The sequence below is a fragment of the Capricornis sumatraensis genome, chromosome 19 (genome assembly GCF_032405125.1).
Source record: "Capricornis sumatraensis isolate serow.1 chromosome 19, serow.2, whole genome shotgun sequence".
NCBI lineage: Eukaryota > Metazoa > Chordata > Mammalia > Artiodactyla > Bovidae > Capricornis > Capricornis sumatraensis.
The window spans coordinates 32,886,809-32,958,897 of NC_091087.1; the positions used below are offsets into that span (position 1 = coordinate 32,886,809).

The 72,089-nt window shown below is 44.7% G+C and overlaps 1 protein-coding gene across 1 annotated transcript; it reads left to right on the forward strand.

Annotated features, from left to right (window-relative positions):
• Positions 1–46,936: 46,936 nt before the first annotated feature.
• On the forward strand, positions 46,937–56,634 carry MINAR1 (membrane integral NOTCH2 associated receptor 1). Its single transcript, XM_068990843.1, has 3 exons — positions 46,937–49,237; positions 51,186–51,440; positions 56,437–56,634. The coding sequence occupies exons 1-3, from the start codon at positions 46,937–46,939 to the stop codon at positions 56,632–56,634; spliced, it is 2,754 nt and encodes a 917-aa protein (XP_068846944.1).
• The last annotated feature ends 15,455 nt before the right edge of the window (positions 56,635–72,089 follow it).

The window sequence follows — 72,089 nt, forward strand, 5'->3', positions numbered from 1 at the left end:
CTAAACTGCAAGCGTGGAGTGAAGAGGAGAGAAGGCTGTGAGGGGTGAGAGGTAGACCAGGGGGTGCTAAAGAGAAAGCATTTGAGCTGAGTTTTGATGGATAGATCCGGGTTGGAGAAGGGTGAACGTGAGACTGGGCTTCCCAAGTGGCGCTAGTTGTGAAGAACTTGACTGCTATTGCAGGAGATGTAACAGAGGCAAGTTCGATTCCTGGGTTGGAAAGATCCCCTGCAGAGGGCATGGCAACCCACTCTAGTATTCTTGCCTGAAGAATCCAATGGACAGAGGAGCCTGGTGGGCTACAGTCAATTCATGAGGTCTCACTGAAGCAACTTAGCACTCATGCACTTATTCTTCCTGGATAGCTCAGTTGTTAAAGAATCTGCCTGCAATGCAGGGGACCCTGGTTTGATTCCTGGGTTGGGAAGATCTTCTGGAGAAGGGATAGGCTACTCACTCCAGTGTTTTTGGGCTTTTCTTGTGGCTTAGCTGGTAAAGAACCCACCTGCAATGCGGGAGGCTTGAGTTTGATCCCTGGGTTGGGAAGATCCCCTGGAGAAGAAGGTAAAGGATACCCACTCCAGGGGTTGCAAAGAGTCAGACCTGACTGAAAGACTTTTACTTCACTTCATCTCATTATTAGCAATTTCCTGATCACATGTGTCATTATGATTTGGGGGTGGATTTATTGCTGACTGTTTTTCTACCCACGGTGGCTGAATTCTTCTGAAATCACAAACTGAAATCAATGGCCATTGTGGAAACCCAATGCAGGCATGGTCACACCAGGTCACTTGGGATGGGCCGATCTTTCCTCTGTGTTATTCTAGGGTCTGATGTCTGAGAATCTCAAAGCCATATAAAAAGTAGTGCTCCCAGCAAGGTCAAGAAACACAAAACAAGTTTTAATTACAGGCCTTATGCTGAGAACATAGAGACCAGGAAACAACTCAAGGAATTTAATAAACAAAGGCATCATGGTGTGATGGCAAAACTTTTTTTTTTGGTAGTAAGGTAACACTTTTAATGAAAATTTTATAGAAAAATACCAGCAACTCTTATTTTCCTTCCTACTCCATACTTCCCAAACCTTTTCCTCGTGCAGAAGTATTTCCTTTGTTGTGACAGTAATATGTATAATTCCTACTGTAGTTTTAATTTTTTTTATTTTTTGGCTGTGTGACGTGACATATGGGATCTTAGTTCCCCAACCAGGGATCAAACCTGTGCCCCCTGGATTGGAAGCACAGAGTCTTAAACATTGGACCACCAGGGAAGTCTCCTTTAGCATATCATAAACTTGTTTCTTTTTCAGATACCACATTACTTTGATTTTAGTGATTGAGAGTGAGTGTTAGTTGCTCAGTTGTGTCTGACTCTTTTCAACTCCATGGACTGTACCCACCAAGCTCCTCTGTCCCTGGAATTCTCTGGGCAGGAATATTGGAGTGGGCTGCCATTTCCTTTTCCAGGGGATCTTCCTGGCCCAGGGATCGAACCCACATCTCCTGTATTGCAAGCAGATTCTTTACTGTCTGAGGCACTAGGGAAACCCAGTGACTTAAGAACATGCCATCTAAGACAGTGTATCACACTTTTCAGAACCCTTCTCTTAACACTGGGAATGTTTTTGTACCATAGATAAAGTGGCTGCTGACATCATGGTGGACAGCTTTGTCACTCTTGGCTCCCTGCTCTGCCCTTTTATAAAGCAGACCAAAAATTTCAGTTTGGCCCATCATTGGGCAGCTGGTACTGAAATTTCAAGCATCTGGCAAGTTTCTGGCCTAGAACATCTGGGAAAGAGGGTCTGATTTGTGATAGAACAGACTTATTGGCCCCAAATCCTGGCCAGTCAAGATCAGCTACCCATGATCAGAAATTCCCAGGTTTTCAGCTCTATGATCTCTTTCCAAGGACTTTAATCTCACGTCACCAGGAAAAACTCACTTCCCTGATGATAGTGGTGTTCTGTGATGAGGTCGTCTCTTTCAGATTCATGGGACAGTAAAGGGATCGCCAGGCAGCTGGCAGAATTTGATCTTTAAGGCAAGTCTGAAGCAGGAAGTGGGGGGCGGGTGGGGAGGTTAGAGGATGGGGAAGGGAGAGCCACCATGGAAATAACTTGAGGCACTGAAGGAAGATACAATAAAAAATGGGAAAAGTGAGAATAAACCTAACAATACACTCCTGGCTGTTTTAGCAGTGGGACTGACTCGGGACACGGTGGCTGGCTAATTCGGACGCTACGGGTCTACCGTCTCAGCTCACAAGTCTGCTCTGTCTCTAAGGATGTTGTCACTGTTGTTCAGTTGCTCAGTCGTGTCCAACTCTTTGTGCCTCCACAGACTGTAGCATGCCAGGCTTCCCCATCCTTCACCATCTCCTGGAGGTTGCTCAAATTCATGTCCATTGAGTGAGTGATGCCATCCAACCATCTCATCCTCTGCTGCCCACTTCTCCTTTTGCCTTCAGTCTTTCCCAGCATCAGGGTCTTTTTCAATGAGTCGGCTCTTCACATCAGGTGGCCAAAGTATTGGAGCTTCAACTTCACCATTAGTCCTTCCAATGAAAGTTCAGGGTTGATTTTCTTTAGGATTGAGTGGTTTGATTTCCTTACTGTCCAAGGGACTCTCAAGAGTCTTCTCTACCACCACAGTTCAAAAGCATCAGTTCTTTGACGCTCAGTCTTCTTTATGGTCCAACTGTCACATCCGTACATGACTACTGGAAAAACCATAGCTTTGACTATACTTTGGACTTTGTTGGCAAAGTGATTTCTTCGCTTTTTAATATACGGTCTAGGTTTGTCATGGCTTTTCTTCCACGGAGCAAGAGTTTTTTAAATTTCACAGCTGCAGTTACTGTCCGCAGTGATTTTGGAGCCCAAGAAAATCTAAGGATGTCCTCCCCACAAACTCATACAGGAAGAGATGCCAAATGTCCAATGTGATCTCCCTCTTCTTGGCATCCTTATCACCACTATCCCCCATCCCCCGGTTCAGGATGACTTGTGATGCTAACTCACATGAGTTCTTCCTCAAAAGGAATGTGGAAAATTTCCATCTTCCCAGGAAATTGTGCAAAGTTTCCTTTTAGGTGAACAGCTTGCCGGGCACCACATATACAGCACAGGTAAACTGGAATCAGCTCACCTGGCTTTGTCCTCCTGCCAAGAGGGCTGGCATGCTCCAAAAAAAGGCAGAGTCTCCGTCCAAGTTCAGCTCTTGGCAGGAGGCTGCTTTGATCTTCCCTGTCCACCCCAGACATAAGGATCTGGGTTGCAAATACTGTTTGAGTCCATACAGCTCAGCTTTATCTCATTAACAATAGTCAGAATGTAAATGACACAGTTTAGGGAACTATTAACTTAAGCCTCTGTGTATTAAATTCCAGATAAGTTCCAGGCATCACAGCAGGGTGAGTCTTATTAACCAGCAGTTAATAATACCTTCTTATCAGGGTCATTTTATTTCTCAACTAGAGGTGGGCTTAGACGTCACCTCTAGTGCTTTGTAAATTATACAGATCCTGAAGACAAGACTCCCCATCAAAACTTCTGTGGCAGTGACTGGCCAATGTCTGACGGTGATGGTGAATGCCACCCAGACGGGCTTCTCCCTCATTAATCAGAGATTCCCTCTTTGTCGACTGTACATACACATTCCATTAGACTGCAGCAGCTGCAGTTAGAAATTCTCTATCTGCTTCTGCAGAACCAAAGAGTCTCCATTTGATTATTTCATTCCACTGCGATATGGGTGACTCCCTCTTTTACGAGGCAAGGAATTTTTTCTATTTTCAAAACTATGAGCACAGCATAGAGTCAATGGGAAAGAAGCCAGGCTTAGAGAAGACAAGAATCCTGACCATCAGGCGATTTGGTTTGATGCTCTGGCTTATAAACTGGTGCTGGATAGATAGAAATGCATATGTTGAAAATGCTTGCAGGGGCTTGAAAAATAGCTGTTTCTTAAGGATTTTGAATACCGATTTGGCAGTGCTACTGATACCATTTATCTGCACTTGCCATGAAGTCACGTTTTCCTAAACAGAGATGCAGTTTGGTCCAGTCACAGAATTATCGTAGATTCTAAATTAGCATCATCCAAGTTAATAAATATCACTGTAATATGCCAAGTGCAAAAGCAGGGACTGAGGAGGGTAGAATGAATCATGTGATTCTCCTTGGAGATAAAGAATGGGAAAGCTATGAATTGTTTATAGGAATCTGGAGGTGGGAAGCCTGAGTTGCATTGGTCACACACAACTGCCTTTAAAATATGAATACAGAAATTCTGATAGAGAGAAGCTTAAGGTCATTTTGTCCACACCCTTTATTTTACAGGTGAAAAAATGCAATTAAGTAGGTTAAATGATTTATCCTAAGTCACACAGAAAATCTATTAAGGGGCCTAAACAGATGTTATTTAAATAAGACATTTAGGTTTAAACTGGCTTTCAAAAACACCTCTGTGAAGACTGATTTTAGCACCTTCAACACAGCTTTCCTTTGCCCCAACCCTGTTTCCATCTTGCCCATTGAGAGACTCCATAGAAATTATAGAAAAGATTAAAAAATGAAAGTAGTCACCCTTGTAAACAACATTGGATGTTCTCAGCCTCAAATCTTTGAAGGGCCCCTGAACAATCAAATATGGTCTGGATATATACACACTGCTGCTGCTGCTGCTGCTAAGTTACTTCTGTCATGTTCGACTCTGTGTGACCCCAAGGACTGCAGCCTATCAGGCTCCTCCATCCATGGGATTTTCCAGGCAAGAGTACTGGAGTGGGGTGCCATTGCCTTCTCCGGTATACACACTACTATGTATAAAATAGGAAACCTTTTGTATAGCACAGGGAACTACTCAGTGTTCTGTGATGACCTAAATGGGAAGGAAATCCAAAAGAAGAGAGAATGCATGTGTACCTATGGCTGATTCACTTGTCTGTATAGCAGAAACTAATGTAACATTGTAAAGCAACTATACTCCAATACAAATTAGAAAGCAAAGGCATAAGCAAAGCCGGTCAGGAAGCCAGCAAGGCAAGCCCGTGATAGCAGAAGAGATGGCTCAGAACACCAGGGGTGAGAGAGTGCCAACCCAGAAAGGTGGGGAGAGTGCTGAGGCTGCTTTTTGTCCAGAGGTGAGAGAAGATGGGGGCGGGGACAAGGGTAGCTCACAGCCCTGATTGGCTGGGTTGATTCAGGGAGAGCAACCAGAGGATTGACCTCATACAAACACTCTCTCCTTTCCCCAAGCAGCAAAAATCATCTTTCCCTCCAGTGGGAAGAATGATTGCAGGCAGGTGGACTGGAAAGGACAGCAGAGCCCTGGGAGAATTAGGGACACGCACACCTAGATGGCCAAACTGCCCTGGGAGCTGGGCCAGCATACCCAACTCCACCGAGCACAGTGCAGACTGCAGGAAGGCTTCCCTGCCCCCCACCCCATCTAGGGCCAGCAGCAGATCAACTAACTGGGAGTCTCAGCAAATAAGATGAGAGTCAGCAAACATTTGGGGAGAGTCCTGCAATTCCAGCAAAAGATAAAAAAACATAAAAAAAAAAAGGTAGAATTAATTTCAAAGTGACAAATGCTGCCACGCTATGACTCTGGTTGTAAAGTGACTGGCATGCATACACTATTGATAGTATATATAAAATAGCTAACTAATGAGAACATACTCTTCAGCACAGGAAACTACCCAATGCTCTGTGGTGACCTGAATGGGAAGGAAGTCCAAAAGAGAGGGATACATGTATATGCTGGGGTAGGAAATGGCAACCCACTTCAGTATTCTTGTCTGGGAAATCCCGTGGACTGAGGATCCTGGTGGACTACAGTCCATGGGGTCACAAAAGAGTGACCGACGCACAACCGAGTGACTGAGCAGATACGTATATGTATGGCTGATTCATTTTGCTGTATGGCAGAAACTACAATGGATAAAGGAGAAAGGGATAGGATAAAGAAAATATTCAAAGACATGAAGGATAAATCCAGAGATTCAAAAATCCTTCTAATAGTTTTAGAAGGAGAGAATAGAGAGAGTAGAGGCGGGGGGAATACAAGATTTGAAAAAGGAAAAAAGCTAAGAATTTTCTACAACTGTAGAAAGACATTCATCTTCAGACTGACAGGGTCTACTGTTTATTGAGTAGGATGAATTTATAAAAACACAGATAGCACCTGGACAAATAATAGTGAAATTTCAAAACTTCATGGATAAGTAAGGAAAATTCTAGTAACCTCCAGGAAATAAAGATAGAATAGTTATGCAAGAATGAGAATCAAATTTACCTCAACAACACTGGATGAAAAGAAAATGAAGGGAAATCTTTAAGGTGCCAAAGGAGAGGAAGAAAGCCTTTTCATTCTAGAACGGTCTATCCAGTAGATTATTATTCTACAGGGAGAATAAAATATAGGCATTTTTCTAAGGGCTCAGATAAACTTATAACCCACAGACACTCCTGAAAGAATAGCTTTAGGATCTATTCCAGCAGGAATAAAGAAAAGACTAGTAGAAAAAAATCAGTTATGAATGGAAACGACATTCATGCCTTACTTGTGCAACTCAAAATAATTTTTAAAAGATACCTTAAAAATAGAGTTTTAATTAAACTGAAAATGCTAAGTACATTATCATGGAAAAGGAAACAACCATATATTCAATGTTTAAAGTCTAGGCAATATGTTTACAACACACAATCATTTCAGAAAATATCTAAACCAATTTTAAGATTTTCAGTTCCCAAGGAACTCAGACAAAGATGGTACATTGACCATAGGAAGCTATCACCAATTTCTTATGAAATCCCCAAAAATGACGCTAAGGGAATTAAAAAAGACACAACTCCAAAGAACAGGGTGAGTATGAGAGGGGAAATCAGCTTAAAAACCACTTTTCTTATCGGAAAAAAGGAAATGGGGGAGTGGTAAGTGATCTAACCCAGAGAAGACACTGCTGCTGCTGCTGCTAAGTCGCTTCAGTTGTGTCCGACTCTGTGTGACCCCATAGATGGCAGCCCACCAGGCTCCCCCATCCCTGGGATTCTCCAGGCAAGAACACTGGAGTGGGTTGCCATTTCCTTCTCCAATGCATGAAAGTGAAAAGTGAAAGTGAATTTGACACTACTCTCTTTTAAATATTTATTTTTATTTGTTTAATTTGGCTGCACCAGGTCTTGGTCGTAGCATGTGGGATCTTTTAGATCTTTGATCTTTGTTGCAGCATGTGGGATCTTTCATTGTGGCATGTGGGATGTAGTTCCCCCTGCACTGGGAGTCCGGAGTCTTAGCCACTGGACCACCAGGGAAGTACCTGTTCTGCTCTGTTAAGATGGGTGCTAAGGTGAGAGCCAGTTTACCCAACAAAACCTGGAAAGTCTGACACGCAGAGACATAAGAGAGGATGAGGGGGGCTGAAAAGATTGAAATGGGGGAAGACTCAGACTGCAGACCAGACGTTCATCCCCACCCTCTTTCCTGTTACTGAGTCCAAATTTGCTCTGCTCTCCACAAGATAAGTCAATGAAACTGAGAGAGTCAATTCCTAGGCAGACTGATAAGTCCAGGGTCCCTAAGGAGAAGAAAGGGGTCTGGGGCTCTTGAAGTGGAGATAGGGGTCTGGAATTCTCAAGGAGGAGGAATTTTGTGTACACTCCTTAGTCAATTACACAACTCAGTTTAAACTCTGTACTAGGAATTATACAACAACAATTATACAACAATGTTGCATACAACAACTGCTTGAGGACAGTTGCTCCTTCCTGAAAACCTTCTGACTAATCCTGATATCTTAGAATGTATATTATGGGAGTGGGTCTGGTAGGATCTTTCTATTGTTAAATTCTAATCTTGTTATCCTAAAATGTAAATTGTGGGAGTGGGTCTGGTAAAATTTTCACAAACTTGAGACATTCTTTTGATTTATTGTAATAACTAATTGGAGAGTATAGAACTCCATTGCTAACACTAGCAAGGGAGTACTCTTTCTGCCCCCTTCTGATGTCTATCTATGTCAGAAGCTTTCTCTATCCCTTTTATACTTTAATAAAACTCTATTATACAAAAGCTCTGAGCGATCAAGTCTCGTCTCTGGCCCCGGATTGAATTCTTCTCTGGAGGCCAAGAATCCCAGTGTCTTCTGTGGTTCAGCTACAACCTTTCAAATCCAAGGTAAGTCAATGAATCTGAGATGAGGTGTTGGGATCAGGAAGGTGTAAGGTGAGTGCGGAGAAAAAGAGATCCAGGCGGTCAGGCAAGAAAAGGAAATTTATTACAGGGAAACGAAAGGGTGACTGGCCCTTAAGGAGAACCAGCATCCTCCCTTTCTGATGGGGTCTTTCTCATATCCTACCGGGAGAAATATCAATAATCTCAGATATGCAGATGATACCACCCTTATGGCAGAAAGTGAGGAAGAACTAAAGAGCCTCTTGATGAAAGTGAAAGAGAGTGAAAAAGTTGGCTTAAAACTCAACATTCAGAAAACTAAGATCATGGTATCCAGTCCCATCACTTCATGGCAAATAGATGTGGAAACAATGGAAACGGTGAGAGACTTTATTTTGGAGGGCTCCAAAATCACTGCAGATGGTGACTGCAGCCATGAAATTAAAAGACACTTACTCTTTGGAAGGAAAGTTATGACCAATCTAGACAGCATATTAAAGAGCAGAGACATTACTTTATCAAAAAATTTCCATCTAGTCAAGGCTATGGTTTTTCCAGGAGTCATGTATGGATGTGAGAGTTGGGCTATAAAGAAAACTGAGCGCCGAAGAATTGATGCTTTTGAACTGTGATGTTGAAGAAGACTCTTGAGAGTCCCTTGGACTGCAAGGAGATCCAACCAGTCCATCCTAAAGGAGACCAGTCCTGGGTGTTCATTGGAAGGACTGATGCTGAAGCTGAAATTCCAATACTTTGGGCACCTGATGCGAAGAGCTGACTCATTAGAGAAGACCCTGATGCTGAGAAAGATTGAGGGCAGGAAGAGAAGGAGATGACAGAGGATGAGATAGTTGTATGGCATCACTGACTCAATGGACATGGGTTTGGGTAGACACCGGGAGTTGGTGATCAACAGGAAGGCCTGGTGTGCTGCGGTTCATGGGGTCGCAAAGAGTCAGACATGACTGAGCAACTGAACTGAACTGAATGAAAAATTCTCTGAAGGTGTTAGGGAAAGCACACTGATTGAAACTGTCCACCCTGGCCCGACACCATAGTAACCATTTACATGAGCTGTTTTATGACAGGAGGTACTGTTAAAGAACACGGGACTAATGAGCCTCCACCAGCTGAAAGAGTTCGGGAAAGGTCAAAATGAGACATCACATGTCCGACCACTTCCCACTCTGTCATTCATCTTGGCTGAACAAGGCGTGCACCACCAGGAAGGACTCTTGAGTCAGAATGATTGGCTTAAGACAACCCAGAAACTAATCCCATCACCATAAAACCCGACTGCAAGCCATGTGACAGAGCTGTTCTCTTGGGTTCCCTTACCCTATTGCTCTACGCCCAGGTGTCCTTTCCCAATAAAATCTCTTGCTTTGTCAGCACATGTGTCTCCTCGGACAATTCATTTCTGAGTGTTAGACAAGAGCCCAGTTTCGGGCCCTGGAAGGGGTCTTCCTTCCTGCAACAAAAGGGTGTTTAAATTTTAGCCTGTAGCTGAGTCCTGCGGTCATGTAGGTCATGTAGCCAGAGGTCTGGAATCTGGTGGTCTTGTAGCCTTGAGAAGGTAGGGACCAGTAAGAAAAGAGAATGTTATTTGGGCAATTTGGTCAGTCTCAAGGGTACTTGATTTTACTGTTTGTTTGCAAGGTCAACATAATGAGCCATTTTAACAATGAGCCCCCTTGTAGGCTCTAACAGAAGGGACTTTATTTGGGAGCCTGCTGCCCGAGAAGACGGCAGGCTAGGACCTCAAAACAACTATCTTGTCAGGGTCTGGTTGCCAGGTTCTTTTATGCATTAGAGATGGGGTGGGGGGAGGCAAGGAAACAAAGTAAAAACACTATTCAATCCTTGAAAATGTCCCCTAGAATGGGAATCCTCAGGCAGGGGGATGTGTTAGTCTCAGTTCCTTACAGTCCTTCACGGGTGGGCAGCTCAGATTATCTCCCTGAGACAGGCTGTTATGTATGTTAGAATAAAAAAGGGTTAACACAGGCAGTCAGGTCATCCCCTAGGACAACTCAGGGAACAATCACTGGAGAAACTCGAGACTTGAGACTCCCAGAAGGCTGCTCACGGAACATCCTTCCACTCATTATCCATTGAGTCTGATGTGAATTTCCACACCCATCCTGGTGTGGACGTTCATCCCCATTGGCACTCCAGGACAGGCTTAGATTCCCAGACTCTCAAAGGTGAGTCTCCTTCACTGCACGACACAGGGTAAGGCCAGCTATTACACATACTTCTGACGTGTGGGCAGTGTGTCTACCTCCGTTCACAGGTGGAACATCCTCTCTGGGTTCCTGGTTCTTTGCCGGGAGCTCACATACAGACTCCAGCTGGGCTGGGGCCCTCAACAGAGACCATGCCCTTGAGGGTACCGGTATATTGTAAGGCTGGGTCCTGGGATGTTTTTATGTAAGGGGTTAAATGATAAACATTTTAGGCTTTTTGGACCAGGAAACAAAATTAAGGATAGCCTGCTGCTGCTGCTGCTAAGTCACTTCAGTCGTGTCCAACTCTGTGTGACCCCATAGATGGCAGCCCACCAGGCTCCCCCATCCCTGGGATTCTCCAGGCAAGAACACTGGAGTGGGTTGCCATTTCATTCTCCAATGCATGAAAGTGAAAAGTGAAAGTGAAGTCAGTCTGTCATGTCCAACTCTTCGAGACCTCAAGGACTGCAGCCTACCAGGCTCCTCTGTCCATGGGATTTTCCAGGCAAGAACACTGGAGTGGGGTGCCATCGCCTTCTCCGAAGGATAGCCTGGAGGTACTTATATAGCCATTTAAGTTGTATATTGCTCATTATTAGAGAAATGCAAACTAAACCTACAATGAGATACCTCACACTGGTCAGAATGGCCATTATCAAAAAATCTACAAACACTAAGTGCTGAAGAGGGTGTGAGGAATGGAAACCCTCTTGCACAGTTGGTGGGAATGTAAATGGATACAACCACTATGGAGAACAGTATGGAGATTCCTTAAAGAGCTAGGAGTAAAACTACATCACCCAGCAATCCCACTGCTAAGCATATACTCTGAGAAAATCATAATTGAAAAAGACATATGCATCTCAATGTTCACTGCAGAATTATTTACAATGGTAGGACATGGAAGTAGCCTAAATGTCCATCCACAGATGAATGGATAAAGAAGTTGTTGTTCATATACACAATGGAATATTTGTTGCTATTGTTCAGTCACTCAGTCATGTCTGACTCTGCAAGCCCATGGACTGCAGCATGCCAGCCTTCCCTGTCCTTCACAATCTCCTGGAGTTTGCTCCAGCTCAGGTCCCATTGAGTCTGTGATGCCATGCAAATATCTCATCCTCTGCTGTCCCCTTCTTCTCCTGCCCTCAAGCTTTCCCAACATCAGGGCCTCTTCCAATGAGTCATCATAAAAAGAAATGCATTTGACACTGTTCTAATGAGGTGGATGAACCTGGAGTCTGTTATACAGAGTGAAGTAAATCAGAAAGAGAAAGACAAGTATCATCTATTAATGCATACATATGGAATCTAGAATGATGGTACTGATGAACCTATTTGCAGGGCAGCAATGGAGATGCAGACATGTGGAGAAAAGAATTGTGCAGACAGTGGGGGAAGGAGAGGGTGGGACAAATTGAGAGAGTAGCATGGAAATATATACATTACCATATGTAAAATAGACAGCAAATGGGAACTTCCTGTATGACACAGGGAGCGCAAACCTGTGCTCTGTGACAACCTAGAGGGGTGGGATGGGGTGGAAGGTAGGAGGGAGATTCAAGAGGGAGGGGACATATGTATACTTATGGCTGATTCATGTTGATATATTGCAGAATCCAGCACAGTATTGTAAAACAATTATTGTCCAATTAAAAATAAATAAAATTTTAAAATGTAAAATTTCTTACCTCCCAAACTGTACAGGAGCAAGCAGTGGGTTGAATTTGCTCCCCACCCCCAGGCCATGATTTGCCATCCTATGCTCTAAGACATATATATTTAAGCCAGACTCCTTGGCAGACATTTTGCCTTCCTCCAGCACATCATTTCAACTCCCAGGTTCTTTTTCATTTCCGGTTGCTGGTGTTGCTTTTCCTTTTTGATCTTGAACTTGGCTTTATATTTCAAGAAAATTTTATTGTTATATTCTATGCAATATTTGTATGTCTTTGGAGCAAGAGATGGGTCTTTCCACGTAAGCTTATTTTGCCATTCAGGCAGAAGTCCAGGAACCGTTTCCATAAGGATAGCAAGGTGATGAAAGTTTTTAAAGAATGTGTTTGAACACGTAAGCATGAAATGGAACTAAACAATGTTCGAGCTGCTCTCCAATGGACTAGCTACTCCCTTACCCCACCCATCTATCCTGTGGGTAAGTCATTGCTTCTTAGCATCCAGAGTAACTGAACAAAGAGAGAAGAGGTGAAGTTCAGGTCAAACTGGTCTCCAAACAACCTGGCTTACTCTGTGGGTTTGCTGTGTAGATCAAAGCAGAGAGTAGACAGAAAAGCGCTTTCAAAACAGAAAGTCCTTGATGCAGGGAGGTCATTTCACTATCAAAGGTCAGTTCTGATACTTGAAAGGAGTTTTGGTAAAAATATTCAGTTGAATTTTTTTGCTCTACAAGTTTAAGTAACGAAAGAGTCTCTATCCCAACTAAAATGTGTTTTATTAATTTTCCATGACAGATATTGTCAAATCTGGTTGTATTAACAGGTAAACTCTGCATTTGTCAAAACCCATAACTTGGGGCTTGCCTGGTGGTTCAGTGGTTAGGAGTCTGCCTTCCAGTGTAGGGGATGTGGGTTAGGTCACTGGCTGGGAACTAGATCCCACAGAACAACTAGAGAAGCCTGTGCAGAGCAACAAGAGAAAGCCCACATGCCTCAGAAGACCCACCATGGCCAAGATAAGCAAACAATAAAACTCAAAACTTTACATCACAGAGAGTGAACCTCAATGTATTAAAATCTAGAAAATCATTTAGCACTTTGGGGAATGCTAGGATGGAATGCTGAATGGGACCAAAGAATCTAACTTGATAACAAATGCATAAAATAATCTCATTGAATGGAGGTAGGAGAAAAAAGCATTAACCTAAATAACTTTGGAATTGAGTGAGAAGGTAAGACTGAGGGCCCAGAGAAATGAATATAAACACTGTTCTCTACTTGATGAGGTGTTTCCTAGGGGTATGGGTTGACGGTTCTGAAACCACTGCATAGACATGCTGGAATAGAACAACTAAGGCCATGGATGGTGGGTAGCGGGGAACTCAGTTCTCAATGTTGAAATGAGGGGGGTACAGGCAAACAAAGGGAATGCTGGAATGATCTATGGCTAATGGATGAGAGTTGGAAGTACCAGTATGAGCTCATGTTTATCTTACTATAGATACAAATGCTTATATAGAGAAATATTTATAGATACATACATCTACACTCATTAGTATGCATGGATATATTTCTTTGCTCTGTTATCTTCCCCTACCAATATTCTGTGTGTTTGGCTCTTCAGAGCCGAGGACAATTGTGTGAGCATCCTGCAACTAACCTTCTGTGGGTCAATTGCCTTACAGGGTCAGGGATGAACAGCCTTAGAAAAGGGAACTTGTGGGGACTTCCCTGGTGGTCCAGTGGTTAGAACTCTGCCTTTCAATATGGGGGATGCAGGATCAATCCCTGATCTTGGAACTAAGATCCCGTATGCTGGCAGGGGAGGGGGGTGCCGCCAATTTTTTTTTTTTTTTAAAGGAATTTACTTTTGAGGTTTGGGAATCCCATCACTGAATTGGCAGTCACTGAAGCTCCTTGATTCACCAGGTACTTCTGACATTAAATAATAGATTCATGAGCCCAACAAAATAGTGAAGACAATAATATTAAAACAACACCCTACCTTGTATTGTGTTTTACGGTTTCAATGATATAATTTTCGCATTTGACCTTCCTAATCAACCTCTGATGCAGGATGGGTTAGAAGTCACTTTGTTTTAGTAGTTTTCAGGTGTCTCCTGGGAGAATCGATGGTCGAATTTGGCATGGTACTTGCGTGCGTGCTCAGTCGCTCTAGTTGTGTCTAACTCTGTGTGACCCCATGGACCATAGCCCACCAGGCTCCTCTGTCCATGGGATTCTCCAGGCAAGAATACTGGAGTGGGTTGCCATGCCCTCCTCCAGGGGATCTTCCTGATAGAGATAACCCAATCTTTAATAAATGAGTTTAAGATACTCACAAAGATGAAGATGACATACGTTTTAGTTTTGATTCAGTTGTCATATTTTATGTCATGCTTCCTATTATTAGAGTTTCTTTCACTCTATGACGTATTTTCTTCTTTGGGGAGAAGCGACACTTGAAAACTCCTAAAACAAAGTGACTCCAAAAGTTGAAAATTAAAGGCTGCACAAACACATGCTGTGAAAATAGACACAAACCAACAAAAAGAGCAAAGGTTGCCATCTTAATTTCAAACAAGGTAGAATATCTCCACACCAAATAACGTGGAAGAGATGCTTATAGAGCACAAACTACGGAAACTGAACAGGAAAATAGACAAAAACATATTATTACTAAAAAAGCCTTCTTCAGTCAACAACAGAGCAAGGGAGCAAAAAATGAACAATTACAGAAAATCTCAATACACATCTGAAGGTATAAATCAATATAGGTTGAAGTCTATGTTCAACAAACAGAAATTCAGAAAATTTGACCATTAATCTGGCCGTGAAGAAAATGTCAAATTGCCCCCCAAATTGAAATTATGCAGATAAGTTTTTCTATTCTGTTGGGAGTGTGTATTGCTATAACCTCAATGGAGGGTAAATTTTTAATATCATAAGTTAAATTACATCTACTCTTTGACTTACCAGTTCTACTTTTAAGGATTTATGCCCCAGATGTTTACTCTTAAAGGTGTGAAATGATATGACCTAGCATATTAATTGCATCAATCTTTTAATAGTAGAAATATGGAAATTACCTACCTATTCATTCATAGAGGTTCATTAAATAAGTTATGGCAATCTGTGACTGTGTGGATCACAATAAACTGTGGAAAATTCTGAAAGAGATGGGAATACCAGACCACTTGACCTGCCTCTTGAGAAGCCTGTACACAGGTCAGGAAGTAACAGAAATGGACATGGAACAACAGACTGGTTCCAAATAGGAAAAGGAGTGTGTCAAGGCTGTATATTGTCACCCTGCTTATTTAACTTATATGCAGAGTACATCAGGAGAAATGCTGGGCTGGATGAAGCACAAGCTGGAATCAAGATTGTCAGGAGAAATATCAATAACCTCAGATATGTAGATGACACCATCCTTATAGCAGAAAGTGAAGAAGAACTTAAGAGCCTCTTGGTGAAAGTGAAAGAGGAGAGTGAAAAAGTTGGCTTAAAATTCAACGTTCAGAAAACTAAGATCATGGCATCCAGTCCCATCACTTCGTGGCAAATAGATGCAGAAACAATGGAAACAGTGAGAGACTTTATTTTTTTCGGCTCCAAAATCACTGCAGATGGTGATTGCAGCCATGAAATTAAAAGATGCTTACTCCTTGGAAGGAAAGTTATGACCAACCTAGACAGCATATTGAAAAGCAGAGACATTACTTTGCCAAAAAACGTCTGTCTAGTCAAGGCTATGGTTTTTCCAGTAGTCATGTATGAATATGAGAATAGGACTATAAAGAAAGCTGAGCACTGAAGAATTGATGTGTTTGAACTGTGATGTTGGAGAAGACTCTTGAGAGTCCCTTGGACTGCAATAAGATCCAACTGGTCCATCCTAAAGGAGATCAGACCTGAGTGTTCTTTGGAAGGATTTATGTTGAAGCTGAAACTCCAATATTTTGGCCACCTGATGCAAAGAGCTGACTCATTTGAATAGACCTTGATGCTTGGAAAGATTGAGAGCAGGAGGAGAAGGGGATGACAGAGGATGAGATGGTTGGATGGCATCACCGACTCAATGGACATGAGTTTGAGCAAGCTCCGGGAGTTGGTGATGGACAGGGAGGCCTGGCGTGCTGCAGTTCATGGGGTCGCAAAGAGTCAGACACGACTGAGCAACTAAACTGAACTGTACTGAAATCTGCACAATGGAATATTATGCAACCATAAAATAGAATAATATGACTATATGCAAATCAACATGTATCTCAAAATAAAAAGTTTGCTTTTAAGAAAGAAGGCAGGTTTATAGATGGTGATATAGACTGATCCCCCAAATATCTTTTTGATGATGAAAAAAAATTAATGTATAAAGTAACTTGTATAGAATATTCAGTTCAGTTCATTTCAGTTACTTGGTCATGTCCAACTCTTTGCAACCCCATGGGCTGCAGCATGCCAGGCTTCCCTGTCCATCACCAACTCCCAGAGCTTGCTCAAATTCATGTCCATCGAGTTGGTGATGCCATCTATGCCTTCATTCTTTCCCAGCATCAGGGTCTTTTCCAATGAGTCAGTTCTTCACATCAGGTGGCCAAAGTATTGGAGTTTCAGCTTCAGCATCAGTCCTTCCAATGAATATTCAGGACTGCTTTCCTTTAGGATTGGCTGGTTTGATCTCCTTGCAGTCCAAGTGACTCTCAAGAGTGTTCTCAAACACCGCAGTTCAAAAGCATCAATTCTTTGGTGCTCAGCTTTCTTTATAGTCCAACTCTCACATCCATACATGACTACTGGAAAAACCATAGCTTTGATTAGACAGATCTTTGTTGGCAAAGTAATGTCTCTACTTTTTAATATGCTGTCTAGGTTGGTCATAGTTTTTCTTCCAAGGAGCAAGCATCTTTTAATTTCATGGCCTCAGTCACCATCTGTAGTGATTTTGGAGCCCAAGAAAATAGTCTGTCACTGTTTCCATTGTTTCCCATCTATTTGCCATGAAGTCATGGGACTGGTTGCCATGATTTTCATTTTTTGAATGTTGAGCTTTGAGCCAGCATTTTCACTCTCCTCTTTCCCTTTCATCAAGAGACTCTTCAGTTCCTCTTCACTTTCTGCTATAAGAGTGGTGTCATCTGCATATCTAAGGTTATTGATATTCCTCCTGACAATCTTGATTCCAGCTTGTGCTTCATCCAACCTGGCATTTCACGTGATGTCCTCTGCATATAAGTTAAACAAGCAAGGTGACAATATACAGCCTTGACAAACTCTTTTCCTGATTTGGAACCAGTCTGTTGTTCCATGTCTGGTTCTAACTGTTGATTCTTGACCTGCATACAGATTTCTCTGGAGGTAGGTCAGGTGGTCTGGTGTTCCCATCTATTGAAGAATTTTCCAGTTTGTTGTGATCTATACAGTCAAAGGCTTTGGCATAGTCAATAAAGCAGAAGTAGATGTTTTTCTGGAATTCTCTTGCTTTTTTTATGATTCAGTGGATGTTGGCAATTTGATTTATGTTTCCTCTGGCTTTTCTAAAACCAGCTTGAACATCTGGAAGTTCACGGTTCACGTACTATTGAAGCCTGGCTTGGAGAATTTTGAGCATTACTTTGCTAGCATGTGAGATGAGTGCAATTGTGTGGTAGTTTGAACATTCTTTGGCATTGCCCTTCTTTGGGATTGAAATGAAAACTGACCTTTTCCAGTCCTGTGACCACTGCTGAGCTTTCCAAATTTGCTGGCATATTGAGTGCAGCACTTTAACAGCACCATCTTTTAGGATTTGAAATAGCTCAACTGGAATTCCATCATCATATATACTTATATAGACTGATCCCCCAAATACCTTGTTGATGATGAAAAGAATTAACATATCAACTAACGTGTATAGCATGTTACTATTGTGTAAAAAACAAAAGAGGGCACTACTTTTATTTTTATAGTCTATCTTTGAAGGGACAAGTAAGAAACTAGTGAGACAGCTATCTCCGGACAGGGTAACCAGTTTGTATACTGTATATTTTGAATACTGCATATTTTCCCCCTGTGGTGTGTATTACTTATTTATAACAATAATTAAGCAATTTATTTACCAATAAACAAAGTACCACACCCATGGCTGCTTGATGGCCTTGCCACCTTGGTGTTCCCATGCCATTCTGCACTCACTGATCACTCTGAGCTATAAGGACTTCTTGGCATCTGCCTCTCCCAGTGGGGAGTGAGACTTCTGAGTGCCAGTGTCACTCGTGTGTGCTTAGTCACCCAGTAGTGTCTGACTCTTTGTGACCGCATGGACTGTAGCCCTCCATATTCCTCTGTCCATGGGATTCTCCAGGCAAGAATACTGGAGTGGGTTGCCGTTTCCTCCTCCAGGAGGTCTTCCTGGCCCAGGGATTGAACCTCGTCTCCTTCATCTCTTGCATTGGCAGGCAGATTCTTTACCCGCTGAACCATTAGGGAAGCCCATATACTACTCATCTCAGTATAAATAATCAAAACATAGATTCTAGAGTCAGACTGCCTGGGCTTACATTCCTGGTCCAACTCTGTGACCTTAGGGAAGGAACTGAACCTCTATGTGCCTCAATTTTCCATCTTTAAAATGCAAATAATAGTATTAGCCATCTTATAGGATTCTGGTAAGGATTATGTAAGGTAAGTCTCAGAACTGATCCTTGACATGTAACAAGTTCCAACTGACAGACATGTCTTGGTGACATTTCTGCATTCAGATGCCACTAACAGAGGGCCTGCACATTGTAGCACTCAGCATTTTCAAGTAATAAATAGATGCATACCCACTCGCCACCCTACCATGACCCAGTGCTAACAAAGCTGTCTTTCTTTTCGCTTAGCTGGTAGATAATTCTGGATGAGTCAAGTTGTCCACCAATCTGACATCCCTGACATGATAAAGGAGATGGTTATTTCAGTAGAACTTGGATGCATGCCCATTTGTGCCAACCCTAAAAATATTTTTGTTTATCTCAGGGATCCAGATAACTCCGGGAAAATAATGGAATCTCAGAATGAGGCTAAGTTACCAGACTTTCAGTTAGAGAGGCCAGGCTTTATCTACTCACAAAATAGCATCTGAAATGCCAGCAACCCAAGTCTAGCATAAATGGATTTTTCTTAAGTACTCTTCTCCATCAAGTTTCCCTTCATTGAACTCCTCTTTGTCAGGAAATATTATTTGGGTTCGCTGAATTGAAATCCAATTTCTTTTTGAAGTTCAGTCTAGTGGAGAAAATGTTAGGTCAGCATTAGAGAATTCCTCCTCTCCAGATGACCTTGGTGAAGTCATTTCATTCATTCATAGTTCTGTAGCTTTGTTCTCCTGTCTGTTAAGTCATGATAAGACAATAAACATATAAATCAAACCCATGTTCCCTGATATCATGAGAATATTGGGAAGTTAACATCAAGCTCGAGCTGGGAGGTGCCTGGATAAAACATGGTGGAAATACAGAGCTGATTCTACAAACAGGCTGAGTACCTACTGTGTGCCTGTCCTTGGGCTTGGATCTGGGGGTTTAAAAATGAAGGAAATTCATGTTAAATAAGTTTTTCAAGAATACCTAAATCATTTGACAAATATTTACTGAGCCCCAAACTATGTTTCAGACTTCTCATGGGGCTCAGTGGTAAAGAACCCACCTGGCAATGCAGGAGACTCAGGAGACATGGATTTGATCCCTGGTTCAGGAAGATCCCCTGGAAAAGGAAATGGCAACCCATACCAGTATTCTTGTCTTGAGAATCCCAAGGACAGAGGAGCCTGGCAGGCTACAGTCCATGGGGTCCCAAAGAGTCGGACTCAACTGAGTAACTAAGCAACAACAACAACAAAACTATATTTCAGGCACTGTTTTAGTGCCTGGGATACATCTGTGATCAGAATCCACAAAAATGGAAATTAGTCAGTGTTCTCTAGAGAAATAGACCAATAGGATGTGTACAGTATTGGTTGTGGTGTGCGCTCAGTTGTGCCTGACTCTTTGTGACCCCATGGACTGTCACCCACCAGGCTTGGGTGCTGTTGAAATAGAAAAAAGGCCTAGTTCTTTCTCTCTGGGAGGATTCGTGTTTCAATTCTCATCTTCTAACTTAAGCAATAACATCTATGGATTGTCTGAACTTTATTGTGTAACTGCAATCTCAGAAAGGAGTCATGCTTTTCCTGTAACAATGCATGTGGCGATTATGTATCTTGTTCCTGCAAATCAATAGGCAATTAGGAGGCTCTGTGTCCTCTAGACCGCCATGCCCAAAAGTTATTGATTTTCCCACTCACCTTTGTACCAGGGTACCTTGTCTCTCCCCTCTCCCATACCACACATGAACTGGGAAAAAAAAAAAAAAGGGACAAAGCTCGTTTTCCCTTCCCACCACCTTCCTCCCTTGGTCCTGGAAGCCTCACTCATCAGGAGGTTGACGCTACCAGCTAGGATGGGGCTCAGGGACTCCCCTCAGTGCACCCCAGCATCTTTGCAAGCGAATCATGGACCAGCTGAGGAAACCAAGGCTCAGAGACTGCAAGTGCCTTTGTGTTAAAACTATATCATTGGCTCTTTTGTGTATCCAGCTTCATGACTCATCTCATCCGTCTTGGGTCTTGCACATCTATAATCACATGAATCAATTCCTTACAATAAATCTCATTATGGTTCAGTGGTAAATAATCCACCTGCCAATGCAGGAGACTCAGGAGATGCAGGTTCGATCCCTGCGTCAGGAAGATCCCCTGGAGAAGGAAATGGTAACCCACACCAGTATTCTTGCCTGGAAAATTCCATGGATAGAGAAGCCTGGTGGGTGACAGTCCATGGGGTCAGAGTCAGGCACAACTGAGTGCACACCACAACCAATACTGTATACATCCTATTGGTCTGTTTCTCTAGAGAACACTGACTAATTTCCAACCACGCCTGGAAAATTCCCTGAGGAAATCGGGGGTGGGGTGAAATTGGAGTCAGTCACGGGCTCTGCTATTCCCAGTACTGGACTCAGGCCATTGCACCCTAGATGTCACAACCACAAGGGGTGGCACAATTTAAAGGCTGTCACCAGCTTCTTTTCACCATTGCTGGCTTCACTTTCACAGCTTCGGGCAAGAGCGTCAGGCAAGAGCGTCGGGGTGGCCAAGCTTTGGCCCTATCTGCAGGGGGTCCGTGAGGAGAGAGGGTATTGAAGTTTCACAAAGTATCAATTTCCTCCAAGATAGGAAGAGAATTCAGGATCTGAGCAGACAAGAAAATCAACAAATGTCCTTTGTGCCTGGTGGGCTTCCCTGGTGGCTCAGACACTGGTTAAGAGCCCCTGGAGGAAGAAATGGTAACCCACTCTAGTATTCTTGCCTGGAGATTCCCATGGACAGAGGAGTGTGGCAGGCTACAGCCCATGGGGTTGCAAAGAATGAGGCATGACTGAAGGAATAATACACACACTTTGTGCCTGGCAAACATCCCACTGCAACAGCTTCTGCTTGGAAAGGGCCAAGTGCAAAGCTGAAGAGTGGAACCCGAGGGTTCATGTCTGATTGGAGTGTGTCCAGCCAAGGGCCCAGCCTTCAGAAGATGACCTTGGTGCTGATAGACTCACCTTGGTCTAAACAGGCCCCTGGTCTGCAGGATATTTGAGTAGCAACCCACTGTGAGGATCCGGGGAGAATTCATAAGACCTCAGCCCCTGTTTCAGATGTGTTTCTGATTCACATCTCCTTCCAGGCCTCATTTCACGACTGCCAAGCTGCTGACCCCAGTCTCTACCCATGTAACTCACAGGAAAGGAATTGGGGTTGGGAGTTGCTCTGTACCCCACTCCCACCTCCAATTTGTGTTATAAACCTATGACTTACCTGAAACCCCTGCCACTGCTGGAAGTCCCCTGGGAACAGATATTGTCAGAAAGAGAAAAACAAATGTCATATATTAACGTATATATGTGGAATCTAGACAAACGGTACAAATGGACCTGTTTTCAGGGCAGAAATTGAGACACAGTCTATGACCATACCTGAACACTCTCGATCTCATCTGATCTCAAATGTTAAGCAGGGTTGGGCCTAGTTAGTACTTGGATGAGAGAAAGAGAGACACAGATGCAGAGAACAAATTTATGGATACTAAGGTGAGGAAGAAGGGAAGTGGGATGTATTGCTAGATTGGGATTGACATATATATGCTATTGATTCTGTGTATAATAATGAGAACCTACTATACAGCACAGGGAACTCTACTCAATGCTCTGTGGTGACCTGAATGGGAAGAAAGTCCAGAAAAGAGGGGATATATGTATATATATCGCTGATTCACTTTATTGTACAGCAGAAACTAACACAACATTGTAAAGCAACTATGCAAGTGAAAGTGTTAGGTGCTTAGTCATGTCTGACTCTTTGTGATCCCATGGACTGTAGCCCTCCAGGCTCCTCTGTCCAAGGGATTCTCCAGGTAAGAACACTGGACTGGGTTGCCATTTCCTCCTCCAGGGGATCTTGCCCACCCAGGAACTGAACCTGTGTCTCCTGCATTGGCAGGCTGATTCTAAAGAATTCTAATTCTAAAGACACAGAAGCCCACTCCAGTATTTTTGCCTGGGAAATCCCATGGACAGAGGAGCCTGGCAGGCTACAGTCCATGGGGTGACAGTAGTTGGATACAACTTAGCAACTAAATCATATATATATACAACATGTTGTGTTAGTTTCTGCTGTACAACAAGGTGAATCAGCCATATGTATACATTTATCCCCTCTTTTTTGGACTTTCTTCCCATCCAGGTCACCACAGAGAGTTCCCTGTGCTATACAGTAGGTTCTCATTAGTTATTTATGTATATGTATATATTTTTGCTTAAGTCTCAAATAATTATCCTTTGAACTCTAGGGTCACTGAAGATTCTGGGAGGCTCAGGGTCACTTAAGCTATCACTGAACTTCTTAGTCGACACCCTTTACACTAAGGAACAAGTGGAGCTCTGAGAACACCAAGCTGTCAACAGTTACCACCCCATCAGGCATTAAAGTATCCGTTTATTAGCGGGTTCACTTTTAGAGCGCTGTCACCAATTGCATACAGGCAGCGCGTGAAGGAAGGCTAAGTCGGCTCCTCGTTGCCCCCGGGGCCGGCGCTCAGACCACAGGTAGCTGACGCCTGTGGTGGTACCCTGGCTGCACTCCGGGAAAAGCCGCCCGCCGACTGCAGCCCTAGGAGGGGGCTGTGTCCCTCCCTACCGAGGCGCGCTCCGCAGCAGTTCTGTTCCGCGACTCGGTAGGGGGCTTGGCTTTCCTTCTGCAATGGGATCTGTTGATTCTGAAACTACACTCTCTCTGCGCTTTTCTGGCCGAGCGGACCGAAAGTGTGTTCGTGGGCGCTTCTCCACCGCAGGGCCAGGGTCTGTAGAGATGGTGGCGCCAGAGCCAGCTGCAGCGCTTCAGCCCCACCGCAGCGCGCGGGGAGAACTCGCGACAGGCCTCCAGTTCTGAAGGCTGTATCCAATTTGACTTTTGGAAACCCACCCTGGCTAGTTTCACTGGGCTTGGGGAGTGTGTGTGTGTGTGTGTGTGTGTGTGTTGGTGTGTTGGTGTGTTGGTGTGTGTGTGTGTTTGGGGAAGGGGTGGTCACGTGATCGCCAGTCGCTCCAATCTGGGTACCAATTAAGCCCAGACCAGCCAAGAGGGAAAATCAATGAGCGAAGTGACCACTCTGCCTTGGTCTTGCAAAGGATTGCGGAACCGGAGGCCGGGGAAGGGCGAGCCGAGTGTACCCGGGGAAGAGGCGAGGCGAGGACGCCGTTCGCCGCCCCGGCTCGGCCGCTGGGGGCCGCAGTCACCTTCAGCATAGGGGAGCGGGGAGACGCGAATCCCGGCTGTGGCTCTGACCGCCGGGCTCCCTCCAGCGCGCAGCCTCCGCTCGCTCTTCCCCAGCACTGCAGCCGCGACCCGGGACCGAGCGGACGTCGCCTTCTCCGAGCTCTACCGGGGCCCCCATCCTGCCCTCCCCGGTCGCAGCTTCCAGCCAGGCAGCCCCTCTGCGCGTCCGCCGCGCCCCTCCCGGACCCGCCCCCTCCGTCCCCCGGGTGCGCGCAGTCGCCGCCAGTGCGCCCTGCCTGCCAGCGCGCCCCGGGCGGGCGACGATGGGGAAGCCGAGCCCAGCTCTTTGCCGCCTAGGGCTTCACGGCCCGCGCAGCTCACCGCCCGCCAGCCCGTGACGCGGCGCCGCCGGCCGAGACACAAAGACCGCGGCTGGGGCCGCCCGGGGGGCGAGGCCGCGTCCCGGAGCCGCAGCCAGCCCGAGCGCCATGAGAGCCGGTGCCGGCCGCTGGCTGCCCGGGAGAAGCCCGAGCGGCCGCCTCCCCCGCGGTGCGCCGGCCCGGGCTGCAGCCCTGTGGGCGCAGCGCAGGTGAAGGCAGAGCCCGACCCGGGGCGCCGAGGCCACGGCCGCCCCAGACCCCGGGGTGCCGCCGCGAGTGCGGACCCCGGGGTGCCCGAGAGGAGGCGGGGACTGGCGGGTTCCGGAGCCTTCCCCAGGCGCAGCGATTGAGATCGGGCGGACCACGGCGGGAAAGAAGTGGGAGCCTGTAGGGCCGCGTGGGCCCGGCGCCGGGGGAGCCTCGGAGGTAACTTCGGAGAGCCGGCGACGGGCGGGGGGCGGGAGCGCACGCGTGCTCGTGTGTGCCGGTGCGAGGTGTGTGCGCCGTGTGCTCGCGGCTCGCCGCACACGCGCGCGGGATGTAAAGTCCCGAGCCGCCGGCTCCCCTCCCCGCCTCCGCTCGGCTGCCTGCGGGGTGCCGCGCTGGGGGCTGTGATGGGAAAGGTGCGTGTGTGTGGTGCTGGGTTTGACCACACCTGGTGGAGAGATCAGGGATTCAGGAAGAGAGTCGACGCGAGAGGACCATGCGGTTTGGGACAAGTTTTCATGGCTGAAAATTCCCTTGTAGAGTCTGGTATCTTGAGGGTTAAATAGGCCAGCACTAATGTACAAAAAGCCCGACACATCAGAGGCGCCAGGTGCCCACCCGAGCCGGACCGACCAGTGCATTCAATTCTTAAATTGAGATTTCCGGTAACGTTGACGTGGGATGGGATCGTTGGTTTTCCCGAGGAGATAAGATTGTTCAACTTCACCGGCCAGACGACACAGAAGCCGGGCCTGGCGGGCAGGGAGCGCGCGCTCACACGCGGCCGCCGCCGCCGTCTAACTCGTACGCCTGCAGCATTTCTTGACTGTTGGTCCTCTGAATGCGAGCGTTCCTCCGGGCTGACACATCCAGCCAGAGTGATCGTTAGTCCACTCTCCCGAGGGTGTCGGGAGCTCCCTGGGTTTGAGCAGCTTCACTGTAGCAGTGCCCACTCCACCACCGTTGTGCTGGAAGACTGTGGCAATGTTCGACTGTTGTGTGCACGCTAGGGAAGATGGTTGGTTCAGGAGCGCTTTTCAGGGGAAATTAAGGATCCTGTGGGGAAGACCTGAGCTGGGGGATAGAGAGTCTCTGCGATAAACAATAATGATTTATCTCAGAGGCTTCCAACCCATTTCTCTTGAGGAAGGGGTGGTTTCCAGAGAGAGAGCAGAGTCCATGCTTCTGCGCTCATGGCTGTGATGGGGGAGCTTTGCTGCCCGGCTGGCTGAGGTCTTATGCATGGCATCAAGAGTTGCCAGTTGTTTGAGAGCAGCTTATGGAGACAGGTTATGCACTCCTTTCTCCACCAAACAAGCTGTCACCACCACCTCGCCCAGATGGAGATGTTTGGTTAATGACCCTTCTTTCCCAGTCCTGTGACCACCAGCATCCCTGGTCTGGATGCTCTGCAGGTAGAAACTGGCAGGCTGCTGTGACCACAGTATATCTGTAGGAATGCCACCCTCACAGCGGTATTTTGAGGACAGTTGAGATAAGAGAAGGACGTTAAAGAGAGTGGGGTGCCTGATGCTCTGATGCTGTAGGGAGAGTTGGACACCCTCCTTTTAGGGGCGACAGAGGAAGGAGGTGCAGGAGAGAGAAGGAGGGACCTTGGAGAAGAAACAAATTGAGAGATTTTCTTACCTGGAAGGAAAACCTTGACTGTCTGGTAAAAAGAGTCTGATTTTTACTGTCCTTGTCTGAAAGGCTTGTATAAATCTGAGACTATGTGCAAATAAATTGCCAGGCAAATAATAGATCAAACAGTATATTTGCATTTCTGATGAGCTTGGTGAGGAAGTGTTGTATAGCACTTAATACTTGGAAGACAGACAGAGGTTTCTTTGTCAGTGATGTGTTCTTTTTGAATTTTACAAATATAATATTCTACACCACCACCCCCCACCCACCACTCCAGCCAATGCTAGAGGCAAAATTGATGTGGTTTTCCAGCTTCCAAAAGCCTTTGCAGCTTATTAACTCTCTAATACTCTCTCTGGAACATTCAGTCGCTCCTGTGAGGTTAAGATGTCTGTCCTGTCTCTGTCCACTGCACACAGAACTGGTCTCATGCCGGCGGTTCTCATTCAGGAGCCCCCAGATAAGTCCTTTCTTGGATCCTGAAAAATGTGAAGCAGAAAGCAGTGTTGCAGCTATGGCTTGGCTCCTGCTGAGCTGGGACTTGATGACCAGGAGAAGAAAGGGGAAGGCCCTGCTGTCTGCTTCTGCCAAGTGGTGATGTGCGTTCTCAAGGTAGCCGGGAAAGATTCCAGGTTCCCCTGTGGCTGTGCCACTAAAGCCCACTGATTAGCTTTCCCCATTGACATCAGGAACTTGGCTGCAGACTTGGTATAAATTGAAAAATAGGGGGATGGGGGGTGGGTATGGAGTTTAGAGACAGGCAAAGTCAGTCGGCAGGCAGCCTCTGGCATGCATCTAACTCATGATATGACCTCAGTAAGTTACTTAAGTTTTCTGCGTGTTTCTATAAAATGAGAGAGCATCAGACTGGACCATCAGTTTTTCTTCTGGACTGTGCTGGGTCTTCACTGCTGCGCGGGCTTTCTTTAGTTGTGGTGAGCAACGGCTGCTCTTCGGTGCAGTACACAGGCTTCTCATTGCAGTGGCTTCTCTTATTGTGGAGCAAGGGCTCTAGGGCGAGTGGGCTTCAATATTTGCTGTACATGATCTCAGTAGTTGCGGCTCCTGTGCACTAGAGCACAGGCTCAGTAGTTGTGACGCATGGCCTTAGTTGCTCTGCAGCATATGGGATCTTCCCAGACCAGGGATCAAACTCACTTCTCCTGCATTGGCAGGTGGATTCTTTACCACTGAGCCACCAGGGAAGCCCCAGAATGCAGGTTCTTAACCACTGCACCACCAGTGGTGAATGGTCCCATAGATCATTAGCTTTTTTCCCCTCTTCTCTCTAAGAATAGAACTCTTTAACTTGAATCTTATATGAAAGTTAAGTACATGAAACAGATTAGAGATGAGGGAGGGACATGGCAGCCTGTTCACTTCCCAAGGTAATTTTCAAAGCACTCTCTTGGAACCCCTAACCGCTCTGAGAAAACAGTTTGAGAACCCCTAGAAGGCTTCTTTCTAGAATGTGCATATCCCCCCTCTAAGTGTCGGAAATGAAATATTGTGGTTCCTTGCTGTTGTTGTTGTTCAGTTGCTCAGTCATGTCCAACTCTTTGCGACCCTATGAACTGCAGCATGCCAGGTTTCCTTGTCCTTCACCATCGGAGTTTGCTCAAGTTCATGTCCACTGAGTCAGTGATGCTATCTAACCATCTCATCCTCTGTTGCCCCCTTCTCCTTTTGATTTCAATCTTTCCCAGCATCAGGGTCTTTTCCAGTGAGTTGGCTCTTCTCCTCAGGTGACCAAATATTGGAGCTTCAGCTTTACCATCAGTCCTTTCAATGAATACTCAAGGTTGATTTCCTTTAAGATTGACTGGTTTGATTTCCTTGCTGTCCAAGGGACCCTAAAGAGTCTTCTACAGTGCCCCAATTTGAAAGCATCAATTCTTTGGTGCTCAGCCTTCTTTATAGTCCAACTCTCACATCTGTACCTGACTACTAGAAAACCATAGCTTTGACCGTACAGACCTTTGTCAGTAAGGTGATGTCTTTGCTTTTTAATATGCTGTCTAGGTTTGTCATAGTTTTCCTTTCAAGGAGCAAGCATCTTTTAATTTCACAGCTGCAGTCACTGTCCACAGTGATTTTGAAGACCACGAAAATAAAATCTGTCACTGTTTCCACTTTCCCATCTATTTGCCATGTAGTGATGGGACTGGATGCCATTTTAGTTTTTTCAATGTTGAATTTTAAGCTAGATTTTTCACTTTTCTCTTTTACCCTCATCTAGGAGAAGGAAATGGCAACCCACTCCAGTGTTCTTGCCTGGAGAATCCCAGGGATGGTGGAGCTTGGTGGGCTGCCGTCTATGGGGTCGCATAGAGTCAGACACAACTGAAGCAACTTAGCAGCAGCAGCAGCAGCAGCAGCAGAGGCTCTTGAGTTGCTCTTTGTTTTTTGCCATAAGAGTGGTATCATCTCCATATCTGAGGCTCATATTTCTCCCATCAGTCGTGATTCCAGCTTGTGACTCATCCAGCCTAGTATTTTATATGAGGTAGTTGCATAGAAGTTAAGTAAACAGGGAGACAATATACATCCTTGACATACTCCTTTCCCAGTTTGGAGCCAGTCTGTTGTTCCATGACCGGTTCTACCTGTTGCTTCTTGACCTGCATACAGATTTCTCAGAAAACAAGTAAGCTGGTGTGGTATTCCCATCTTTCTGAGAATTTTCCACAGTTTGTTGTGATCCACACAGTCAAAGGCTTTCTTGTAGTCAATGAAACAGAAGTAGATGTTTGTCTGGAATTCCTTTGCTTTCTCCATGATCCAGTGAATGTTAGCAATTTGATCTCTGGTTCCTCTGCCTTTTCGAAGCCCAGCTTGTAGCCTTCTAATTCTGTGTCATTGACATGTCACCCACCTTTCCTGATCCTAGTAGCTGATCCTCCTTGATGTCTAGTTAACCCGCTACAATGTGGACTCCTGAAAGACGGTGTCCTCTTCAGCCTGAAAGCTCCTGAAATCTAGTACTGTACCCGGCAGGGAATTAGGTACTCAGTAAATGCTTACTGATTGGATGAGACAACAAAGGAGTAAAGTTATTTTGACTCAGTAGGAACTAATGGATGGAACCACTACAGTATAAGTTGTAGGAGGACAGGGACTTTGGAATATTTGTTGTTGTTGTTTAATCACTAAATCCTTTTCCAACTCTTTTGTGACTCCATGGTTTGTAGCCCACCAGGCTCCTCTGTCCATGGGATTTTCCAGGCAAGAGCACTAGAGTGGGTTGCCAGTTCCTTCTCCAGGGAAATGTTGTTGTATATCAGTGCCTAGAACATGGCCTGGCACAGGCAGATTTTGGCTCATTGCAAGAAAAACCTTTAAATTAGTTAAAGTTGGGAACTGATTGCTCCAAGAGGTCATCAGCACCATGTGTGTGATGGTTATTCTTCTGCTAATAAAGATTCTCACTCTCTGTCCTTCTGGGAACGTGGTGGATTGCAGCTCCCTGAAATTATTATTTATTTTATTTTTTAAATTAATTTTTTATTGGAGTGTAGTTGCTTTACAATGTCATGTTAGTTTCTGCTGTACAGCAAAATGAATCAGCTATACCCACACATATATATAAGGAAGTCCCTTTTGGACTTTTTCCCATTCAGGTTCCTTGTGTTTGTGTGTGCTCAGTTGTGTCTGACTCTTTGCGACCCCATGGACTGTAGCCTGCCAGGCTCCTCTGTCCATGGAATTCTCCAGGCGAGAATATTGGAGTGGGTTACCATTTCCTCCTCCCCTGTCCCCTGAAATTAGATGTGGTCTTGTGCCTTGTTTGGCTGGGAGCTTTCAGAGTTTTGGCAGGTGCCTCACTTTTTGTTCTTCCTTTTCTTCTGCTCCAGTGACAAGGCTCCATGGGAGTTCCCTGGAAGTCCAGTGGTTAGGACTTGGAGTTCTCACTGCTGTGGCCCTGGATTCTACCCCGACCAGGAACTAGGATCCTGCAAACATTGTGGGGCCTTCCTCTCGGCCTGGATTCTAGGCTGAAGGTGGAGAGGAGCAGAACCCCTGGCTGACTCATGCAGGTCACATCCATGGATAAGAGATGAACCATTGGGGTTTTAAGCTCTTGGAATCCAGGGACAGTCTTGCTACAGCATAACCTAGTCTGTTCTGATGGATGCAGCACGTAAAAGAGCTTAAGACAACACTGGTGTGTGATCAGAGCACATTGGGATCGAGTGTTATCCTCAAAGGCCAGAGGTTGCTGAGACAGAGCTTCATGAAGATTTGAACCTTGGTGTGGTTCCCATATTGAGGTGTGTAGCTGTCATTTTTGCTAGTTGGAGTGTTCCTTTGCTGATATACCCAGGCCAGTCTTTTACAGAAGGACCCATGGTTAACCAAGGCTTCCCAGGTGGCTCAGTGGTAAAGAACCCACCTGCCAATGCAGGAGACCTGAGTTTGATCCTGGGGTCAGGAAGATCCCCTGCAGGAGGAAATGGAAACCCACTTCAGTATTCTGGCATGCTCAGTCCCTGGGGTCCCAAAGAGCTGGACGCAACTGAGCACACATGCAAAAGCATGATAACCGGAGGCCTAATGCATAAGACACAAACTGCTGGCTTAATAGATGAGTGCGAATAAAGTGAATCTGATAAATGTGCTCACTGATCAGGGAGAAATGCCCATTAGAAGCCAGATAATAAGAAGCTATTTTGTGAGCTTGGAGTGAAATGTAGGGGAGTCAGTGGAATGGCTGGTGTCCTATGACTGGGACAGGCAGGGGTCCTCCCAGATGAGGGATTGAAACCGTGTCTCCTGCATTGGCAGGTGGATTCTTCACCACTGAGCCACCAGGGAAGCCCTGATGTTTCCTTCTTTATCCAAGTTCGAAAACCACTTGCTGAATGCACTCCATACGCAAAGACGCACAGACACTCCCCCACCTCCCCTGCCATTTAGTACCATCCTCAGCACGTGACTTGTCCAGCACGAATACTGTGTGATTTTTCTGGGGCTCTGTTGCCCATGTTCTCAGCAGTGGGAACTTTCCTGGCAGCCTTTTTGACTGGCTTGGCCTGTGAGAACAGAGCACTACGGAAGCTCCCAGCCTGCAGCCCTCTACCTCCCCTCTGCTATGCATGTCTTCCTTGGTGTTCCTCTGTCTGCTGTGATCTTTCTTCCTGCCTCTCCCCTCTGGTCCTGGAGGGCACTTCTGACTCCCAGAGGCTGATGTGCTGTGATGACCACGCTGGGGCCTCTGCAATATCACTGGGATTTTGAGAAAGAAAAATTTTAAGCAGGATGCTAAACATGCCTGTTTTATGGTTACTTAAGAAGACTTCAAGCAAACAGCTGAGAAAACAAACCAAAAGTCAGTAGGGATTCATGGGAATGTGAAGGGCTTTGGACCCTCCTGGAAGCCTGGAGGGTTGACAGCAGCCGTGAGAGGCCAGCTGAGACTCAGCAATGCGGCCTGTTTCTGGAGCTGGGGTTGAAGAGAATGCAGAGTCGTTTTTCATTGTGGGTGCAGAATGGAGAGCAGCTATTGAGTGGGTGGGAGTGAATGGGGAGGGTAGTGAGTGGGTGGGGGTGTGGGTGGGTAGTGAGTGGGGATGGACAGTGAGTGCCCTGGGTGGTGGGCTCTCTCCTGCTCTGTCTGACAGCCGTGGGCACACTCCCTGCGCTGTGCTGTGATAGACCAGTGCTAGTCTGTGCTTCCCTCTGATCCCTGAGCCCAGAAGGGGAGGGACAGTATCTTGTTCTCATCTTGGCCATGGCCGGCAAGGAGCTGGCATGGAGCTGGGCAGTGCAGTAGCACTGTTGTGTGAAGCAGGGACTGGGTGTCACTTCAGATGATTCAGAAGGCTCTCTGTGGGGCCGGGAAAGCCTGGCTCCAGAGCTTCTGCGTGATGGAAAAGTGGAATGATTCAGTGTCCCATCACCTCCGTGTGAGTCAACATTATGGTGTGGCCACTGGAAAGAGGCTCAGCTTAAGGACAGCATAGGGAAGGAGGAGGGGACTTCCGCTGTTTTCTGTACTTCAGTGTAAGGAGGCTTAGCTGGAGGAGCTCATGAGCAGATTGAAGATGATTAAAAGTATCAGGGTCATCACTGCTAGGATACATCTAGTCCAGCATTCCCAAGCCACTGTCACGGTGTCGAGGGTACCAGAGCCTCTTGGGGATCTTTATACAAGCAGATTTCAGGTTTTGCCCCACTCTGCCCGGTCAGAATGTCTGGGCTTGAGGCCTGGGCTCCAGTTTATTCTCCGCATTTACAAGTGCTGTTTGGAGTTGCTAGAGGAAGGGGAAGATCCGAGTCAGAGACCACATCCCCATCCACAGGAAGAATTCCGGGAGTCATAGCCAGGTCCCGGATGGCTGAAGGACCTGAGCTGGACCAGTTCTTTGTCTCAGGTGCCCAGGCAGGCATGGGTCAGGGTTGCTGTGAGCTTGAAAAATGTGGGGGAGGGACGTGAAAATGTGGCCTTCCATGTGTCCAGGATTTTAGGATAAATTCCAGGATTACAGTACAAGGGAGTCCTTATCAACATCACCAGTTATCTTTATCTTCAGCTGCCAGTCAACAGAGGGTTCTAGCTGATAGGCTGGGCAAACCAGATCTTGTTTTATCAACTAGAGCAAAGCATTTGTCTTCCGAGAAGGACTGCTAACCTTCCAGCTGTGTCTACTCTAAATATGAGAAAGTGAAGAGGACAGACCATCCTTCTTTCTGCATGTGCACTGGTTGTTAGGGATTCAGGCCCTCCGGTAAAGAGGTTAGCCCTCACCACACCCCCTGGATGGCCGTGTCCTAATACCCAGGAACCTGTGAATATGTGACCTGTCCTTTGCAGATGTGATTAAGTTCAGATCTTGAGACGGGGAGATTATGCTGGATGATCGAGGGGTTCAGAGCAAACACAAGAGCCTACAGATGGGAAAGAGGATTCAGAAGAGCTAGTGAAGGAGGTGTGGCCACTGGAGTAGAGCTCAAAATGATGTAATTGCTGGCTTTGAAGATGGACACAGGGGCCATGAGTCAGGGACTGTGGGCAGCTTCCCGGAGCTGAAAAATGCAAGGAAACAGATTGTCCCCTAGAGGAGCCTCTGGAAGGAATTCAGCCCTTGCTAATACCTGGATTAAAAAGTCCATTTGGACTTTAAGACTGTAAATTTGTATGGTTTTAAGCCACTATATTTATGGTATTTGTTATAGCAGCAATAAGAAGATCCCATATACGGGACTTCCCAGGTGATGCTAGTGGTAAAGAACCCACCTGCCATTGCAGGAGACATAGAAGACATGGGCTTGATCCCTGGGTTGGGAAGATCCACTGGAGAAGACAATGGCCCCCCACTCTAGTCTTCTTGCCTGGAGAATCCCATGGACAGAGGAGCCTGATGGGCTACAGTCTATAGGGTCACAAAGAGTCAGATATGACTGAAGCGATTTAGCACATAGGACAGCAATAAGCAACTATTAATAATACAGCACAACCTCTGAGATGATGAGTATTTGCCACCTAAGTGTCAAGAGCCAACAGAATTTTGCAGACCCAGAGGCATAACTTTGACTTCTTCTGGTGGCAGTGGGCTTTCTGGGCAATCTGATCAGATCTACACCTTGGTCAGTGTTTCTTGAATCCTAAAACTCTTCCCTCTCGGGATTTCCCTGGTGGTCCAGTGGCTAAGACTCTGTGCTCCCAAAGCAAGAGGCCTGGGTTCAATCCTTGGTCAGGGACCTAGATCCCATGTGTTCCAACTAAGACCTGGTACAGCCAAATAAACAAATAAATATTAAAACAAACAAACAAACAAACAAACAAAAACCTCTATCCTCTCTAAAACAAATCCATGAAGCCTAAAGTTTCCTCTTAGACTGCAGTTTTGGAATCACAGTGATAAAGTTTCAACATTGTCCCCACAGTGCGTATAGTCCCTGAGACCACATAGCCATACCCAGTTATGAGGTGACCACATGCAGCATCTAGAATATGCATTTACATTTATCACTGAAATGAAAACAAACAGTTAAATTAAAACAAAGCAGAAAAATGACATACCATTTTCCCCCCTCAAATGTCATATATAGGAAAATACATGCAAAGAGGTTAGGAGAAACTTTCCTAAATGAGAAATGAACTAGAGAGTTGTTTGTTTTCAATTTTTGGCTATACTGGATCTTCATTGCTGTGCTCTGGCTTTCTCTAATTGCCCCGAGTAGGTGTTACTCTCTAGTTGTGGTGTTTGGGCTTCTCACTGTGGTGGCTCACGGGCTTTAGAGCATGAGGGCTTTAGTAGCTGTGCATGCCTTTAGTCACCCTGAGGCGTGTGGAATCTTCCCAAACCAGGGGTTGAACCCATGTCCCCTGCATTGGCAGGCAGGTTCTTCACCAGTGGACCACAGGGAAGCCCAAACCAGAGGGTTCTTATCCTGTTTTCTGTTATGAAACATTCTGACTTCCCCTCAGGGGTACTTGTCTGTCCCTCTCCATCCCAACAGTCATCATCTGGTCCAGGGCCTCATCTCTTCCTAGGAAGTTAAAGGTTAGGAGGGAGGCTAACCTTAGAAGGATGGTTTTAGGTGGAGAGAGGAGAAGTTGAGGGAACTCCCAGGTCTCATTATTGTTTCACTCTAAAATGGAATGTGAGAGGTGTCTGTGCTATTTTGGGGGCACATTTTGATAAAGACCATAGTCACCTTAGAGATAAATATTGTATCATTGACAGTAAAGTAGCAAATAGTGTTTATTTGCACATCATGATGTATAAAATGCCTTCCTGGCCAACCAAACACACCAGTCATGCTTCAACCTCAGGACCTTTGCACTCGCTATTTGCTCTGCCCGGAACACTTGACTTCCTCTTCATGAAAGGCAGCTAGGCATGTGGTTGGCTCTGTTGCCTATTTGGGGGCTCCATTTAGATGTAATCTTTACCCTGAGGACTTCTCTGAACATCTTTTTAACAATTGCAGTCCCTACCCCTGGTCCCCTACTTTCTAAATCCTCCTCTATTTTCCTCCATAGTATTTTCCACCATCTAATATACTATTCATTTTATTTGTCTCTTTTGCTTATTATATGTCTCCTCACTAGCATATAAGTTCATGAGGGTAGTTTGTTGTTGTTTTTTAATCTGCTTGAATAGCCTGTTATATTTCCAGTAGTTATAGAAATCATGCCTGACACATGCCATTTACAAGATTTTTGAATGAAATCATGAATGTCTCCTTTGACCATGTTAGAAATCCCAGGAAGAGGAATTGCTATCTTCCTTTTCTAGGTGAGAACACCAAAGATCGGAGGTAATAATTTACTTCCCCGGGTTCCCCTTGCTGGGATTTCCTGAAAATCCTTGTTTCATTATTTTTTTTATTAGAAAATCACATATTCCAAGCATTTAAGTAATACAGACCTAAAACAAAGGGAAGAAAAAAGCACCAAGGGATAATTTTTAATAACATTTTGGTCTATAAAGTGTGCATATAGACAATTTTATATCATATTACAGTATGCCATTTACTGGCACACTTTTTAGCTTAAGAATACATCATTAAAAATTAAACATATCAATGCGTTTATTTCTTCAACATGGCTTACAGTGGCTGCGTGATATTTCATCATGTTAAAGCACTACACTTTTATATGACCAATAGTTAGCTACAAAGGTTATTGCTGATATTTCTCTTATTATAAGCAATATTAAAGAGAATGTATTTGTAGCACTTTCTTTTTTACACGTATTTGACTGTTGCCTTGAGATAAGTACTTAGAAGTGTGGATTTGTTTTATTTAAAGGATATGCGTGCTTTAGGTTTTATGCAGATTACTTCCTGTAATGATCACACAAATTTCCTATCTCTCTTTCTCTTTCATAATGCCTAAGAGTGCTCACTTTTCCACATTTTCCCCTACAGTGATATGAGTCTTCTTAACCCATACCAGTTCAGCAAGCAAAATAAAACAAAAAAATCCATAGTGTTTTGGTGCTTCTCCACCTTAGAAAGAAAATATCATTTTCATTTTCTTTACATGTATACATCCTAAGGCAGTCAAACCCATTGTGGTTTTAGTTTGCTTTCTTTGATTAGCATGAAAGTGAAAGTCGCTCGGTGTCCAACTCTTTGTGACCCCGTAGACTGGAATTCTCTAGGCCAGAATACTGGAGTGGGCAGCCTTTCCTTTCTCCAGGGGATCTTCCCAACCCAGGGATTTAACCCAGATCTCCCACATTACAGGAGGATTCTTTACCAGCTGAGCCACAAAGAATTTATTATAATTCTTTATATATTTATATAAATTATATAATTTATATTTACATAAGTTTTATATATATATTACATAATAAATTATATAACTGTTTCTTATAATGTTGCCCATTTTTTCCTTTGCCTTTCTCTCTTTGAATATTGTCTCTGGGACTGTTCATTCTTTCTTACTGATATTTAGAGTTTTCTATGATATGCAAAAAATTACTGCACTCTATTTTTTTTTCAATTTCTGTGATGTTTATTGACATGGTAAGTCATTTTCATTTATCCACATTGATCAATCGTTTTCATCATGGTTTCAACTTTTAGAATGTTGTGTGGAAATATCTTTTCACAAACTCACCTAAGTCCTGACTCAGATTTTATTCTTTTCATTTAATCTGTTATTTATTTTTGTATATGGCAAGGAATAAGTGCTAACTTAATTTTTTACACTTGGTTAACCAATGTTTCAGAGAAGGCAATGGCAGCCCACTCCAGTACTCTTGCCTGGAAAATCCCATGGATAGGGGAGCCTGGTAGGCTGCAGTCCATGGGGTCACTAAAGAGTCAGACAGGACTGAGTGACTTCACTTTCACTTTTCACTTTCATGCATTGGAGAAGGAAATGGCAACCCACTCCAGTGTTCTTGCCTGGAGAATCCCAGGGGCAGGGGAGCCTGGTGGGCTGCCGTCTATGGGGTCACACAGAGTCGGAGACGACTGAAGCGACTTAGCAGAAGCAATGGACATATTTTACTGAATAAACCATTATTTTCTCATTGACTTGAAATGCCACCTTCATCATGGAATGAATCCTTAGCTACATTTGTGTATGCCTCTTGTCGGGAAGATCCCCTGGAGAAGGAAATGGCAACCCACTCCAGTACCCTTGCCTGGAGAATCCCATGGACTGAGGAGCCTGGTGGGCTACAGTCCATGGGGTTGCAGAGAGTTGGACATGACTGAGCAACTTCCCTTTGTTTCTTTCTTGTCTTTTTATCTTGCTCCATTGATTTATCTGTCAAATTATGGTTATAGGAGCTTTATAGGAAACTTCAGAATTTGTCTATCCAAATAGATCCAGAATTCTTAATTAATTAAAATAAAGCAAGTAACTATTCAATGTTCCTTCTAAGACACAGACTTCTCACTGTAAAAATGCAAGAACAGCAAAACATAGTAACAAAAACTGGTTAATTAGTAGTTACCTTTTACAGCCTTATTTATGAAATTTTTCTGCTCCATTTTGACAGGAGGTCCAAGTGGGAACTTATTTTTTTAGTTTTTAAAATTGACTTTCTTTTTAAATTAGTACCTATTTTTAAAAATGCAGAAATGTACAGATAATAACCCAAGAGACATCCATGTACCATTGAGATTAAATAGGCATTAACATTTTGTCATGTTTGCTTGTGTGCAAGTTTTTTTAAAGAATAAGTGGTAGTTCAAGATCTACTTGTTCATCCTTTTGCTTGATCGCCAGCTATTCACCCCACTGGAGAAGGCGGATTCCCTCCCTAGGGTTATGGATACGGTCACCTGACGTCTGACTCTGGACAGAGAAGACTGACAGCAGCTTATTTTTTTATTTTGTGTATTTATTAATTTTGGCCGCACTTCACACATGTGGGCTCTTAGTTCCCCTAGGAGAGATTGAATCCATGCCTTCTGCATTAGAAGCACAGAGTCTTAATCCTGTGCTTTCATGATCCCATGAAAGTCCTGACAGCAGCTTAATTTTTCCTTTAAATTTATTTATTTTTAATTGAAGGATAATTGCTTTACAATATTGTTTTGGTTTCTGCCATACAATATTGTGTTGGTTTCTGAATCAGCCATAGGTATACATATGTCCCCTCCCTCTTGAACCTCCCTACCACCTCCCACCCCTTCCCACCCCTCTGTGCTTACTCAGTTGTGTCCAACTCTTTGAGACCCTGTGGACTGTAGCCCACCAGGCTCCTCTGTCCTTGGGATTCTCTAGGCAAGAATACTGGAGTGGGTAGCCATTCCCTTCTCCAGGGGATCTTCCTGATCCAGGGATCAAACCCGGGTCTCCTGCATTGTAGGCGGATTCTTTACCATCTGAGCCACCAGGGAAGCCCTTTACATATGGTAGTGTATATATTTCCATGCTACTCTCTCCATTCAGCCCACCTTCTCCTTCCTTACCCAACCCATGTCCATAAGTCTGTTCTCTACCAACAGCAGCTCATTAACCACATAATTCATAGTCTAGGGGGAGGACACAGCACATCATTCAGGACCACACAGGGATTGACTCAGGAGCTGAGTGAACACGCATGGTCTGTTGAGGGCAGGCTTCATAGTAACAAAGGGGTGAGGGGACCCCTGGTTTCCATGGGAGGCTGTGATTGTCTTATTTGAATATCCCTGGGCTTGCAGGGTACCAACACTTGCTGCTTGGGGATAAGTAGAGACTGCCAGATTCCCTTGACGAGGAGAGTTGTCTCGCTCCAGGATCCTATCTGGGAGCAGAGTGGGGAGAGGAACTTGTGACTAGATCCTTACAAGACAGCTCTTAACATTGAGATTTAATTTTAGACCTTAAACTGCATTTTTCCTTCCCCTTCTTTCTCTCCAAAGGAAACCCTCTGCTAAACATGGTATGAATCATTTCCATATATGTTTGTGTACCTTCCTTTTTATATAAAATGTTAGTTGCTCTGTCATGTCCTTCTTGTTAGGGACCCCATTGACTGTAGCCCACCAGGCTCCTCTGTCCATGGGTTTCTCCAGGCAAGAATACTGGAGTGGGTTGCCATGCCCTCCTCCAGGGGATCTTCCTGGACCAGGAATTGAACCCAGGTTTCCTGCATTGCTTCAGATTCTTTACCATCTGAGCCACTAGGGAATCCCTTGTTTAACTTGAGCCTTACCACTATTGCCAAATTACTTAATGTTCACCAGACACTAATACATATAAAAAGAGGTAGATACTATTATCATTCCCATTTTACAGCCAAGGAAACTGAGACAAAGAGAATTTGTTCAAGTCACACAGCTTGTAAGTGGAAGAGCTTTAATTTGAACTTAAGCGATTGAGCTCCAGAGTCTATGACCTTTAACTATTATACCAATCTGCCTGTAAAAGCTACCAACTATATTCTGATTTGGTTTTGACTGATATTTTCTTATCCCATTGGCATGCTTGCATCCTTCCTGTGACAGCATTTAGGTATACCTATTATAGGTAGCATTTGACTGCAGTTGTGTTTTTTTTTTTAATCCACTTTGAGAGTCACAGTCTTTTAACCAGTAAATTTTCATACTGTTCATACTGTTCACAGGGTTCTCAAGGCAAGAATACTGAAGTGATTTGCCATCCCCTTATCCAGTAGACCACTTTTTTATCAGGAAAAGGACTACGTTTTGCTGGGAAAGATTGAGGGCAGGAGGAGAAGGGGACAACAGAGGATGAGATGGTTACGTGGCATTACTGACTTAATGAAAATGAGTTTGAGCAAATTCTGGGAGATGGTGAAGGACAGGAAAAGATTGGCATTTTGCCGTCCGTAGGGTCACAAAGCAACCTAGTGATTTAGCAACTGAACAACAACAACAAAACCAGTAAATTTAGCGTGTTCACATTTATTCTGTATGATGTATTTGGAAACATTTCTGTCATCTTATTTGTAATTTTTACTTGCCCTCTTTAGCAGTTTTGTGGAGGAAAACTGCCGTGAAGGGAGAAAGGGGCGTCCTTTCAGTTAGAAATTTATTGCAGGTGACACAAGGGAGGTAGAAATTCCCATCCATAAATTTTAGATTCCTAGATGAATGCCTTCTTTTAATAGTTTCATTGAATCCAGAGTTTCACTGAATCACAGTAGCATCCATCATCCTGGGGAAAAAACACCAAAATCCAAAACAACAAGCCAGGCCAGTACCCAGATGCTGCAGAGAAATTCTCTTTGTCGTGCTTTTCATGAGTGTAAAGTGAGGACACTGTGCCCACACTGCATCTTGGCACATTGTTTCAGTGTTGGAAAGATCAATATGTCATTGCATCTGGGAAAACATTAATAAGAACACCTTATAACCAAGTTTCGCTCCTCCAGCTCAAGGTTTGTATCATTTGTCCTCATCGGATTTTTGGATTGGTTGGCAAAGGAAAGAGGAAAGCTTTAAGGGAGTCGGTGGAGATGAAATTCAGAGAGCTTGTCTTCTGTCCGAAGATTCATGTGGCAGTTCTGCAAGTTATAGTCCTAAATCATGTCCTTTTCTTCTTCTCCGTTTTGATCATCTGATGTCAACACTTTGAGCAGTTACAAATGCATAAGGTTATGAAAAGGTGGACATTCATTTGAGCCTCGTAGACTGGACAGCTGCATTAGTCAAGCTGGAGCACAACATGAGAGTCACACATGGCATCATGAGGGAGTGGGGAAAAGTCCAGAATCTGGTTCCGGCCCTTCCCGAAGCTGTAGATGTGTGGTGGAAACAGCCATGTGTCCGGAGATGGAAAAGCCTGGAGTTCTCCTGGCTGTGTGTATGCAGGAGGAGTTGCAGACTAGAGAATGTGGGCCCCAGTCTGTGCATCCTGTGGGCAGACGCTCATCTGCGCTGCAGGGCCAGCCCTTCTGGCACCTGCTCTGTCGCTGCTCCCAGCTTCCGCTGCCTGCAGAATCGAGTCCAGACACCTAGCCCAGATTGAGCACCCTGCCTTCTCTGGATGCCCCCTTGCTTATCCTGACCATACAGACAGACTCTACCACGTCACCCCTACATGCCTCTGCCCTCTGCTTTGGAGTCTTCCGTCTCCTTCCTCCAGACCATCATACACCCTCCCCACTCCAGTCTTCGAGGCCATTGCCGATGGTGTGTCCTTGGCAAAACTGGCCTTTCCCAGTGGCTGGGACTCATCTCACTCTCCCGAGGTCCCCAGCCTCTGGTTTCTGCTTCTCTGAGGCCTGACAGTTTCTACACAGACACTTGTGAAAATGGCAAGGTGTCAGGAGCCCTGCGACCCGGGGCTGATTATACCACTCGCTCTCCATGTAGTTTTGAAAAATGATGGTGCTTTCCCCTATTTTCCAGTCTGTAAGGGGGAGGGGCTTGGCCTGGGGGCTCACGGTGGTCCCTTGCTCAGTGTACATACTATTGCTCAGATGACTTGTATGTATGAATGTGTGTGAATGTTTGAGTGTGTCTGGGTGTGTGTCTCTGGGTGTGAACATGTGTGAGTATGTGAGTGTGTCTGTGAGTATGTCTCTATGTGAATGTGAGTGTATAAGTGTGTCTGTGTGTCTCTGTGAACATGTATGATTGTATGAGTGTATCTGTATGAATGTGTGTTGAGTGTCTTGAGTGTGTGTCTCTGTGTGAATGTGTGTGAGTGTATGGGTGTGTCTGTGAATGTGTGTCTATGTATATATGTCTCTGTGTGTGAACATGTATGAGAGTGTCTGTATGAATGTGTGTGAGTGTATGAACATGTCTGTGTATCTCTGTGTGTGAACATGTATGAGTGTGTGTGTGAGAGTATGAGTGTGTCTGTGTGTGTCTCTATGTGTGACTGCGTGTATGTCTCCGTGTGCACACACCTGTGGACCTTCCACGGCAGATTCGCTTAGCCCCCAGCGATCTCGGGCTGATATTTCCTCTTTGCTCTGTCATCACTAAGAGAAGCATCCAAGATCCAGCATTCAGCAAGTTTGGCTTCAGACCTGGCATTTCCTTCTCCCTCTGGCCTCATTTCCCTCATCCTTCTGCACAGGTGTCCGAGTGGTGATGCTGCACTCTCCAGGCTGCTGTGGACGTTCTGTGTGAAGCCCCGGCACATAGTAGGTGGTCTGGCTGAAGTACCCATCCTGCTCAGCATCCCCCCCACACCAGTTCACTTCTGTCCCTTGGCAGTGATGCTTTCCCTCCTCCTGGCACAAGACAGAGCCTACCTACTCTGCCCATAGCATCCTCAACCCAGGCTGTGGTCCATTTGGGCCCCAGGCAGCTCACATTCCCTCCCCTCTCTTCAGTTTCCTCATCTGCTAAATGGGAGCACTCTTCCCACACTGCAGAGCTGTTTTGTGACCTGAGGAGGTAGCTGCCAGGGACTGAGTGCTGCAGGCCGGATCCTATTGCACTGTCACTGAGCCCAGAAATTGTTTTTCCATTGGCCTCTCTTTTGCTCCTTATTCCTCTCTGGCATTCATTGGCACATTGTAGAAAATCTACATGGATTTCTCTGCAGTGATTAATCATCTTAAACACGCAGCAGGCATGTGTCCATTGGCACAGGGGCAGCTGCCTACCCTGCCAGCCATTCATAATCCCCTAAATTTCAGTCTTAATAGAAAACAACTCTGGTTTAGACAGATCCCACTTGTGTTGCCTTTATTCACTTCAGGAGATGCTGGGGCTTGATTTTCCAAGTTCTTATTTGACCTGTGATTAGTAGAATTTTCACCACATAAAGTAGAATAGAAAGTTGAGACAATCTCGCAGGAAAGTGGGGTCTTGGGTTTGGGCGAGGTCCATGGGGTTGGACTGCAAGTCCAGCTCTGAGGATCCTTGTTACTCCTGCTTGCTACTTGCAGGGCTCCGAACTTGTTTGCTGGTCTGTTAGAAACTTATAGTGAAAGAAGCCTCCTAAGATTGTTACAAAAATTCTAGAAATCTCTGAAATAATTCTAGAATTTCTGAAAGTGCTTTGTGTCCCCTGTATATAAAATCTGATGTGCCTGAGTTGTAATTGCTCTTCCCTCAGTATTTATATTCATTTGTCCCCTGCTCAGGTTTCTGTGCCTGTTTCCTTGAAGATTGAGCTTGGCAGGTTGTCCCCACCTGGAACAAACCAGAACATCCTGACACACAGCACTCCCATCAGACGAAGTGGGCAGATGGGGCAGGGAAGGAGAGCTGTGTGGGGAAATGGGGGTTTCCCTGTGACTTGCTCTGGGCAGGAGCAGAGCCTCTCAGGGCTCAACTGCCTTTTCCATACAAGAAAATCCAGGCCACTCATCTCTGCATGTCCCTGCAGACGTTCATGGAGAGAGGGTATAGATTCTCATTGGGAGCACTGCCTTCAGGATGGAGAGAGAACCCGTGGTCCAGAGCAGCTGAAAGTTAACCCCTAAAAAAGACACTGTTCTCCTAGAAAACAGGCTCTGTGTGTGTGTGTGCTCTCAGTTGTGTCCCACTCTTTGTGACCCCATGGACTGTAACCCATCAGGCTCCTCTGTCCATGGGATTTCCCAGGCAAGAATACTGGAGTGGGTTGCCATTTCCTTCTCCAGGGAATCTTCCTGGCCCAGGGACTGAATCCACGTCTCTTGCCCCTCCTGCACTGGCAGGCGGGTTCTTTATCACTAGCACCACTTGGGAAGCTCCATGCCTGTGTATGGGCCAGGTCAACTTGACAATCTATAAGTCAATCATCAAAATGCCTTTGCTAAGTAGTGACTGGCAAGGTTCTCATGTGTAATTTGATATTTCCTTATAAATCTCAGAAATTGGGTCCATATTTATCCATGAGAAGTTTACTTTCTCTTGTAATGCTTTGTTAAGCTTTTGGCTTGATGTTTTTCATTTTTCCATCCAAGTTTCATTAATGTAGATTTTTCTTTCCACTTCAAAATAAGATTAATTATTGTTTGTATGCATGTGTCCTAAATCGCTTCAGCCATGCCCGACTCTTTGCAACCCTATGGACTGTAGCTCTCCAGGCTCCTCTGTCCATGGGATTTTCCAGGCAAGAATACTGGGGTGGGTTGCCATGCCCTCCTACAGGGAATCTTCCCAACCCAGGGATCAAACCCGCATCTCTTAACATCTCCTGTGTTGATTTGGTGATGGCAAAAGATAATGTGTGGGTAGGAATTTTGGAAAAGAAGGAAAATTATGAAGAAAATATTAACATTACCTATAAAAAATAAGAACTGTCATTGAATGGGAAGGGATATGAGGGACTTTGGGGGCAATGGGAACATTCTAGATCTTATAGGGGTTTTGCTTTTAACACAGGCACACACATTTGTTACAACTTCAGCAAATACACACAAATTTTGTATACTTCATTGTATGTAAATCTTATTAATAAAAGAGAAACTGTAAACAATTATTGGACTTAGGTTAATTATAGGCACAGTGAAATCTTTAGGAGGAGGTGCACAGATGTTTGCAATTTGTTTTGAAGTGCATTTAAAAAAATAAGATGGCTTCATGAAGGGTAGATGGATAGATACGTGATAAAGCAAATATAGTAAAATGTTCATGGTGGAATCCAGATGGTGGTTATATGAGTGTTCACTGTAAAATTCTTTCAACTTTGCTGTATGTTTGAAAATTTGCATAATAAAATATTGAGAAACAAAGATGACTAATTCAGAATGAAAATCTATATTTGCAATCCAAAGGTAACAGCCATTAACATTTTAGTGTATATTATTTTCTTTCAGTTTCATTTCCAAAAAGATATAATTTTATATAATTAAGATCTTACTACAGATACAGATTCATTTTTACATTTTCACTCAGAATGTCATTCCTCAGTTTTCCTTTGTCATCAAAAGTCTCCAATGTGTAATTTTATAATTAAGATATAATTTACATAAGTAAAATTCACACGTTTTAGCCCACAGTTCTATGAGTTTTGACAAATGCAAAGAGACATGTAACCACCACTCCAATCAAGATGTGAAAGAGCTCCATCATCCAGAATGGAGTTTTGCCTACACCTTGCTTCACATCCAGTGTCTGGCAACCACGGATCTGTTTTTCAGAATATAACAAAAATGGAACCGTATAATAAGAGGGGCTTCCCTGGTGACTCAGTTGATAAAGAATCTGCCTGTAGTGAAGGAGATTCGATCTCCTTCAGGGTTCGATCCCTGAGTCAGGAAGATCCCCTGGAGAAGGAAATGGTAACCCGCTCCAGTATCCTTGCCTGGGAAATCCCATGGACAGAGGAGCCTGGCAGGCTACAGTCCGTGGATTCATAAGAGTGGACATGACTTAGCGACAAAATCACCACATGATAGGTAGCCTTTTGAGTCTGGCTTCTTTCATTCAAGCACCATACATTTCAGATTCATTCATGTCATTTACTACATGTACTGGTAATTTGTACCTTTTTATTAATGAGTAGTATTCCATTGTAAGGATATACATTAATGTAATTTATTTATTTTGTGGTTGCCCTGGGTCATTGTTGCTGTGCACAGGCTTTCTCTAGTTGCAATGAGCAGAGTCTATTCTGCATTGTGGTGCACTGGCTTCTCATGGCAGTAACTTCTCTTGTTGCAGAGCACAGTCTCAGGGCATGGGGGCTCACTAGTTGTGGTGTGGGGGCTTAGTTGCTCCACAGCATGTGAAATCTTTCCGGACCAGGGATCTAACCCATATCCTCTGCATTGATAGGAGGATTCTTATCCACTATACCACCAGGGAAGTCCTACATTAATGTAGTTTTAATGCTTGTAAGAAATCACTGTATATCATAGTGTACTTTAAGATGCTTACTCCTTGGAAGAAAAGCAGAGACGTTACTTTGCCAACAAAGGTCCATCTAGTCAAGGCTATGGTTTTTCCAGTGGTCACATATGTATGTGAGAGTTGAACTGCAAAGAAAGCTGAGTGCCGAAGAATTGATGCTTTTGAACTGTGGTGTTGGAGAAGACTCCTGAGAGTCCCTTGGACTGCAAGGAGATCCAACCAGTCCATTCTGAAGGAGATCAGCCCTGGGATTTCTTTGGAAGGAATGATGCTAAAGCTGAAACTCCAGTACTTTGGCCACCTCATGCGAAGAGTTGACTCATTGGAAAAGACTCTGATGCTGGGAGGGATTGGGAGCAGGAGGAGAAGGGGACCACAGAGGATGAAATGGCTGGATGGCATCACGGACTCGATGGATGTGAGTTTGAGTGAACTCTGGGAGTTGGTGATGGACAGGGAGGCCTGGCGTGCTGTGATTCATGGGGTCGCAAAGAGTTGGACACGACTGAGCGACTGAACTGAACTGAACTGAATATTCAGATATTTAAGATGTTTTATTTTTCATTATTATAATTACCATTGTAATGAGCATCTTTTTTATGATTGTAACTATTTAAAAGAATATTTTATTAGAGCATAGCTGATTTGCATTGTTGTGTTTCAGGTGTACAGCAAAGTGAATCAGTTGCACATGTACACAGTGAACATTTTAACGCAAAATTAAAGTCATCCTTAATTTCTTTAGGTAGATTTCCTTTAGTCATTCATAATGTATTTAGGTAGTTCCCCAGAAAGTTGAAAGCCCTTGCCCAGCATCTAAGTGCTAATTAATAGGTTAAGACGAAAATCTAGATTTCCCAGTTTCCAGGACCAGTGTTCCTTGGAATGGAATTACAATGTGGTATTTTACAAATATTTTTAAAGCATTTACAACATTTCTAAGCATTAAAAAGTCTTTCCTTGCATTTCTTTACGTGGTTCAGGACCAGCTTGACTTAAAACTCCACTGATGTTTCTAATCCTCTTTTCCCCTCCGTACTATTTTTCCATATTATCAGTCCTGCAGAACTGACTCGAAGTTTCCAGTGTCGCCAGCTAGCCTGTGAAATTCTAAGCCATGGAGACCAACCAGGAAACGTCCCTCTTCTTGGTGAAGATCTTGGAGGAATTAGACAGCAAGCAAAATACCGTCTCCTACCAGGACCTCTGCAAATCCCTATGCGCCCGCTTCGATCTGTCCCAGCTCGCGAAACTGAGAAGCGTGCTCTTCTATACAGCCTGTCTTGACCCCAACTTCCCAGCCACATTATTCAAAGACAAGATGAAATGTGCTGTAAACAACCAGCAGTCTAAGAAAATCATGGTGGCTGCGGACATCGTGACCATATTCAACCTGATCCAGATGAATGGGGGTGCCGCCAAGGAGAAGCTGCCTGGAGGCTGGCAGAAGATGCACAAGAAAGATGCCTCTTTTGACTCGTGCCGCTCAGACATGGAGATCTGCAGCGCGGCAGAGTGCGAGCCCCTCAACTGTGAGCTGAGTGACCGGCCTTTCAGCCGGGGCTACCCCACCCGTCAGTCATCCAAGTGCAGAAAGGTGGACTGCAAAGACTGTCCACAGTTCATTCCTGCCTCTGAACCTGACTTCCTCCTGGGGGTCAGCAAAGACGTGAAAAACCGGGCAGCTTCCCTGGACAGGCTGCAGGCTCTGGCCCCATACTCGGTGGCCAGCCCTCAGCCCTGCAAGATGCAGAGAACCTACTTCCCCATGAACCTCGAGAGTGAGTCCATGTCTGATCAGGACTCCCTGCCTCTCCCCCAGGGCATCAAGCAGACCTTCATCTCCAACGACGAGCCCTTTGTGGTCCAGTCCTGTGTCCAGAAAAGGAACATCTTCAAAGAGGACTTTCACAACCTGATGGCTGTGTCCCCCGGGTTGGCCAGCCCGGCCAACAAGGCCGAGAGTGAGCACAGGAAATCCCAGGGCCGCAAGGAGTCCCACAAGACGCCCTTCCCCCATCACAGCTTTGAGATGCCCTACAGCAGCCAGTACCTGAACCCCGAGTACTCCCCGGTTCCTGACAAGAGGCGGGCAAAGCACGAGAGCTTAGATGACCTTCAAGCCTCCACGTATTTTGGACCCACTCCAGTGATGGGGACCCAGGAGGCCCGGCGCTGTCCTGGCAAATCAGGCAAGCAGACCCCCTGGCCAGCTAAAAGCTGGAGCCTCAACACTGAAGAAGTTCCTGACTTTGAACGGTCCTTTTTCAACAGAAACCCCTCCGAGGAGAAGCTCCGTTATCCAAATTCCAGCAGTCAGACACCCAACTTCCCAACCCCGGACAGATGCCCCGCTTACCTGACACCACAGGATCAACAGCCCATCCTCCCAGTCGGCTACTCAGCAAAGCCCAATGGGCTCAAATCTAAAGAGATCCCATCTCCTGTAGACCTGGAGAAGCATGAACCAGTCAAAAAGTTTAAAGACAAGAGCATCAGCTGCACCAGTGGGCAGCTGAGCTCAGACACCAGCAGCGTGGGCACCCAGACTGACCTGCATGTGCTGGAGCCCAAAAAAGGCAAGGACCTGTGCACTCCCGGGCAGGGCAAGTACAGTGACCGGCATGCCGTGAAGCATTCCGACGATGACTCGGAGGTGGTCAGTGATGACATCAGCGACATCTTCCGGTTTCTTGATGACATGAGCATCAGCGGCTCGACGGGGGTCATGCAGTCATCCTGCTACAACAGCACGGGGTCCCTATCTCAGCTTCACAAGTCGGACTGTGACAGTTCGCCAGAGCACCACCTCACCAGAATCGCCAATGGGCTCCCCAGCGGCCAAGGGGAGAAGGGCAGCCGGCCAGAAAACAGCCACCACTCAGAAGAGGAGCTGAAGACCAGCGTGTGCAAGCTGGTGCTCAGGATCGGGGAGATTGAACGGAAGCTCGAGTCACTGTCGGGTGTGCGTGAGGAGATCTCCCAGGTCCTGGGCAAGCTCAATAAACTAGACCAGAAGATACAGCAGCCCGAGAAGGTGAGCGTGCAGATTGACCTCAATTCTCTGACCAGTGAGGCTCCATCTGACGAGAGCGCCTCGCCCCGGTTGTTCCGTGCCCACAAGGCTGCCCACGGGCCCAAGCTGGAGAACACAGCTGACTGGTGCTGCTCAGATGCCAGTGGGAGCAACAGTGAAAGCCTTCGTGTCCAGGCCTTAAAAAAAAGCCTCTTCACCAGGCCGTCTTCCAGGTCCCTGACAGAGGAGAACAGTGCCACAGAATCCAAGATTGCCAGCATCTCCAATTCACCCAGGGACTGGCGCACCATCACTTACTCCAACCGCATGGGCATCAGCGAGGAGGAGATCAAAGAGCGAGGTCCTGGTGACAGTAAAGACTGGCATCGGAAGTCTAAAGAGGTAATGCCCACTTAAGGTCATGTAACTGGGTGACAGCTTTGTTGTTTTTGTCATTGTTTAGTTGCTCAGTCGTGTCTGATTCTGTTTGGCTCCATGGACTGTAGCCTGCCAGGCTCTTCTGTCCATAGGATTCTCCAGACAAGAATACTGGAGTGGGTTGCCATCCCTTTCTCCAGGGAATCTTCCCAGCTCAGGGACTGAACCTGGGTCTCCGGCATTGCAGGTAGATTCTTTACCTCTATGCCACCAGGGAAGCCCCAACACTGGAAAAGATTGAAGACAAAAGGAGAATGGGGTGGCAGAGGATGAGATGGCTGGCTAGCCCCCAGAATTAAGGCCTCTTAATTCAAAAGCCTCTGAAAGCTTCCCAGGGGCTTCTTGCTGGTCTCTGATTTCCCTCCTTTAGTCATCTTTGTGCAGAGTAGATACCAGCTTTTATTTTTAAACTATCTTAGGTATACGTATGAACTGTTGCATTAGAACACAAGCAGCTCCTTGGTAGAAGCAGTGGGGGCAGGTGTGGGCAGTGGGTAACTTTCTAAGTCAGAAAAGCTTGCTTGTGTTATGTGCTCAGTTGTGTCCAACTCTTTGCAACCTTCTGGACTGTAGCCCACCAGGCTCCTCTGTCATGGGATTCTCCAGGCAAGAATATTGGACTGGGTACCTATTCCCTTCTCCAGGGAATCTTCCCAACCCAGGGATTGAACCCATATCTCTTACATCTCCTGCATTGGCAGGCAGGTTCTTTGCCACTGGCACCACCTGGAAAACCCCATAGTGTTTGTATCCATCCCTTTTATAAAACTTGGAGTGCCTTCTCCTTAGTGGTGTGACTTTGCCAAACGTGGCTTTGAAAAGTGATCAGGATAGTCCTCTGCCCTTCAGGAACTCACAGTCCAGTGGAGGAGACAGACAGACAGATGGACAGGCCATCATAGTTCAGTGGGACAGTGCTGGCTATGAGCTCCATACACAGTCTGAAGGGGTCTCATAGGTGGGCACTGACCTGGTCTTGGTGGGTCAGGGAGTGCTTCCTGGAGGAAGTGACATGTGTGCAGAGATCTGAGGGCCTGAAGTTAGAAGGTATCAGAAGACCTGTGTTATAACAGGGTTCATGGAGAGCAGAGCCCCAGGTTCATAACTAGGGACTGAGAGCATCAGTGATGCCAGCAGTGTCAGGCAGGTTCCTGCCTCCACAGTGTGGTCCAGACTGTTCCCTGTCTTGAAGGCTGAGCAGATGTTCCTGAAAACCAGTGGAGGCTCTCACCATGTCCTTTTTGACTTGGCTTCTTCCATCCAAAGAAGCAGGGTGTCATCCGTGGTTTCGGCCAGTTCCTTGGAGAAAATACCCATATCTCTTACTCCTCAGGACCAGGTGGAAATTGGTAATAGAAAGAGGGGGCAGGGACTTCCCTGGTTATCCACTGGTTAAGACTGTGCTTCCAATGCAAGTGGCATGGGTTTGATCCCTGGTTGGGAAGCTAAGATTTTGTCATACCACATAGTGTGGCAGAAATAAGAAAGAAGGAAGGAGAGAAAGAGGGGGCGGTACTATGCAGTGGTTAAGCAAGGCTTTTCTGAAGCCAGATGCTAAATTTAAATTCCAGCTCCCTGCCATTAGCAGCTGTGCTCCCTGGAGTAAATTACTGAGGCTTTCTGGTCTCCTTTTCCTGACCAGAATAATGTGTGTTAATAGTAGTAGCCATGGCGTGAAGATTAGATAAAATTGTCTCTTTCTGGCACAGAAATGTTGGGTCATATGAGTAGTATTAATGTCGTAAGCTTTTCCTAGTAAATATCCCCCAATACAGGCAATCCTTCTATTTGCTCATGAATAACTGCATTTTGCTACCTGGGCAGCACCTAGTGATGAAAAGCTGGGGTCTGCCCAGTGTGACATCTGACCACATCTGTGTGGCCTCCTGGACTTCTCTGTGCCCCTCTGCAGGCAGACAGGCAGTACGACATCCCCCCGCAGCACCGCCTGCCCAAGCAGCCCAAGGATGGCTTCCTGGTGGAGCAGGTGTTCAGCCCTCACCCCTACCCCGCCTCTCTCAAGGCCCACATGAAGAGCAACCCTCTGTACACGGACATGCGACTCACGGAGCTGGCAGAGGTGAAGCGGGGCCAGCCTTCCTGGACCATCGAGGAGTATGCACGCAATTCGGGTGACAAGGGCAAGCTGACAGCCCTGGACCTGCAGGTGAGCCTCTCTGCCCAGGGTGGGGTGAGGTAGGGGAAGCCTGGCCACACCCCAGTGGATGCAGAAATGGATGAAGGATGCCCTAGCCACTCACTCCCTCCCCTTCAGCTCCCTTGGTCCCCACCATGGGACACTGAACCTGAATACATTATAAGGCAGAGATGTGTAACCAGGGGATTGCTATGTTGCTTATTGGCTTGTAAACATTTAGCAACAGGAATGCTTCATTCGTGGATTGACCTTGGCCATCAATTTGCTAACATTGCGTTTAAGACTCCGTACCAAGAGCAGATTCTCATGCTTGCTCCTAAGACTTGAGCCCAACTGGTTAATGGAACACAAGCCTGATTTCTCCTTCCACATGTAGCCCGTGGGATAAGCATGTTGGTGGGAGCCAAGCTATGGATTATGTTTCCGTACGGAGCAGCCCCAGGTAAGCACCACCCCTGGAAACTCTGTGAATGCAGTTGTGGCTAGAGGGTGTGTTTGCTGTTCAACCACAGGCAGGGCTGGGTTTTGGCCACACTTGCATTTTGGTGGTTCCATCCACGCTGCGTCTCTCTGTGTGTCTGCATCATCTTGGGAGCAGGGAAGCACCTTGCCTTCACCTGCCGGTTAGATCTGTGGGCGGCGAGGTCATTGTCTTATTGCTGCCAGTCACGTACTTCCAGGTCCCTGAATGCCCCCACCACTTAAAGGGCAGCTGGGGAGATGCTGGTGGAGGCTGGTATGGCAAGGTATCCCTTGACATTGCCTCGCTGTGAAGCCAAGAGTCTGTAGGAAGGGCAGTAAGGTGGTGAGAAAAGGAATGTGTTTTCCCACAGTGCAGGTTCTCATCCAGGGTTCCTTTGCTGTGCAGCCTGGAACATTCACCTGTTTGAGCTGTGGTCCCCTCACCTGTTAACTGTCCATGATAATGTGTAACTTGTGGTGTTGTTGTGAGACATGAGAAGAATGTATTTAAAGTACCTGGCATTAATCAGGGACTGAAAAGGTATTTAGGCTGATGAAAGGATGCTGAAATCAATCAACTCTGTATGGTGTTTTTTAAAACAGTTTATTTATTTATTTTGGGTTGTGCTGGGTCCTTGTTGCTACACAAGCTTTTCTTCAGTTGTGGTGAGCGTGGGGTACTCTCTAGCTGTGGTGTGCAGGCTTCTCATTGTGGTGGCTTTTCTTGTGGAGCCTGAAGTCTAGGATATGCGGGCTTCAGTAGTTGAGATGCGTGGGCTTTAGAGCACAGGCTCAGTAGTTGGGGCACACGGGCTCAGTTGCTCTGCACATATGGGATCTTCCCGAACCAGGGATTGAACCCATGTCTCTTGCATTATCAGGTGGATTCTTTGCCACTGAGACACCAGGGAAGCCCCTGTGTGGTGCTTTTTTACCACAGTCTCATGCAACGTGCAGTGGCTTGCAGGCAGGAGTGATGACATTCATCTCAAGCAGGTAAATGAGGAAATTGAGGCCCAAGAAACTCAAGAATTTGCTGCAGGTCCAACAAGTCTGAATTCCTGTCAGACTCTCTAACAATAAGACTTCTGTTCTTTCAGCTTATGTTGCTTCATCACCATTTCATTTTTCTGGTGGTAAGAGTATAGAGGGGCTTCGTGTCACTAAAGTGACCACAATGACATTTGTTTATGTTGGTCCCTAACTGACAGCAGTTATGGGGAGGAGCATCTCTGGCCAAATCCTAAGAGTCAGGTGGGTGGTGCTATCAGGATGACCCTGGAGATATTGTGGCCCCTGTCCCCTCCTGCACCTTGTGTCCACATGCCTGCTGCTTATCACTTGACCCTTCAGGCCACGTCCTCTCCTGTCACCACCCTGCTGGCAAGCAGGCTGTATAGGATTCTTTTCTCCTGGAGGTGGTCCTAACACTTTGCCGTGGGTACCACATTGTGCTCTTTGAGTATCAGGATGCCACGAATCAGGGAAGACCTGGAGGTATGAATGACTCACCTGGAGGAATAATCAGTATCTCACCAGTATCATGGGGTGACCTTGACATGATCAGTTAACTGAATGAATCATAGATTGAGAAACATCTTTTTAATGTCTGGAAGGCTGAGTCTGAGAGAAGTGCTCTTACAGATATATGTGATTTTGAAGTGCCAATATTTATAAGCACTAACGGTGAAATTATGAAAAGTTGAAGATCTTTAGAGAGCTTCAGGTGACATTACTTTCAAAAGTAGAGGATAATATATCTAGTCTCACAAAATGTAAGACAGCAAGGAGTTTCATAGCCTTTTGAGGGTGTTTGCAGCAAAGTAGAATAGGTATCGGGAACTTGGTAAAGGCAGAAAGGCACCACCCTCCTTGTTTCCATCACTTTGCAGAGACCCAGATACTGTCTTAGGGCAGCCTCAGCATCTGGATCATCTTCTTTCTGTCTCTTGGCTTCGAGATATAAATTCACCAGCAATGGCACCTTGAGGATACAGCAAAGATACCGTTTCCATTTCCAGTGTTCAGCAGGTGTAATTGTCAATCAAAGATGCTCCCTGGGTCCCGTGAAACCTTGGCATCACCCCTCTGCTACTGGGTGTCATGAGAGCTTGCAGTTATTGAAAAAAACTAATTACAAATAGTTTATTTCACTGACTGAATCGCAGTACATAAAGCAAATCTACCCAGAAAAGGGCTTCCCGGTTGGTTCAATGATAAAGAATCTGCCTGCCAATGCAGGAGACATGGGTTCGATCCCTGGGTTGGGAATATCCTGTGAAAGAGGAAATGGCAACCCACTCCAGTATTCTTGCCTGGGAAATCCCATGGACAGAGGAGCCTGGCGGGCTACAGTCCGTGGGGTCACAAAAGAATGGGACATGACTTAGTGACTAAACAACAGCTGAATAGACTAGAACAAAGGTTGGCAAACTCTCCTCTAAAGGGCCAGAGAGAAACTACCTTAAGACCCAGCAGTCCTTACAATCTCCGTCATCACAACTGCTCGGTTCAGTTCAGTCTCTCAGTCGTGTCTGACTCTTTGCGACCCCATGGACTGCAGCACCCTAGGCTTCAACTGGTCAGCTCTGCCCATAATAGTCTTGAGCAACCATGGACAATTTGTGTTAAATAAATGACTGGACATGGTTGTGTTTTGATAAAACATTCTTTTTTGATGCTGAGATTTGAATTTCCTATGATTTTCACATATCCCTGACTTTCATTTTTCTTTTCTTTTTTTTTTTCAGTGATTAAAAAAATCTGAGGACCATTCTTAATTTGCACGCTGTACAGAGGCAGGTGTTGGGCTGAATTTAGCTCCTGGGCTGGCATCTGCTGGCCCCAGGACTAGAAGGCCATTAGTAGCAGGAGAGCAATAGAGATGCCAGAGGGGTTCACGGTGTGTGGACTGTCAGCATCCCATCAGGAAGCAGCTGGCAGACTCATGGAAGGATGGGAATGGGAGGAGGGGACTGTTGGCATCAGTGTAGGTGGGGTTTAAAGCCCAGCAAGCACCCAGGGACCAGCATGAGTGGGAGGCTGATGCTGCCCTTGGATCTGAAGGCCCAAAGATGGGAGCTATTTCTGAAACCCACCAGGACCCACAGCTGTGAAAGCAGGTGCCAGATAGAAATGTAGTCCATCAGAGAGGGATCCTGAGGACTGGTGCTCCACCAACTGAACTCACCAGTGTGTGTGTTATTCACTCAGTCGTGTCCGACTCTTTGTGGCCCCATGGACTGTAGCCCGCCAGGCTCCTCTGTCCATGGGGTTCTCCAGGCAAGAATACTGGAGTGGGTAGCCATTCCCTTCTCTGGGGATCTTCCCGGCCTAGGGATTGAACCCATGTCTCCTGCATTGGAGGCAGATTCTTTACCATCTGAGCCACCAGGGAACCCACCAGGGATGCATCCATATGGACCAAGATCTGGGTGGGGTGGGGGGGTGCAGAGCAAGGTGGAGAAGAACAGAGAACTGCTCTGGAAGGACAGGTGGAGAATAACTAACATGGGTGAGAAAATCATCAATATTCCAGTAACCTGGAACCACTGAGTTTTTTTTTTTTTTTAAGTTTTGGAAGCATTTGTTTTGTAATTCTCTCTCTCTCTGTGTACATAATTTGTAACACACCCCTCTTTATCAGCATTGACCAATCTGAGAACATCTTCAAAATGGATATTTTGCTTGTGTTTCAGAGATTTAGGAGACCTCAACTTGGAATCGCAACGTGTTGCCGCTTTTATGTGCTACTCACATTATTAAATGCTTGCTGTAAAATGAGAACACTGCTTTTCTTTATGAAAATAGATTATAGCCATCCACGGAGAACAGGATTCATGGGCAACACAGGTTAAATACAATATTTCTCTCGCAGACAATCGTTAATCTCAGGGAGACCAGGAGACAGAATGTCAGGGAGGGGCCTCCCACTGGGGATGCCACACCTGGCCTGGGGGTGGTCTGCCGCCGGTCTGTAGACCTGGCCTTTGAGCAGTGGCCTGACCTGCTTAGACAGATGTTTGAGATGGAAATATTTTATGTTTTGTTTGAGCTGCTTCTGTGGGAGTTGCCTTTGATTTTTCAGTAAAGGCTTTTTCTGAAGAACTGGAAAGTGAATCAGAGTAATAGAACAGCCTTTCTTCAAACAGCTCTGTTCTTAAGGACTGTAAGTGGAGAATATCTGTCAGTGACCCTCCCTGCTTCCCCGACAGTGAGGCCAGCCTGTTCTTGGCTGTGCACCCTTGAAGTGTAGACTCTCACTTGTCTCGGCCCTGTTTTGCTTGTCCCCAGAAAACCTCTGGGTTTTCCTGTGTCGAGACCATCATGACCTTTGTAGTAAGAGGGGGCAGGTGCAGTCTGGGGTGTGCAGGACCCCGAGTCCTTGGTGGTCCATCTCAGGAGGGGCTGGTGGGCAGCTTGGACACCGCTCTCAGTTGCAGACACCTTCAAGGTGCTTCAAGCACCAGTTGAGATGCTTCAAGGATGATGAACCTGTTTACAAATATTCACCATCTTTCTAACATCTTCTCTTCACTTTTAGACTCAAGAATCTTTAAATCCAAACAACTTAGAGTATTGGATGGAAGACATTTATACCCCGGGCTACGACTCATTGCTAAAACGGAAAGAAGCCGAATTCAGACGAGCCAAGGTCTGCAAGATAGCGGCTCTGATTGCTGCGGCTGCGTGCACAGTCATTCTGGTGATCGTCGTGCCCATCTGCACGATGAAATCATGAGCTGCTGGAGGCGATGTTGCCAATGGCTCGTGACCTCTGACATCTTTCTCTGTAGTCTAAAATCACGTGGCAGGTCAGGCACCACTTGTTGAAACAGAAATCGTGGAGGCTTTTCTGCAAATGGTGATGATGGTCTTCAGAAAATATTCATTCTAGAAAGATGTCTACCTACCTACTAGCTTTGACTTTATGACACAGATGAATTTTAAGAAGTGCAATATCTTTTCCTACTGAAAGAATGTAATGGATGACCAGTAGATACAAACTGAATTCCAGGCAAAAAAAAAGAAAAAAGAGGAAGATTAATTGGTTGGATTCTTTCCATTCATGGTGGAGAATATGCTATAGAGGAGATGGTTAATACATACTTCTTTAAAGGAAAGCTAAGAGAGAGCAAGGTGAGAAAGAAAAGCCTGGGTTCTCTCTTCCTTCATGTTCCTAGACCATTGCAGGTGAAGTAACAGGGTATGTTTCCATAGGGGGTTACTGTTTACTTCTCTGCTGACTGTAATCAAGGGCTACTGACTTTTCATACTTGCCCTTCAGTCATCATGATGCTCTTTGTTGCAGATCTTCATGGAAACATTCCGGACCTTCTTCCTGATGCCCAGGGTAGGAAGGTACTGGACTGCCAAGTCAGCCATGGCATGAAGTGACCTCTTTGCTTAATAGGCCGAGGTCTTCAGGCTAGGAGACCTTTCAGTGGCCACCCCAAGCCATGGGAGGGCTGCTCGCTAATGATGTATGCTCAACATCTGAAAGTCAAGGTATCCCAAAGGACCTCCCATTCTTGCCTTGGTGTGTGGGTCATCTCTTCCATCTTCTATCTCCTGGTAGTACGGATCCTCCACCTTTTACCATGAGTTGATTTTGGAACTTGTCCTTGTGCCTTGAGTAGAGACAATGGCAGAACTTTGACCTTCTAACTATAAACCGTGGTTGCTGTGCACCAATAATACCAGCCATTTCCAATGGCTTTAAAAAGATTTTGAAAGCTTGTCGATAATATGATAAAGGCTCTGAGGTGTTCTCAACTACTCCAGCACCTACTCCATAGTTTCAAATATTTGTCAGCAGTGCAAAAAAATAATGATCTATTTAACCATTTATCTATCTATCTATCTATCTATATGTCTATCTAAATACCTGATTTTGGTTTATTGTCTTCTCTGTTAATTAATTTGAGAGCAAGATTTCTCCCGTGTAAGGAAGCCGTTGTCATTCATGAGAATTTTATCTCAGTTTCCACCTGTTGAATGGTGCTTTGACATAAGTGGACAGAAAGAATCCTTTTCAGCGTCAGATCCTAATGTCTTGTTATAGGTTAAAGAAAAACAATGGACAAAAACTAGCTACCTTAATTCTTCCAAGAACAAAGTGGAATATAAATAAATGTTGGTAGTAAGAATCCTGTCACTCCAGTGAAAGAAAAGTGAAATTATTAGTCACTCAGCTACATCCAACTCTGGGATCCCATGAACTCTAGCCTGCCAGGCTCCTCTGTCCATGGAATTCTCCAGGCAAGAATACTGGAGTGGGTGGCCATTCCTTCTCCAGGGGATCTTCCTGACCCAGGGATTGAACCCAGGTCTCCCGCATTGCAGGCAGATTCTTTACTGTCTGAGTCTCCAGGGAAGCCCAATGATAGAATAAATTCCTAAAAGGGAGTTTGGGAAGCATCTCAGATTTTAAAGCAATAGGAATTCAGCATCCATCCTAAAATCTTCCAAATACTGCTTAGCTTGCTGTGTCTAATTCTCTTGTTCCCCCAAAGGGGAGTCAGAACATTTTGTGTTGTTAATAAATATAGGATGGATGCTCTCATCTGTAGTAAACCTTCGTTTTTAGAGGTCTTCGTGTTCTCTATTTATAGTCTCATGTTTATGTATAGATTTTCAGCTAGGTGACTGAAATTTAAGCCTTAGTACAGAAACCTGAGGATTTATAATTGAAAATGAAAAATATATTAATATATATTACTGTCTATTGTCAGAATTTAGTCTTTTGGTGCTCTGTTTTGGGTTGGGCACATTAAATAAGGTTGTTTCTTTCAGCCCCAAGGGGATTCTAGATTAATACCCTCTGCAGTTGTGGGTTCCCAAGTCTCCTCCCAGAAATCACCCTAGCCCTGACGCTCTCCCCTTTATCACAGGTTAGGCCACGAGAGCAGCAGAGGTAGGTAGGTTGCCAACCTCTTGCCCTGTGATTTTCAGAGAAGTCGAGATGCAGTCACCCAGGCTAAGAAAAATTTGTCAAATCCCATTCGGACTCCTTCATTTGCCAGGTAGGATAATGCCGGATCGACCAAACCACTATGGCCACTGCCCTTGGGTGAGTTTCTTCTTAAAGGGCCCTCTTTGGGTCACGTGCCTAGCTCCCTGGGGAGGGTGTGAGTATAAGCACCCTCCCAACGCATAAAAGTGAAGAATTTTCTCCTACACTTTTCATATCTGGGGAGGTAGTCAAAGAAATTTAGTCTTGCTCTAAGTCCAGCGCAGCTTTAAAATTCGGCTCCACTCATTGCTGCATCATGGAAACATCCAGACCTGGTCACCCCCCTGGGAGACCACACAGCAGTGACCCCCAGGCAAGGGGGTTTCCTCTGGAAAGCGATTGTCCTTAGCTTGGTAGCCCTGAGTCTGGTGTCAAGTTATGCACTTTTGCCATGGCGTGAAGCCTGATGGATGCTTGGAGTCTTGGGGTCTAGAGAATGTGAAGTTCATAGTTGGCTTCTTTCTCTCCATTGATCCCAAGCTTGTTACACTTTCTTTCCCTGGACCTCTAGACTCACTCCAGCTCCTCCATCCCTCTGTTTGCAGAAAGGGTCAAGACCAGAGTCTGGATGGGAATGAAGCATCTACCCATTCCTCTAAAATTTGCCTCTCATCTCCTGCTGCTATGAGCTCCCTGTGGGCGACCTAGAGTCAGGCCTGACTTCTGTAGTAGGCAACAGCCTCTACCACCGTATCTGGCATATTTTGATGAAGTACCATTTCTTGTGCCTAAACTGAAGATCATTATATTATAAAAATTCACTTCGGTTCTCTTGCATTTAAAAAAAATGAACCATGGGACATTATCAAGGGATTATTTTAAAATTAGATCTCTTTATCCAAATAAAGTCATAATCATCACATCCTCTTTTTCAGTCTGCATTTGCTCTGAACACAGCCTTGCAGAGAAGCAAAGTGTATTTCCCAGCTCACAATTTTCAGATATTTTATGCCAAGACCTTCTTTAAGTGGAAAATACAGTAACGCAAATCATACTTGTATCACCCATTACTAGCTGATCATAAATTGTTAGTATTTTAGGGCATGCAGCTATGTGGTTTGTATCTGCAAGGCTGGCTTAATAGATGTGCTGAAAGTCACTGTTTGGAACCTGCATAAGCTCTGATACCCTTATTGGATTCATGGCAGTGCTGTCTTTGTTTATAGTTTATCAGTTTAAGAGCACGGCACCTCCTTTTTCTTAACAAAAAAAGCTCTGCCAAGAATACACAATTCTGTTAAGTGGTATAAAAATGTGTGAATGTTGAAATCCAACCTGTTTCATATTATAACCAGCCTGCAAGAAGATTGTGCTCAATTATGTGAATACCAAATCAGAGTATACTGTATGTTGTACCTTGGAAATTTGTATTTAAAGGCAACAATGTTAATAATAGTTGGTATAACAGGGGAAAAGGGTATTCGATATTTATTAACAAGGAGAAATGCAACAAACTTCCTTATTTATGCCTTATGAATAAAGGGGTGTGAAATATTAGGTGAAGTTTTATGTGCATGACTCTGAACTTTAGAGTCTAAAGGAGCGGGGATCCTCGAAGGCAGGGACTGTCTTTTCTATGTTTGTCCTGTAAAGCTCTCAGCGCACTCTTGGTGCTTGATCAATGTTATATAATACCAATAACTAAGCACATTTTTAGATCTTTTTTCAAATGGCTTGTGTAAAATTTGGTTAACGTATAATGGTTGGTTTGAAGCTATCATGTAAAATCTGCCTCTCCAAATATAATCGAGAATAAACTGGAAATGATGAAGTAGCATGCTGTGAGGTTTTGTTATATGCATGAATTATAAGCAGTTAGTTTCATGCACAAATCATACATGACTGGCTGAATGCTTTTTCACAAATGAAACACATGCATGTAATTAGCATCCTGATTGAAAAAAAACAAAACAGGACATACAAGCACCCCAGAAACCTCCCTCAAGCCCCCTTCCAGTAAAAATCTCACAAAGAAGAATGACTATCCTGACTTTTCAAAATTAATTTTTATTGGCAATATAGTTGCTTTACAATGTTGTGTTAGTTTCTGCTGTACAGCGAAGTGACTCAGCTATCCATATGTGTGCATGCATGCTAAGTTGATTCAGTCGTGTCAGACTCCTTGTGACACGAAGAATACTGGAGTGGGTTGCATGCCCTCCTCCCAGGGCATCTTCCCAACCTAGGGATTGAACCCATGTCTCTTATATATCCTGCATTGGCAGGTGGTTCTTTACCACTACTGTCACCTGGGAAGCCCATATGTATGCATATATCCCCTCTTATTTGCATTTCTTTTCCATTTAGGTCATCACAGAGCATTGAGTAGAGTTCCCTGTGCTATACGGTAGATTTTCATTGGTTATCTATTTTATACATAACATCAGTAGTGTATGTATGTCAATCCCAGTCTCCTAATTCCTCCCACTACCCCTGTTCCCCTTAATACTCATATATTTGTCCTCTATGTCTGTGTCTCTATTTCTGCTTTGCAAATAAGATCATCTATACTATTTACTCGGTGGACATGAGTCTGAGTGAACTCCGGGAGTTGGTGATGGACAGGGAGGCCTGGCGTGCTGCGATTCATGGGGTCACAAAGAGTCAGACACGACTGAGCGACTGAACTGAACTGATACTATTTACCAGGTATCTCAGTGGTAAAGAGTATGCCTGCCAGTGCAAGAGATATGGGTTCAATCCCTGAGTGGGGAGATCCTTGGAGGTTGAAATGGCCATCCACTCCAGTATTCTTGCCTGGGAAATCCAATGGACAAAGAAACCAGGTAGGCTACAGTCCATGGAGTTGGAAAGAGTTGGATATGACTGAGCACTCATGTGTGCAAGCATGCGCACACACACACAGACACATACCCTTTTTCCCGGGCATATATTTGTGTGTCCTGTTTTCAAGCTTTGTGTGAATGCATTCATGCAGTATGTACTCTTGTGTCACTCAACATAATATTGTAAAAAAACATCCACGCTGTGGTGTGTGTCTGTAGTTTTCTCCTGCTCATTGCACTAACTGATTGCAAACATAGCACAACTTATTTATTCATTATGGACTTCCCAGGTGGCGCTAGTAATAAAGAACACATCTGTCATTGCAGAACACATAAGAGATGCAGATTCAGTCCCTGGGGTCGAGAAGACCCACTAGAGGTGGGCATGGCAACCCACTGAAGTATTCTTGTCTGGAGAATCCTATAGATGGAGAAACTTTGCAGGCTGTAGTCCGTTGAGTCACAATGAGTTGGACACAACTGAAGCGACTTAGTTCTCATTATGTTCATTTATTCATTCTACTGTTGATGGACATTTGGGTAGCTTCCAGTTTGCGGCTATGAATATGCTTGTATGTGTCTTTTGGTGAGTGCTCTTGTTCAGTCGCCAAGTCATGTCCAGCTCAAGACCCCATGAACCGCAGCACACCAGGCTTCCCTGTCCATCACCAACTCCCGGAGTTTACTCAAACACATGTTCATTGAGTCGGTGATGCCATCCAACCAACTCATCCTCTGTCACCCACTTCTCCTCCTACCCCCAATCCCTCCCAGCATCAGGGTCTTTTCAAATGAGTCAGTTCTTCACATCAGGTGGCCAAAATATTGGAGTTTCAGCTTCAGCATCAGTCCTTCCAATGAACATTCAGGACTGATTTCCTTTAGGATGAACTGGTTGGATCTCCTTGCAGTCCAAAGGACTCAAGAATCTTCTCCAACACCACAGTTCAAAAGCATCAATTCTTCATTGCTCAGTTTTCTTTGTAGTCCAACTTGCACATCCATACATGACTACTGGAAAAACCATAGCCTTGACTAGATGGACCTTTGTTGACAAAGTAATGTCTCTGCTTTTTAATACGCTATCTAGGTTGGTCATAACTTTCCTTCCAAGGAGTAAGCATCTTTTAATTTCATGGCTGCAATCACCATTTGCAGTGATTTTGGAGCCCAGAAAAATAAAGTCAGCCACTGTTTCCACTGTTTGCCCATCTATTTGCCATGAAGTGATGGGACCAGATGCCATGATCTTTGTTTTCTGAATGTTGAGCTTTAAGCCGACTTTTTCACTCTCCTCTTTCACTTTCATCAAGAGGCTCTTTAGTTCTTCACTTTCTGCCATAAGGGTGGTATCATCTGCATATCTAAGGTTATTGATATTTCTCCTGGCAATCTTGATTCCAGCTTGTGCTTCATCCAGCCCAGCATTTCTCATGATGTACTCTGCATATAAGTTAAATAAGCAGAGTGACAATATACAGCCTTGATGTACTCCTTTCCTGATTTGGAACCAGTCTGTTGTTCCATGTCCATTTCTAGCTGTTGCTTCCTGATCTGCATACAGATGCCTCAAGAAGCAGGTCAGGTGGTCTGGTATACCAAGGAGTAAAATTGCTGAATCATGAGATGTTCTTATGCTCTGCCAAACACTGCCAGACACTGCCAAAAAGTTTTCAAACACAGTTCTACCAATCTACAGCCCCATCACCAGTATATGTATGGGAGTTCCAGTTGCTCTACATCGTACTAAAAATGGATGTTTTCCATCTCTCATTTGAGCCGTTCTGTTCAGTGTGTAGTGGTATCACATTGTGTATTTAGTTTGTGTTTTTATGGTCACTAATAAGACTTGCTATCTTTTTGTGTGTTTATTGACCATTTGGATTTCATATTTTGGAGTGCCTGTCCATATTTTTTCCAGGTTTTGCTCTACTTTTGTCTTTTTTCTTACTAATTTGTAGACCTTCTCTGCAAATTCTGGAAATGAGTCATTTGTCATATATATATCAGAAATATGATTTTCCATTCTGTGAGCTGAATTTTCTACTCTCTTAATGGTGTCTTTTTGATCAATAGAAGTTCTATATTTTAATATAGAAATGTATCATTTTCTTCTGTTATGACTGGCAATTTGAGTCCTGTTTGAGAAATCGTTACAAACTCCAGTGTCCTGAACATGATGTATGCTTTCTTTAAGAAACTTTATTGTTTTATATTTCATGATAATATGTGTACTCCTTTTTAAAATTTTTTTATTTTATATTGGAATATAATTGTTTAACAATAATTTGATAGTTTCACGTACAAAGCAAAGTGATTCAGTTATACATATACATGTATCTATTGTTTTTCAAATTCTTTTCCCAGTTAGGTTGTTGCAGAATATTGAGCAGAATTCCCTGTGCTATGCAATAGGTGTTTGTTGGTTATTTATTTTAAATATAGCAGTGTGTACATGTTCATCCCAAACTCCCTAACTATCCCTTCCTTGTGATAACCATGAGTTAGTTCTCTAAGCCTATGAGTCTGTTTCTGTTTTGTAAAATAAGTTCATTGCAATATCATACAATATTTCTCTTTCTCTGTCTCACTTAATTCACTCAGTATGACAATCTCTAGGTCCATCCATGGTGCTGCAAATGGTATTATTAATAATGTATTCCCTTTGGAATTGATATTCATACCTGATATGAGGTCGAGAGTTAAGTTTTTTCCTCCCCGTTTGTATATCCATTGATTGATGCCACTTATTAGAAAGATCGTCTTTCCCCTTTGACATTAGTCCATTGAAAGCATATATGGTTTTCTGGACCTTCTATTCTGCTTCATCCATCTAGTCATCTGTTCTTGTGTAACAACATCAACATCATTTTTTTCATCCTGGAGACATTAGGCATTCCTGGCCATGAAGTAAATGAATAATAGCTTACTTGGGCAGAAGTCTGAGCTTGCAAAATCATATAATATCACTGAGAATGGTGAAGAGATAATTCACCTAGCTTCTTTCATCTCCTTCTGCCACTCACAGAGTCACTGAGTTCCCTGCTTGAGTCATTAAAGAAAACTGATTAAACATGGGTCACAGCACATTGGAAAAAGCAATTAATATCTTGACACCTAAACACCAAAAGAAGTCTTTGATGAAATCTTGGAGAATATTAGAGTAATTATACCATACTGTGTATAAGAATGCTTTTTTTAGTTTTACAATAAAATATGAATTCAGATCCACAAATCCAAAGTTTGCATATAGACAGACTGGACCTGGATTGAATTTTGCTAAGTGTTCTAAAAAAGTGAATTAAGAAAATAATAGAGGTAATCTTGTAGGGGGAAATGTTTACCCTCCCTAAGAGGACAAATCAATTGTAATATGCTGTTGTAAGTCTTTTTAATCTGACATTCATTTAGAGTCCTCCCTGGAAAGTACTAGCAAAAGTCAATACTTAGTTAACTTACTTTACACTATCAAATGTATCTTTTTAAAAAGCAGGCACTGCTCTTTTTTTTGTCTTTTAAAAATGTTTTAAATCAATTTATTTTAATCGGAGGCTAATTAAAATATTGTGGTGGCTTTTGCCATACATCAACACGAATCAGCCGCGGGTGCACACGTGTGCCCCCATCCTGAACCCCCCCTCGTATCTCCCTCTCTGCTCCATCCCTTTGGGTTGTCCCAGAGCACCGGCTTTGAGAGCCCTGTAAAAAGCAGACACTACTTTTGGTGACTGCTGTTGTTGTTCTGTCGCCAAGTCACCAGTATCTGAAAGCCTTAGAACTCAGGTTTTGCAACAGGATCCCACTGGCTTTCTCCATCATGAGCCTGAATTACTGAGATCTTGCTCTACCTGGAATTAGTTTTATGTCTTCACTAGTTTTTGTAATGAAAAGAAGGGAGAGAAGGTACACATAACTTCACATAGAAGTGATAATAAAGGGAGCCTTCCCTGGTGGTCCAGTGGTTAAGGATCTACATTCCAGTGCAGGGGGACATGGGTTCAATCCCTGGTCTGGGAACAAAGATACCACATGCCACAGGGCAACTAATCCTGCCTGCCTCAACTACTGAGCCTGCACAGCCCCACGAAGATCCAGTGCAGCCAAAATAAAATTAAGAAAAGAAGTGATAGTATGTTATATGAAAAATTACCAGTATCTGAAAGCAGAAAAACATTGGAGTTTCTGGCTGGAACCAACTACTGTGTTTCAACCCATGCAAACACAGTTGCTTTGCTGTCTCAAAATTGACTTCAGCTTGTCACAGTCTTTGAAATTCCTGAAAGATTCATTAAATCCTGGACACAAAATTATTGTTAGAAATCAGCAGTGCAAGTGTGGTTAATTACAATACAGTTTCCTTTCACTTGTCAAGGAAAGCACTTAATAAATTATTCCTAATAAGTTACTGAGTGGTTATCCTGCTAATAGAAGAACTGTGGATGATATTTTCATGCTGGTTACTCACAGTCGTGTTCTACATTTTAATGATTTTTGTATAATTTCAGAAGTCCCAAAGAGGGAGCCTTTCCCAGTTCACTTTCTCTGGGACCAATGCTGTTTGATCTGGGATGTCTCAGCCAGTCTAAATTAGCATTTTGTTGCTTTATTATTAAAGTTCAGTTTTCTCATTAGCAATGTATATGTGACCTATATACCTCTTTCTTATTCAATCTTTTTTCTACCCTTCGGTTTATTCATTTATTTCTTTAGTCAACTGATATGTATTAAGAAACTTGCATGTGCAAGATAGTGGCTTTCCTGGTGGCTCAGCAGTAGAGAATCTGCCTGCAATTCAGGAGATGTAGGAGACACAGGTTTGATCCTTGGGTTGGGAAGATCCCCTGGAGGAGGGCATGGCAAACTACTCTAGTATTCTTGCCTGGGAAATCCCATGGACAGAGAAACCTGGCAGGCTACCGTCTGTGGGGTCAAAAAGAGTTGGACAGAACTGAAGCAGCTTAGCACACATAGCACAGCACATGGTTCCAAGAAGCAACAGTATTTTGTACGTATTATTTTCAAGCTTAATAAGTAATTGTTGAGTCAATGAGTAAAACACAAGAGTCCATGAAAGTTTTAGATCTGATGTCTTGGAACTTCCATTCTAATGAATATGTAGATAGCAATCAAGTGAGCAAATACAATAATTTCCAACAGCTATAGGCGTAATGAAGAAAGGTTTTTCACCTCAGAGAGGAACAGAGGTGCTGCTGCTTGAGTTAGAGTAGCCAGGGAAGGGTTCCTGAGGATGTGGTGAGTGGAGAACTGAGGATGAACATTTCTGATAGAGGTAACATGCAGTGCAGAGGAAAGCCAGGGTGGCTTGAACTTGGTGAAATAGGCTAGGGAATTCTGTCCAAGTGGAGATCAGTGAAATAGGCAGAGGCTAGATTGTGGAGGGATTATTGGCCACAGTAAGGACTTTTGGTTTTATTGTCGGTATAATAGGGAGCGTGGAAAGGTTGCAAGCAGAGAGATGACCTAATCCATAATCTGACTGATATAATTTTATTTTGTTTAATTAGAGGATAATTAGTTTACAATATTGTGATGGTTTCTGCCATGTATCAGCGTGAATCAGCCACTGGTATACATAGGTCCCCTCCTTCTTGGACCTCCCTCCCTCCTCCCACCCCATCCCACCCCTCTAGGTTGTCACAGAGCACTGGCTTCGGGTTCCCTGCATCATACATCAAATTCCCATTGGCTATCTACTTCACAAATAGCAATGTGTATTCTAAAGGAAGCCAACCCCAAATATTCACTGGAAGGACTGATGCTGAAGCTTCGATACTTCGGCCACCTGATGCAAACAGCTGACACATTGGAAAAGACCCTGAAGATGGGAAAGGTTGAAGGCAGAAAGAGAAGAAGGCAATAGAAGAAGAGACGTTTGGATGGCATCAATGATTCAATGGACATGAGTTTGAACAAACTCCAGGAGACAGTGAAGGACAGGGAGGCCTGGCGTGCTGCTGTTCATGGGGTCTCAAAAAGTCAGACACGGTTTAGCGACTGAACAACAACAGCAATGTATATTCTGATTGATATTTTTTAAGAGCTCACTTTGGCTGCAGGGTGAAGACTTGACCACAGAGAAGCAAGGCTGGAAACAAGGAGACTGGTCAGGAGATGCTGTTGCTCTAGGGTGAGGAAGTGGAGGTGGAAAGGACTAAGCTTGTGTCTGTAGATGCAGCTGACCAGACTTGCTGATAAGGGGGTGAGAGAATGACATGAGTGGGTCCTGGACGACAGCTGAATTTTCAGCTCCTGGACCAGGGTAAGTGATAGTGCTGTTGAACTGATTGGAGAAGACTTTAGGAAGAACAGTTTGGGGGTAGGGGATGGTACCTAAGGCTCTGTGTGGGGCATATTCCATTTGAGATTTTCTCCATCTGGTTCCTACAGGGTGAAATTTGACACTTGAGATTCAATGGCTTGATACCTGCTTACCTCTTCCTCCATTTTCTTTGTTTTTTTTTTTTTTTTTTTTTAAGATTTTTTGATGTGGACCATTGTTAAAGTCTTTATTGAATTTGTTACAATAGTGCTTCTGTTTTTTTCTTTCTTTATGTTTTGGTTTTTGTGCCACGAGTTATGTGGGATCTTAGCTCCTCAACCAGGGATCAAGTTGACAGTCCCTGCATTGGGTGGCAAAGTCTTAACCACTGGTCCACTAGGGAATTTCCTTGAGAACTGCGTTTTATATAAGATCAAGGGCTTCAAGATCTAAACTCTTGGAAGTCACTGTCTACACCCATCACTTATCTCAGTCCATTAGTAGAACCTGTCATTGTTGTTGTTTAGTCACTAAGTCGCGTCTGACTCTGTGGACCCCATGGATTGTAGCCCACCAGGCTCCTCTATCCACGGGATTTCCCAGGCAAGAATACTGGAGTGGGTTGCCATTTTCTCCTCCAGGGATCTTTCGGACCCAGGGATCGAATTTGTCTCCCGTGTCTCTGCATTAATCGGCAGGTGGATTCACTAAATGACCTGGAAAGCTAGAGCTTGCCATTATGCAGACATAATTATTTAATACTAGAATGAAATCTCCAAAACACTGTAGTTTCAGCACCCAGAACAGTCAGTGCTAAGCCCAGAGGACTTCAGTGAATATTTCTGGAAAGAATGAATGGATGATTTCTTCACATTTGCATTAAAAATGAAAAATCATACAAATTGCCTTTTTTTAAAAAAGAAAGGAACCTACTATGAAAAGGATGTTAATAATGTGGGGTTGGAATGCTCAGTGAACTTACAAAATCCTGAGGCTAGACTTCTGTAAATTAGCTGGAACATCCTCTATTTGTAAAAGGAATGAGCATAAGATAAGATTTTAAAAAATGATACATGTAGTAATTATAATGGTCCTTTCCATAAACACAGCATGACGAAATCTACAGTTTCACTCTGTTGTTAACATAGTTTTCTCTGTATTCCAAGGCTGAGATTTTAGTTTCAAGAAAGTGTCTTGTGTTAGGCTCTCAGGAAACAGACGAGGGGACAGAGATTTGTTTGCAGGGTTGACTGGGAAGTGCCTGTAGGGTCAGCAGCCTGGAGGAAGGGGAACTGATCAGGAGGAGGTGGTGGGCCATGGGTCAGCTGCAGCAGAGGCCAGTCAAGGGGGACTCTGAAGGTGGTGTCCTACCTTGACACAAGGGGCTGGTCTTCAGCAACGGGCTGCCTCTGCTGGAATGGAGTTCAGAGACATTGCCTTTGGGAGGCTTCCCGGGTGACTCAGTGGTAAAGAATACTCCTGCCAGTGCAGGAGATTCAGGAGGCATGGGTTCGATCCCTGGGTCAGGAAGATCCCCTGGAGGAGGGTGTGGCTACCCATTCCAGTATTCTTGCCTGGAGAATCCCATGGACTGAGTAGCCTGGTGGGCTGCAGTCCACAGGGTCTCACTGAGCACGCATGCATGCCTCTGGGGAAATAGTTTGTCTTTGGAAGAGAAGCCTTTCATCACTTGAAAGTGACTCCCAGAGAGCAGCTCACCTGGGAGCCTCAGTCACTGATGCTCTAGCACCCAGAGGGGGGGCTGCGATTTCCCTGCTGAAGCCAGGATCTAGGGCACCCGCCGCTGACTGTGTCAGCCTCACCTGCAAATCTGTGAGATACACACAACCTGAGATGCCACCTCAGGCCGACTCTGGATTATGACAAGCCTGTTCAAATGATGCTGGTACACGTGTCATCTGGAAAACCACTCAGCTGGAGAGGCAGCCAAGGGCTTTGGTCCCTTTAGAGGACACGAAGTTCCACTCGCTTCTCATTCTGTATGATGCCACTTGAAAGCTGATGACTTTCCTTTCAAGGGACCTGAATGTGACACTAGCTTGGCTCTCAAGGGCCTAAACCACTTGGGGTCAGTTTGTAATGGAAATTAAAACAGAAAAAAGGAATTGATTTTCCTGGTGTTGCACAGTTTTCAAAGACAGAAAGAAAGCAAGGAAATCAAAGGAGGAGATATGAATGTGTGTATGTGTAGGAAATGGATTTCCTGAGGTGTAGATGAGCAAAGAATAAATCATTGGGGAAGAAATAATAAGCAGAGACATCACTTTGCTGACAAAGTTCTGTATAATCAAAGCTATGGTTTTTCCAGTAGTCACATACGGATGTGAGAGTTGGACCATAAAGAAGACTGAGCCCCAGAGAATTGATGCTTTTGAACTGTGGCACTGGAGAAGACTCATGAGAGTCCCTTGGACAGCAAGGAGATAGAACCAGTCAATCCTAAAGGAAATCAAGCCTGAGTATTCACTGGAAGGACTGATGCTGCAGCGGAAGCTCTAATACTTTGGACACCTGATGGCGAAGAGCTGAGTTATTGGAAAAGACCCTGATGCTGGGAAAGATTGAAGGCAGGAGGAGAAAAGGACAACAAAGGATAAGATGGTTGGATGGCATCACCGACTTGATGGACATGAGTTTGAGCAAACTCTGGGAGTTGGTGATGGACAGGGAAGCCTGGCATGCTGCGGTCCATAGGGTTGCAAAGAGTTGGACATGACTTAGCAACTGAACAATAATAGATAGAATGCTGTCTTGATTTTTGGTGCAGTGCACCTTCTCTTTCAGTTCAGTTCAGTTGCTCAGTCATGTGCAACTCTTTGCGACCCCATGGACTGCAGCACGCCAGGCCTCCCTGTCCATCACCAACTCCCAGAGCTTACTCAAACTCATGTACCTCAAGTTGGTGATGCCAGCTAACCATCTCATCATAACTCCTTGCTTTTGTGCACCACTTGCAAGTTTTAACACTCATATTAAGTGAAGAAAGCTGAGAGCAAAAATAGTGTCTAGCATGCTACTTTTTATATAAAATCAAAGGTGCAAAAATGAATATGTCAGTGTATTGTTATATGTATACATAACACATCTTTAGGAGGGTAACTAATCACAGTGATTACCCTTTGCAGAGGGATGGGATGTGGAGATGGGAAATAGAGTGGAAGGAAGAGTTTTCATTACATATCCTTTATACTTTTTGAAGTTCTAACCATGTGAATATATTGTTCTTGTTCAGTCGATAAGTCATGTCTGAGTCTTTGCAACCCATGGACTGCAGCATGCCAGGCTTCCCTGTCCTTCACCATCCCTGGAGTTTGTTCAGATTTATGTCCATTGAGTCAGTGATGCTATCTAACCATCTCATTCTTGACCATCCCTTTCTTTTGCCTTCATTCAAAAAAAAATTTTTTTTTAATTTTGAGTGTTTTCCTGTAGCCTCAGGAACCATGAGAAATAGATATTACAGTTTCTCATTTTACAAAGAGTTGCATACCTAGGAGAGATGGAACTTTAACTGTGGGCTTCTCATTTCTGTAATGGTGTTCTTTCTACAAACTATTTTGTCCCCAATTTCACCTAAATCTGAAATTGCTGGGTGCACTGTCATGTCTTGGCAGCCACTTGTACTGGGTTTCCTCAGATGTAAACCCAGGCTCACTGAATCAGCAGATGCATTTTTACACTATTTTTATGGAACTGGAAGTCTATTTCTTCAAAGAAAGTCCAAGAAAATATCTGTTTCATGAGCAAAGGAAATTTTCCTTGAAATGATCTCATACTATCTGTGGAAGATTGCAGTAAAGCATGGAATTCACTGGGTTATGAAATATAATTCTGCTTTCTTGGTTTGAAGCATTCTTATAATTGACCTAAAAGAAATACAGTCTAGGAGTCTAGGTTTCTCCTTAAAGATGGGTTTATTCCCAAATAAGAAATACTGGAGGAGGGAATAGCAACCCACTCCAGTATTCTTGCCTGGAGAATCCCATGGACAGAGGAGTCTGGTGGGCTATAGTCCGTGGGGTTGCAAAGAGTCAGACATGACTGAAGTGACATAGTGCTAGCACATTCCCAAAATGAAAGTTGAAAGGATTAAA

Excerpts from the sequence above, each read along its gene's own strand:
- MINAR1 (XM_068990843.1), top strand. The coding sequence starts at position 46,937 with ATGGAGACCAACCAGGAAACGTCCCTCTTCTTGGTGAAGATCTTGGAG. Across the intron at positions 49,238-51,185 it reads GGCATCGGAAGTCTAAAGAG|GCAGACAGGCAGTACGACAT; the intron begins GTAATGCCCACT and ends GCCCCTCTGCAG. Across the intron at positions 51,441-56,436 it reads TGACAGCCCTGGACCTGCAG|ACTCAAGAATCTTTAAATCC; the intron begins GTGAGCCTCTCT and ends CTTCACTTTTAG.